We start from the raw sequence: 70,309 nt of genomic DNA on the forward strand, positions 1-70,309 counted from the left end.
GACACCTCTAGCAGAACAGATACAGAGGGCATGCACAAAGAAACACATTAAAATCAACCTCAGATTAACTCATTGAATGCTTAAACAAAGAAACTAACCACCTCTGCTGGGTTACCCTTCCATGCATCCACTACATTATATGAGTTAATCATGACAGTCTCCCATAATAAATTTGTGACATCACAAACATAGAATGCAAGCTGATTTTGTGCGCAGTCACGGTGGGAAGTTGAATGCCTTGTATCTCTAAAAGGTTCCTGTGATTTTCACCTGAATCGACCCTCAGCCTGATTTTCGAGAGATGCAGCAGAAGTCCACTGATAACCCTGCTGCTTTCCCTTCCTTATTCTAGGTCTTCCAGTATATAAACGGATCCATGATCTGTCAATTTATAGCTTGCCGATAATAACACTTTTTGTTACGCAATTAAAAGTCCAGTCGTGTCACCTTACTTAAGTTTCCTTCTTTGCTGGCTTTTAAACATTGCCTTTTTAACAGATCAGAGTTTGGAAAATGTGTTAACTTCATCTATATTTCAGAGAGAAAAGGCAGCAGTTTGGGAAAGGGAACTTAGTTGAAACATTTGTGCTATATGTAACAGTGAAAACGATTTGCCGAACTCCTAGACTCACCAGAACATCGTGCTCTTTCCTTTCACCCAAACCCCCTTCTTCCTGAATTTCCTTCCTTATCCATCCATACCCTTATCTCACATTTGCTTTTTCGACTACGCCACCAGGCGCTGGCCGCCTTTCCCCCGTCGCATGCAAAGGAACTGTAATGACGGTCCACATTCTACAGCGATCCATTATTTCCTCATCTCAAATGGCATCACGGCACTTACATCATATCGCCTTCTTCTTATATCATATCATATATTATATATATATATATATATATATATGATATATGATATATATATATATATATCATATCACGCTATTTACATCATATCACCTTCTTATATCATATATTATATATATATGATATATCATATATAATTATATATATCATATCACGCCATTTACATCATATCGCCTTCTTCTTCTGATGGGCTTTGGAGATTCTATCCACGTTGTGTTCCAATGGATGTTCTCTATAAAATATCCAGTTATGACATATTTCATTGCCTTTTATTTGCCGGGCGCTTTAGATAACCGTAAACCGTACCGTTTAGTGGACAGAATAACCTTTATACTGCTAATATACCCGACTACGCATTATGCACGGTCATGTCTATAAGAAAATACCCTCTAGATTGTAAGCTCCCGTGAGCAGGGTCCTCCTAACCTGGTGTTTCTGTAAATCAAATTGTTATGCTGTATAGTAATTGTTATGTCCTCTCTGCCCATTCTACAGCGCTACGGAATATGATGGCGCTATATAAAACAATAAATAATAATAATTGTGTATCAGAGCTTAGGTCAGGAAAACAACACCAGATAAAGCATACACTTAGCTTACATCACCCACTCCTTAATAAAACAAATGCAAAATATATGGGAAATCTCTAATTTTGGAGTAAACTAAGGAAATAAGGAACTACCGGTATTTACAAATTGCTTTTTAGTCACATGGGTTTTTTTGTTTGGTTTTTACCTCGTTTCATTTTAAGATAAAATATTTTTCCTTCAAATGAAAAAATAGTGATTTTGTACATTTAATGTGTGATCATATTTACAAAAAACTTTGTGCATTGTTTACAGATAACCTGGAGATTAAGCCGCCGTTTCCGTCCGTGGCGGAGATTTGGTCTCTGTTTGCAGAAAAGATTGCTTTACGCAAAATCTCAATTTCTTTTATTTTTTGGGGGGTTCCAACAAAGAATCCAATCAGTTTCTACAGAAGCTGGCGCGAGGTCCGTTACTGCCCCAAAGCCCAATAAAATCATTGGCGAAGACGTTAATATCAAGAACATACAAAAAATACAAAAAAAAATAGATACGGATCTCTGGAGCCAATTGGATTTTACGTTATCTACAGAGTTTCGCTCAGACAAAACGATGTAAACAAACATTTTCTCTTATTTAATTTTAGATCATAAAAAATATACACCACTACCATTCAGAAGTTTGGGGTCGCTTAGAAATCTTCTTGCTTTTTTTTAAAGAAAAGCTAATTTTGTCCATTAAAATAACATGAAATGGATGAAAATGAGTATTGTAGCTGGAAACAGCTGATTTCTAATGGAATCTCTTCATAGGCGTACAGAGGCCCTTTATCACTCCCATCACTCCTGTGTTCCAATGGCCCTTTATCACTCCCATCACTCCTGTGTTCCAATGGCCCTTTATCACTCCCATCACTCCTGTGTTCCAATGGCCCTTTATCACTCCCATCACTCCTGTGTTCCAGTGGCCCTTTATCCCTCCCATCACTCCTGTGTCCCAATGGCCCTTTATCACTCCCATCACTCCTGCGTTCCAATGGCCCTTTATCACTCCCATCACTCCTGCGTTCCAATGGCCCTTTATCACTCCCATCACTCCTGCGTTCCAATGGCATGTTGTGTTCGCCAATCCAAGTTTAAGTTGAAAAGGCTAATTGATCGTTAGAAAACCCTTTCCGTTTTCCGCAGCGCTGTACACCGGGTATATGTTCCTCAAATACTGGAAAGGTAATTTGTGTAATTTGCCGTGACGTAACATTCAGCATTTGGCACAGTTTGGGGGGGCTGTGATGGGTTTGCTTTGCCTTGAAATGTTACAGACCTCCTATCTTTAAAACAGCATAAAGGGGCTTATTAAGGTACAGGAGGAGGAGGAGATCAGAGGATTAGATGGAGGGTAAGAGAGTTTTTCTTTATTGAGAAGGTGGAAGTGGAACAGCCTCCCAGCAGAGGTGGTAGAGGGTAATACAGCGAGGGATTTAACCATGCATGGGATAGACATACGGCTCCTGAATCTAAGACGAGGCCAACGACTGATTAAGGTTTGAGTCTTTACAGCAGGAGAAACGGGCGGCTAGACGAATGGGGCCGAATGGGGCCGACCTGCCATTAAATTGTATGTTCCTATATTTTGTAACGCCTTCTAATTTTTAATGACTTTTTCTAGAAAAGCCGCATCGCTTCTCCTTGTCCCCTGCATCTCATTCCTTGCCGTTCCCGCTTCCAATTATACGCGCACCAAAATGACCAGCGATGTACACAACCCCGGTATGAAAAAACATCAGAAAGAGAAATAAAAAAATAAAAAAATCTCTTTCTGCAGTGGAAATAATGGCAAGGGATTCAATCAGCGAGGATCGGTGCTTTTCGTATCCAAGGTGACAGAAATAACCATCCACATTCATCACGTTATATATTACCAGCCGATCGATACCAGGGTAGCCATCTGGATACAGGTCGAGAGGGAAGAATCATCAGCTTAGTGTTTTTCTCGCGTTTCCCAGAGCATTCTGGGAGTTATGAGACGGACGTTTCATTCCCTGTTTTCAGCTCTGCTTTCTCCAAAGAGAACAAAAAAAAAAGACGTAAAACGCCATATTTTTTTTTCTATAAAATAAAACAACTAAGATTTGCAAATAAACTATTAATTTAAAAAAAAAAAACAAAAAAAAAAACTGTTACTTAAAGAATTATACATAATTCTTTTATTGCCACGGGGGTATGAAGAGTATCTAAAACTGAGTTTTATGTATTTTATATATATATACATATTTGTGTGTAGGTAAAAAAAATATCTAAGGGGCTGTCATATGGGGTAGAAAGCCTTAAATATTTTTTTAATTTTTATTTAAATTTCTTTTAGATATATTGAAAATATTAGTAAAAAAGCTAAAAAACACAATTAATTTATATGAAAAAAAAGGGGAAAAAACAAGGGGAATGAGCGACGTTTCCAAATACAAAAATACAGCACCGGGTTTAACCCCTTCTGTATGAGACGTCTGCCTGAGGTTGCTGGTAGTTGCAGTACTGTCCCTGCTGGAGTGCCAAAGGTTATCGCCATTAATTCCCCATGAAGTGGGAAATCGCACCGGCTAATAGGATATATTTTATAGATATGCTATGTTGCCTGGCAGGTAACGCGGGCTTTTGACAGGTATACATGACGCCACTGAAGGTTTGAAATCCGTAACAAAGAACAAAAAGCGTAAAAACAAAAGAAAAAAAAAAGAAAAGAAAATTCTACCGAGCTGATTATTTTCACTCTAAAGAAAAATTGAGGTTTCACGCTGTAATTCGCATTATTTCCTACTGATTTATTAAAGATCAAAGCAATTTTTGGAAAATTATTTAACAATTCATTTTTTTTTGTCTTTCATGCAAATATAAGTTCTAGCGATAGATAAAAAAAAAATGCCCCACAGAGGATACTTCATCTATTCTGCAGTGAATTATACATGGAAAATCATGCAGCTGTTTATATATTCAAATAAAGGCATGCATATGTAAAAATATGCAAATATTTTAGCTGCATACATTTGCATGTCTAATACTTCCTGCGCAACTCTCCACGAGTTAAATAGGTTAATTAAGTACATCTCTGCATAAATATAAATCGCATTTCTCTGCATATCTAATCCTCGTCTTAATGCGTCTCGCTGTGAATAATCGCAAAGATTTGCAAACATAATTCAGATTTTTCTAAGAATTAAATAAAGTTTATTTCTTCGTCATGTTCCAGTAGAAGATTTTAAGCATTTTGCTGCATTTAGATTGTATCAAGATCCTATGAAAATATTTTATGCTATATATAGATATAGAAATATAAATATAATAGTCATTTGTTGCTTATGGCAAGAAACATTTTACAAACAGATAAAAATGTTCAAACTTAAAAAATAATGTCAAATACATGGAAAGCAGAAACAAACGAAATGTGAATTGCCGCCTTACGATTACCAGGGGTCGGTTAAACGCCCCCCCTATTTACCCAAATTGTCTAGATTTAGCAAAATGTGTTCCCGACATGGCACCCAATGGGTTAAATTACAGCAGTCATTACAGCTAAACAACCCTAAATTCATTCAAAAGAGGAAATCGCTGGCAGGAGATAGAAGGGGAAAATTGAGCCCAACAAAAATGTACCCCAGAGTTTGTACCCCATGGTTTGGACTTCAATCAGGGCAGTTATGAGAAGTTTAAGAAATAGAAGAAAATTAAGTAAAGATTGTCAGCTTGCGGGCCGGGCCTTTTTTTCCTAATGTGTTGGGTCGTCTTAGTCGGTCAGTTCCGGTTTTGTCAGACCCTTTGAATGTATGGACTGTAAGAAGTGCTGCGGGAATTGGTTCTATATAATATTAATAATAATAATAATAATGATAGAAATAATAATAGAAATAATAAAAATAATAATAATCATAATAATAATAATAGAAATAATAAAAATAATAATAACAATCATAATAATAATAATAGAAATAATAAAAATAATAATAGAAATAATCATAACAACAATAATAATAATAATAGAAATAATAAAAATAATAATAACAATCATAATGATAATAATATTAATAGAAATAATAACAGTAACAACAACAATAAAAATAATAATAGAAATAATAAAATAGTAACTGAATGGGAGAATATTTAGACTCAAATTCTATAAAAAGAGTAAAAATACTTTTTTTTTTACACTCTATGGGCTTGTAATGATACACTACCCTAGAAAGGACATTATTGCCTAAATGGTTACCCTACATACTAACCCTGGCGTTAATGCTAATATTTTGGTTTTTGCCATTCTTTCGCACATCTCAATTGCAATTTTTCCAATCACCTTCATTCACGCAGCCAAGAACGGACTGAAAGAGAAGAGCAAATGGATCATGTTTTACAGCACCCCCTGTGTTTGTGCCGCTACCCGGCTGTCCCTTAGGCTTTAGGAAAGATGCACTGCGCCATTCTTCTTAAAGAAGTATTCATCATCGTGTCAGTGTTCTTACGGTGAAAAATGTGCATTGTTGCCCCAAAGAAAAACCTTTTTTTTTGAAAATTATGCATGATACGAAAGAGATACGGCTGAGAGACGAATATTTATACCGAAACATTGTCACAATACAGATCTTCTGTTCCGAGACCTCTGTAATACGGATCATTCATTTTTTTTTTATTAAAAAAAAAAAAATTTGATTAAATTAAAGAAGGTGATCAAAAAGAGGGTAACCTCAAAACTGTAAAACCCTGAAATGTACCCCAAAAGATGATCTAATTTAATATACAAATAAAACAACTTTTGTTACATTAATAAATAAAATATTTCAACCAATCAGAAGCGTCAAATAAAATCAAAGGGAAACAAATATTTTTGGACATGTGTTTGATTTTAAGTCTTTTTGGTTTATTTAAAAAAAAAATTAGGTTTTATTTGTGTAATAAATTGGGATCGTCTTTTTGGGGCTGCTATTCACGTTGCACCCACTAGGGGGCCACAGCCCCGGATTGAGACCAGCTGAATCCCGATCCGCTGCGCATGTTGAACGTCTAATGCGATATTTGCTCCGTTACATTTCCATTCAGCGGTTGCATTTGACCCGTTCTTATTGCTGTCGGTTTCTGGCTCATTTATCGCGACGAAGACATTAGAAATACACATTATTAGATCGCACAAATAAAAAAAGGGATTTTTTATGATAAAGGGAAGAGATTTGACAATGGTGAAAGCAAATGACATAGGATTAGAGGGTTAGACTTTTGGAGGACAAACATTTCTAGAGTAAGAATGTGGAGTCACATAAACTTTCAAGCCACGCGAAGAAGGGACCTCTGAGGTTTTCTATACTCTTGTAACCCCACAGTTTATGCTGTTGATCAGCTAAAATGTATCCCAAACTTCTTCTGCAAATAGTGAATGAAAAACATATTTCTATTAATATTCTTAGAGCCACTTGGTTATAACATGAGGTTTAGTTATTAAGCGCAATGTGCTGGCTCCATCCGTGGCAGATTATCAATTAGGCACACTAAGCACATGCCTAGGGACCCCCAGAGCTCTAATGTACAGCTGCACTGTGCTGGCTACTGTAGCCTGGAGTCATACTTTGTATTCACCACCTTTCGAAAATTTGGAGTCACTTAGAGGTCTCCCAATTTTGAAAGAAAAATAAATTTTGTCTATTAAAACAATATGAAATGGATCAGAAATCCAGCCTAGACAGGGTTGATGTTGTAAATAACTATAATGCTTTTTAATGGAATCTCTTCATAGGCGTACAGAGGCCCTTTATCACTCCCATCACTCCTGTGTTCCAAAGGCCCTTTATCACTCCCATCACTCCTGTGTTCCAATGGCCCTTTACCACTCCCATCACTCCTGTGTTCCAATGGCCCTTTATCACTCCCATCACTCCTGTGTTCCAATGGCCCTTTATCACTCCTGTGTTCCAATGGCATGTTGTGTCCGCTTTTAAGTTTAAAAGACTAATTGATGGTAAGAAACTCCTTTTGTAATTATATTACAGCCAGAAATGTCCTCGTTTTCCATGAAAACAGCAAAGTGACGCCAAACTTTTGAACGGTGGTGTATATTATGAAAACAGACAAAAATAAAAGGATTCCACAATGTTCTTGTTTTTAGCCAAACCCCCGCCGTGCTGGAAGCATACCACCCAGCGTTGGGAGGGTGGTGTCGCACCCAAGAGGGAGCCTGGTAAGGAGCAGGACCACCATACCTCCCTCAAAAGCTACCTTGTGGCGCTCAGCTGCAGCACGCGAGGAGATGGCCATATCCAATCATTTTATCAGCTCCCTGGGCCAGAGGAGGACAGTGGGGCAGAGAAACGGCTCAACAGGACAGGGCTTGAAAATCAGGACTGCCCCACATAAAATGGGACACTTGGGAGATAAGTAGTAGGCTCACGTCATAACCAAAATCAACCAAAAATATTTTTTGTGATGTCTTTGAGTTTCATTCAATATCTGGCACATTATCGCTCGAAATCATTAAAGAAACGTGTTACTCGATGATTTATAAATATTTATTTGTGATTATATGCGTGATTTACGGAAATCGGTGCGGTCAGAACTTTTGTCTCTCACCCCTTTGTTTCTTTAGTAGCTGAATACGATCGGCCATCAGGCGGCTCAAACAAAGGCCATCGGTAAATTGACTTTATAAGATAAATGGGGTACATTTTCCAAGTGGAAAGTTTAGCTGCGGAGGAAAAAATATCTAGGGAATGAGTTTAGAGAAAAGAGAAAATTACAAATATATTTTTAGGCAGCAGCGAAGCCTTCTGGGTAATTGTGAAAACATTATATTTGTCTTTCATTACTGTGTGAAAATTCAAATATATATATATACGCTATGAACAAATGTATGTGGGAACCTCGTCTAATTTCCGGATTAAGATGCTTCAGCCGCACCGATGGCTAACGGAGAAATAAGTCAGTTTGAGAAATGTCTGCCCCGGTTCACCGTCAGAGCCTAGGAGAAACAACAGCTCAGCCACGAAGCGGTAGACCGCGCTCACTCACAGAGCGGGGCTGCCGAGTGCTGAAGTGCGTAGCATCACTCACTGCAGAGTTCCGGACTGGAGGTAACATCAGCAGTGGCGCCGTGTGCCGGGAGCTTCGTGAAATGGGTTTCCGTGGCCGAGCAGTTGGACAGAAACCGAAGATCAATGTGCTCAATGCCAAGCGTCGGCTGGAGCGGCGTAAAGCCCATCGTCACTGGGATGAACCGGAACGGAGATTGCGAGCCGGGCGTCTCGTCCAACATCAGCGCCGGACCTCACAGACGCTCTACTGGATGAACGGCAAAAATCCCCAAACCTAACGGCGTTTTATTTGTCTTTATCTTCTCAGCTTTCGGCACCAATAAAGTTATTCATTGAAACGATAGCGTATTCGTAGACGTTCAGCAAAGCCAAGTTAGGCAGTCGGAGGCAAAATCTGCTTAAAACAATTATCTGCCCCAAACACCCAGCCCTTCTCCTCTTTCCGCCTTCTAAAGTTACCGGAAGAAGGGGAGAAGCCTTTGAATGGGGAGGAATAATCAAGCAGATCGCCAGATAAAGAAGTTGGCTGCTCCCACGGCCTCCACCAGGTGGTTTATTCACATCTATATTTCTTATTTTGATCGTAAAAACGTAAGTAACGCTGATCCCCGCTGATGAAAAGGTTAATTCTCGTCGGTATATATTGTGTCTTTTTCCTCTGAACACCGCAGGGACCACAAAACGCCGCAACGGACACTTTTTTCATAGCTTGAGGCTGTCGATCGTTATGCGGAAAATCCCCCGATTATGTAAACCGCTGCTAATAAAAAGTGCACCGGGCCTCGCGGCGGGAAACGTCTGCGCGTTATTGTCATTTTTTTTGACAACTCTAATTCGATTTTCTTCAGACTTCATCCTCAGCCAGGTGTATAAACGCGCGTAAGGGGCTGGTTTACTAAATGGGAGCTGACATCTGTGGCATTTTATTTTATTTAATGTTAAAGGCGGCTGTCGGTTGGATACCCCGACCCGCTTTATGCTAATCACCCTAAAATATGACCCGGTGTATAGGCAGCTATGACATCATAGACCCTGTTGGCCGATCTTAAACTAATGTGTAACTACGGCATCATCTAATGTCCAACTCATGCGTATCTAGGAGTGAGTAAGAATTCCGGGCTCCCCAACCAACGCTAGTCTTTTACCGCCAAGATAAATGGGTGCAGGGAGAGCCGCGTCTCCTGGACAGGGGCCACTGCGTCTGCCATCTCTCTCTCTACCTCATTTACCATCTACTGGGGCAAGTCCAACACCACGCATGGCTAGCGGCCCCCGGCTCCCATAAAGAACCAGGCAGTGTGAGCTCTTGGGACCAGTCCTAGGAAGCTCCTCCCAGCTGTGCTGTGAGAAGGGGCTCAGCCAATCAGATAATTGTCAGGGTGCTTCTGAGGGCCAAACTTGTTCAGATTTCTTTCATTCAAACAGTATCAGAATTTGGCTAAATCCCCCCCCCCCCAAAAAAGTGTGTGCAAACCAGGAAAGTCCTTAATTTTACGGTCCTTTTTATTCCAATGTATAGAAATATATATATTACATATATTAAGGCGAGCTTACCTGGGCGATGGACTGCGCAAATAGCGAGCCTGTACGGCCCTGACATCATCATCCTCGCCTTTATCAGGAACCACTTGTTCGCTACCCCGGTCTTGGCTGGTTGCCATGGTGATTTGCTGCAGATGGATCTAAGCGCTGTGAACGGGAGATAAAAGTTTTGTAAATTTAAAACGTGCCGCCCGGGTCACAACCTGCGGAAAACTAGAAAGAAATTCTCCACTGCTAAAATTCATCAATTTCCTACTACTTTTGACCCACAAAGAAAGAATAATGAAACCCACGAAGTTCTTGCATAATAAGAACGTCAAGTGATGTCATAGCACGGCCATGCTTATGTGACAAGCGTGGTGTGACATCATAGCGCCGCCAACTGACAACATTAGTGCCACGTTCTCTTCCGAATAGAGATGGGTAGAATGAGGGTAACTGTGTATAACTCTGACTGGGGATGATAGGAGTTGGAGGTTGGTCCTTCCTAGAGCGCTGTACACAATGAAGAGTAAATTAAGGTATTGGAGTCTCTTTACTAAATCAAAAATTGGTTGAAAATGTGGTTATTCACCAAAAATAATCAGTATAGATGGTGTCATCGCACCTGTACAGAATGCTGGCCATAATTGCCCCCTATTGGGGAGAACTTGAACGCTCAAGATACCCCCTATGGGAGCAGGATGTGGAGGATCTGACCCCTGCTGCCCCCCCCCCCCGATATAAGACCCTGATCTCTGCTACACGCCATTAACTCATTCAGAATCAGACACGGGGATAATCGCTCTGTCTGCACTCGGGGGGCCGATCTCGGCGTTCGGGAAACTAGCGAGCTGGGGGTGTCAGAGAACTCGAGGACGGGGCATCAGCATTCACAAAAACGTCTCTTCCCTGACTCGGAGGATGACAGAGGCGCGCTCGGAAAACACCCGCTCCGTCTGAGCAATAATCTAACCCTTTGGTAACGGCTCGGCGGAGCAGATACAGACGGCTGCCGGGGACAGCGGGGGCCGCCATCACAACGTGCCTGTTCTTATTCCCCCCCGGAGACCTGTTCACTCAGGACACATTGTACAGCGCCACGGAATTTGATGGCGCTATATATAATAATAATGATACAGAGTCAGCGTCAGTCCCAGCCGAACCCTCCTAAATGTGGTTGACAACAACAACAACTCCCATCATGGCAGCCGTCCAGAGCTCGCCATTCGCCAATTCTATTTTTATACAGTTCACCTCGCATAATGATCGGTATTAGAAATCCACATTATGGGCCGGGATTTAGAACTAAACCCTCAAACGCACCCAATGGGAGAGAAGAGCCAAGCTGGGGCATAATTAGCACCGTTAAATGTCATTTTTTTATCTGTTTTTAACAGAAACAGACCCAATCGAGGGAGATGATGACATGAATACCGACTTTAAATCCACATTTCCACAATATGGCCGCTTAACAATTTCAAAACTCCGACACCAAAGGCTTCCAGGAAACATTACTGCCATTTTACTGTTTTTCAGCCCATTTCTATTCCCAAAAATGTAATTGAAAAAAAAATCTAAAAATGCCTCGTCTTGGTGTTAATTTTAACAAGTTAGGAAAACCAGCGTTTCTATTCTCTTCCATTATATAAAAAATACATAAACTCCAGCCGAATCCTTTTTGTTTTAAGGTCACGCAGTTGGTGCCCGACTCGCATCGCTGGTTCGGATAAAAACATCAAAAAAACGGGATTTTGTATGAAAAAGTAAGGATTTGAGGTATGTTCTGGATAAAGTTGCTTTATTAATATCGTATAAGAAATCCCGGATGGGTAGAAGGAGCAGTCGCCTCGCCGATTGCGGCTCTGAAGTCATCCCCGGTAATAAAATTGCTTACATTGCACCACGCGCTCCTTTCACTCATTCATTCGCATTTAACCTTTTATCTCCCGGAAACCTGGTCTGCAGATCTCTAGCCTGAAAACAAGTAATCTAATTTTAAATGGAGACGTCTGTGCCGAGGCTGGGATATCCAAAAAATGCCCCTGCCCCGAAGAATCATTGTTATATTGTATTATTATATACAAGGCTGTGAGCGCTCATGCAAAGGGTTAACGTGCATGCGCAGCAATCACTTTAACAGGACCTGCTCTATGGGGGGTTCGTAGACTAACTCTTCGGGATTTACTGTCATGTTGTGTCAGATTGTTATGCTATATATATATTTATATATATAGATATACTTCTAACGTCCGGTCTGCCCATTGTACAGCGCTACAGAATATGATGGCGCTATATAAAACAATAAATAATAATAACCACATAAAGTATGTTTGCAAACTATGGAGGGTGATGCATGAAAAAAAATGATGCTACTCCAGGGTTTGAAAAGTCTTATCGCCATAGCAACCAGTGGATATAGAACTTTCTACATGATTCTGCCATTTAAATACCCGCATGTCGTCATGATATGAAGGATTTAGCATCTCATTAAAAAAAAAAACAGGCTAATTATCTAATTAGCGACGGATTTGGTGTTATGATTTCCCCAGACGCCCCGGCAGGATACCAGATGAAGCCCCCCATACACTCGTAGGAGATCTGCGGCGAGCATGCGCGGCCAGGTATTGTTTTCTGTGGCTCAGGAATGGACCCACACCTGCCTAGGCAGTTTGTGCGGGGGGGGTTACTTACACCCTGCTGCCATGATGTGTTATTTATAGTAGCCAAAAATAGCACAAAAAGAGTAAGTAAGAGTGTATTAACGTACAAAGACATATATAATTTATCATGTGACCTGAAGAACCACATTAGGGGGTCCCAGAGGGCCACTGGTGGTCTGTGCATCATAGCCGCTGCTCTGGAGAAGATACATGATTACTAGCCACACTTTTAGCAGAAATCACACAGTTTTTGCCGTGATCTCGGTCCCACAATCCATCAGGACTTTAAGGATTCAATAAAGCAGATAAAGCCCAAAGTGACAAACGCTGACGGCAGCAGACAGCTGGCCTGTAAGACCAGACGCTACGCCAGCCGCAGCAAACAGCGCCCTAACCCATTATATATAAATATATATATACCGTATAAACATACATACATTAAAATCCCACTGCTGCCACCAACACAACAGGGAACATACAAGCCGCGGAAACACTCAAAAAGCAGTGAAAAGAGTTAGAAAAGAGATACGGTACCTAGAAGCGAGCCTCCTCGGGGTTTGCTGGCTCTCACGGACAGGGTGACGGGGAGAGGACTCACACGAGCCACTTAGGGAATCTTCTAAATTTAGGACGAGTCCTGCATTGGCCGCTGATACTGAGACCGGAGAAGGAATGCCAGGCCTTTAAGACCATTAGAGGAGGGGGCATGATGCAAATCAACCCCCCCCCAAACTGTTTTTGTTTTCAAGTATTCAAAAATATATATATTTCAAAAATATGTTAAATTCTACAATAACGGGATTTGTCAGGTGCGGTAAAAATAATTTTTTTTGCCAATTTTTTTTTTTTGTAATTGATTTCGTAAATTGTTCTAGAAATGATGAAAAATAATAATAATAATAATAATAATAATAATAATACGAGTTTTTGCCTTTTGATTTTATTGTGTGCTTGTTTTTGTCACCTGGATGAAAGGAAACAATGAATTTGCTAAAAGAAAATATGATCAATGGCACGGAGCCGGAGACACCACAGATAACCGGCTCCGTTTAACATTAACGGGAACATCTTATTTAATGCAGTTTGTCTCATTAACACCGTATTAACCCCTTAATGACAACTGTCAAAATCTATTGTTTTCAATGGGTTTAGGGACCGCCCATTGTCCTTAAGGGGTTAAACGATCTTTTCCCATCTAAATCTGGTGGCTGAAAGTAATGTTTGTAGTAAATATTTTAGAGATTATTTCTTTTTTCCGCACTTTCATAGTCCAGGATCCAGTTTGTGTGACTGTAACCATCCCGCTTAATGATACATTGTTTCAAAAGACATTAGAGGACCTTCAGTCCATCTATCCCCAATCCTTGCTTGGTCCTTGGTCTTGGCTTATAGTCATTATAGCCGGACACCTAGCCCACGCCGACTTAAAACCCTGATTGTATTAACCTCTACCACTTCTGCTGGGAGACAGTTCCGCTTAACCACCACTAACTCAATGCGCAATGTAAGCAACTAATTTGTCAAGCCTTTCCCGTTTTCGTATTTTAATCCAAATGTTATTGATAAATTGGGGTGCCGATACCCAATAGAACGAGTAACGATGTTTCTATACTTATGCCATTGTATAGAAGGCAAGACATATGCTCAGCATCACTGCCAACATCCCCGATCCAGTCTTTAGGGATAGAATGAAATGTAAAATCAAATGTTTTCACAGACAGCAGCCAGACTGTAATAGTACGCCGAGTATTGTTAGGTATAAATAGCACATAGCGCCCTGCCCCCACCATTCTGACAAATGGCTACTAATGCCAGGTCCCTCATTACGTCTCTGCTAGAAACGGCCGCGCGAAGGCTGACCCGACACACGCGTTCATCTGTAATGAACAGTCACATCTTCTCATAACTAACACCGTCCCAGCCAGAGGAAAAGAAAAACTCGATACTCCGCTTTACACAATCACGATAGATAGATAGATAGATAGATAGATAGATAGATAGATAGATAGATAGATAGATAGATAGACCGACATATCAATCATTAGAATTATATATTTACTACTTTAATATATTTTATATTTATACCATAATAATTTGTCATTTATTTAAATAAATTATAGATATATATGTTATAATAATTTATAATTCATATAATTTATATACCGGTATATGTTTTATATTTATAATATAATAATTTATCATTTATATCTATTATATATATTTTATATTTCTAATATAATAATTGATCATTTATATAAATTATAGTTTATATTTCTAATATAATAATTGATCATTTATATATATAATGTATATTTTATATTTATAATATAATAATGTATCATTTATTTATATAAATTATATGTTTTATATTTATAATAGAATAATTGATCATTTATATAAATTATATATAGTTTATATTTATAATATAATAATTTAGCATTTATTTATAGAATATATATATTTTATATTTACAATATATTAATTTAGCATTTATATCTATTTATATTATATTTACAATATAATAATTAATAATTCATTTATATATATTTATATATATATATATATTGTATTTACAATATAATAATTTAGCATTTATATAAATTAAATGTATATATTTTATATTTATAATATTAGAATTTATGTAAAATATATATTTTTATACTTATAATAATTTATAATATATTTATATAAATTATATATTTATTAATATTTATAATATAATAATTTATCATTTATTTTAATTTATATATATTTATATATATATAAATTTTAACAAGTATATTTTAGTTTATTCTATTTTTTGTGTCTGAGCTTCTCCTCTCAATAAAACTAAATCGAAGTGGATGCGGGTTAATTGAGATAAACGCATTTCCAAATGAGACTGATTTCTCTGTGGTTATTGATTAACACTTATACTATTGACAGCAATATAACCCCGAGGGCCCGGAGAATGCTGGTAAAATGTGCTAAATGCAGAACAATTGAAAGGAACATTGATTGGTTACTATGGGGATTGCTCCACGTTTAGGACTTTGCACCAAAATGCTTTTTTTTTGTAAATAAGGCCCCTTATTCCACATATACAATAACATGACAACTGGATCCTTTCTGTGTTCCTTTTATGAATTTTATAGGCAAATGTGCTTTAAGTTGCTTTATTACTTGGCTATTCTGCCGGACTCAGGCTGAATGGGATGGGGGTGATAACAGTAACGTATCCTCGACTAGGCCCGGTCCTCTCGGGCAATCAAGCCCCCCCCCCAGTGTCCCGCTACCCAATGGGCCGGTTACAAGGGAGGTTTTTGGCAAATGGAGGCTGTGCCGGCTCATCAAAGCCTTCATAGCCATCACGTCCCAGCGCTCTGTTTCTAACAGCGTCCAAAGCCTTTTATTGTATTTGGGATGCCGACCACAGAGGGTGGCGGATGGGGGTGCTGCCCCAGGGGGGCCCCGGGGTAACTACATCACTGGGTGATGCAGGTTTGCGTCTCCAATGCTATGATTTAAACAACTGGCTCATTCAATCGCCTTTTTCAGTTTAATTTCATCTTGTGTGCTGATTTTTTATCAGATTATCATTCGGGGTCTGAGGCCTGGGCGATGACCCCGCTATCTAGAAAAGTAAATTCTTCTCAAAAACTCCGCCACCCTCAGAGGGAGATTCCTTATAGAACCCTTCAACCTAAATGCACAGGAGGGGCCACATCATCCAAGGCTTTCAGCCAAGTATGTTGGGGGACCCCCACTATGCCCACCATGTCACTATTCTTCATTACCCCCATCCCATTGAGCTATTTTATTTTAATCGGGAGAGTGACCATTGGCAATAAGATTGAGGATAGACTGAATTGTTTACAAACAGCAACACGCACCGGATCTCTTGTGATCGTATAATTTCCTAATTGTATTAATTTCATTGTACAGCGCCATGGAATATGATGGCGCTATATTTAAAAATTAAATAATAATAATAATTTCTATGGGGAGGGGGAACGAGACAGAAGGAGAGGGGCTGCTTGGGTGAGGATGGGCGGTGGGGAGTAGTCAGTGGTGCGGAGATCTGAAAGGTGGAGAGAAGAGGTGGTTTATTTTTGGAATGCAGGTTGCGGGTATTTGGAGGGTAGATTTATTGCTTCTCTGAACAGGTGGGAGAGTCTAACAAAAGACATTAGGGCACTCCGAAGATGGAGAGGGACAGAAGCCGTGAGCAAACGGGGCAGTTTGGAGATATAGAAGGGGGCAGTTTCGAAAGTCCATCGAAGAAGCACAGAAAGGATCGCGTCAGGGTGTAAACGATAGCAATTGTTTTTTCTACTCCAATCATCACAACCACTGGTGGCTAGTTGGCAGTGGCTCAAAATCAATAAACCTTTGCCCCATTCCTGTGAGGGTCCCTTGGAGAGCCCTAATTACTCTACTCACCGCCAGCTGTCAGTCCAGACAAACTCGGGATCCTGAATTCTAGTTTATCTACTAGATTCTGGATCTTTCTTCCTTACAGAATGTTAGGAGCGAGTAAATACAAATCCCCAAACTGAAATATCAGACAAAAAATTATAATAAAAAATAAAAATAAATAATATTTCAATAACATTACGTCTTCTTCTGGGCTTAATGTTCGGGTTTAACGGGCCTTGTAAGGCAGAAATCTATTTTTTCGTTATTGGCATTTAAATATTTCAATAAACTTTAATAAAAATAGTTTTTGTGGAAGAGTGCGGGCTGAGATGTTCTTTTTTTGTCAGGATCAGAAAAAAAGCTTTAAAAAGAACAATCCAAAGACTGTGAAATTAAACCACCCCTCCCCCACTGTGACTAATATAATCTTATTTTATCACCTAAACCGAGTCATGTAGACTGTGTTAAAAATAATACGAGAAGTTTAACCGTTGTGTGACATCTTTAAAGAAAAACTTTTCCTGCGGTAGGGAATATGATGGTGTTTTCAATGGGTGCTGTTAAGGGTGTCCCATGCAAGTCCCTTAATGGGGTTTACTCACTAAATGGTAAAATGCTGTGAATGTACATTAATTATGCATTACGCATGGCTAACTCGGTCCTTCTTGAAGAATAAAGTTACCTTAATTGCCCCTTCACAAGCTATATGGCCAAAAGTATGTGGACATCCCTTCTCATTACTCAAGGCCATAGGCAGCCATCTCCATTTACAAACATTGACCGTAAAATGGATCGTACGGAAGAGCTCAGTGACGTAACATTACGTCGTACGACCCTGCGGCAAAGAAGCGGACGAAAGGTGTCTGCCCTTCCCTGCTTTACCTCCTGTCGTTATTAGGAGCATTTTCTACCATTGGCAAGTCACTACAATAGACTTTTTGCAATGGGTCATGAAAGGGTTAAGTCGAAAGCTTCCCAGATGCGTTCACAGCATGTGCAAAGATTCTGGGATACATGGAGCGCCATGTTGCAAAGTGAAACTGTTCTTTAAACAGTTAAACAGTCATTTGACTTATTCGTGGTAATATTAACCCTTTAAGAATCAGGAAGTTGAGACATTTGAGCTTGCTCCATACTATTGTTTATAGTAAAGTAGTATTTTATACTATGGGCATTCCCTCTGAGCTCATCACACAGGCCTTCAATAAGTTTGTTTCTTTTTTTCATTATGTAGATATATTTTGTAGCAGAATAGCATTTTTGTAGCATTTTAACTCAGATTGGATTATGGCTCATAGCTGCCCTCTACAGGCCAAACGGTAGAATGACACAGAGAGGACAATGGCTCAATTCACAACCAGAGGATCATCAAATGTAACTTCTTATTACAATCATTATTTATATAGATAGCAAACTGAATGTGTTGTAGGCTTTTTGAAGGTTTTTATTTTTTTAACAGTCTTCTGTGGTCTCTACGGGTGGTTTATCTATCTTCTATTTCAGGGTTCTGCTTTGGTTGCTTGGTTTCTGGTTACAGATCGTATCAGTAGCGCCGGTGTTTTTGGACGTTCTCCAGTAGACGAAGATTTATACCCATTAATAACCCATAGCAGGGCTTTAACCCGGGAACAAGCATAGAATATACGTTCTTCACGATCCGCACAGTATGCCGTTTCCATAAGTACCCTCCGCTAGACATGTGATCCTAATTTGCATGTAAATGTCAGTAATTTGGGTTTTTCCACACAGATTTCTTTGTTTTGATGGGGATTACTGAGCTGACGTGATACGCGGGTGAGGATTTAATTGACTTTAATGGGGCGTAATTGTTCGGCTCTCATTATATGATTACTTTCTGTTTAGCAATAAGACTCGCAAATGAAATTCAGCTGGGAATTAGTTGGAGGCTTTTTTTTTTTTTTTAAGGGTTGTTTCGGGTGAAGACTGGCAGCTGGGCGAATGCCCCCTTGGGGGCTTCTCTGATCAAATAATTTTTGGGCCACTGCCTACTTGCAATAACGCATGTATCCACCTAGAGTAACAAGGACTTAGGGCAGCATTTACATCCTTATTGGATCCTTCCTCTGCTCCCTCATGGGATTTATATACATTCCTCTTCTGTAGACGTGACAGGCTGCTTAATTTCTAAGCCACTAAGCTGACATTTTACTTAACTGAGAGGGTGGTAGACAAGTGGAACAGCCTCCCAGCCAAAGTGGTAGAGGGTAATACAGCGAGGGGATTAAACATGCGTGGGATAGGCATACGGCTCCTGAATCTAAGATGAGACCAACGACTGATTAAGGTTTGAGATTTTACAGAAGGAAAAAAAACAGGCGACTAGAAGAAAATTCTATGTTTCTATATATATTGTTGATCTTGGATCCAGGGGGAGGAAAAAGATATACTTTGTCTCTCGACAGCGAAGCGCGGAATCAGACCAGAGACAGGATGCCCGATGCGTTTTGTTCCCAATAACTACTTACTGTCCACAAAGATGGTCATCAGAGAAAATAACTCTCATTTTCTTGCTGTCACCGGGATGTTTATTGATTTCCTGGCTGTTCTGCGGTTTGTGATCGTGAGCGGATACGTTTGTGACTCCTGCCTTCGCACGTTCTCGATTAACGCTCGCCAAACCAGAGAGCCGCTGGGATGACGGTGCCAGCGGAGTGGGAATTTCTGCTCCGTACCACCCTGGGGGCAGTTATTTGTTATGATGCACCAGGAAAGGGACGACAGGGGTTTTTGGGGTACCTTTTGGCGAGCGGGGGTGGGGTTGTGCCATAAAATAAAAATGTTTTATGGTGTATTGGAGAGGGCACTAAGGTTTTTTTGGTCTAATTTAGGGAGTGCTACGATTTCTTGGTTGGTATATGTTTTTCTGAAGCAGCGCCAATGGGCGGTCCATAAACCCATTAAAAACAATGCACTTTGTCATTAAGGGGTTAACAGTGTGACCTAGAAGGCACCAGGAGTAGTGTACCTAAAGGGGGCGCCACTCATCAGAGGGGTGCCGCAACGGCCGCCTAACTTGGGCCTGCAGCTAACCGCCGTGGCTTTCCCGCCCAGGTTCCTGCTCCCCTGGGGGGTCTGTTCTAGGGGCAGAGGCCTACCACGTCAATGTTTGGCTTAGCGTATAGTGATAGGAGTTATGCTGCACTACCAGCAATGTCTGGCTCAGCTGATGCTGTATCATACCTGACCACTAAATGTTATTTATTTAAATTATTTATACGTTAACTTTATTTTTTCAGATTCCTAGTTTTTTCTAGTTTACAAATTTGTGAAATAAATATTCTTGCCAACATTAATGTTTTCGTGTGTGTGTGGGGGGGGGGGGTTGCCAAATACTCTAGGTCTGTCACTGGGCACCAGACTTTTAATATGTACCGTAGGTGTGGAAGTTTAATGATGAAGCTGCAGTAGGAGAAGCTGCAGCTCCAGTACTGTAGAGTACTGACCTTCTATATTTCCCTGGGTGCAAATATTCTAAAACCTGCACTGCTGGTATTTGTACTCTTATTTCCTACACTAATGGTTTTCTCATTTGTTCCATTGACACACACTGTGACGCACACTGACACACACTGACACACTGTGACGCACACTGACACACAGTGACGCACACTGACACACACTGACACACTGTGACGCACACTGACACACTGTGACGCACACTGACACACACTGACACACTGTGACGCACACTGACACACACTGACACACTGTGACGCACACTGACACACACTGACACACTGTGACGCACACTGACGCACACTGACACACACTGACACACACTGGTGCGTAAAGCCTAGCAGGGCTCAGACTTACACTGGCCAAGAGTAGAATGGCCAGGACCAACTAGTAGTCACATCAACTCGTCTACAGCTACCCTCGCCAACCCCCAACAAAATTAAGGCCAGATCCGTAATTGAATGAGAAGTGTTAGATCTTGGTATATCTACTCTGTTAATCTCGTGGGTGAAGGTAACTGGTGTTCCTCCATGTTGCTGTTGGAAGTTGGTCCGCTTGAGTTATTGAAGTCTATTCACTAAAGGTTTAGCTGACAGAAGAGTTGTGCTTTGCCTGCGATCCACATATTATCACACCTGGGAACTCTCCGAGTTTGACCTGGAGATCGCTGGGTGAAGCACCGCTTCTCTGGTTCTCCGGGTCAAGACCCGAATCCTCCGGGTTGCGGGAGCGGGATTCTGACACGCCCCACTCCCCGGCCATTTCCCCTTTAAATGGGGGGGCTTCTCGCTTACGTCAGTGGGAGAGCCCCAACGTCAGCGGAAACTCCCACCGACCCAGTGTATAGGTAAATATGTCATCTATAACTTAAATCTTAGCTTTGTCCCGATTGGAACTTGCGTTATGGACGCCCGCGGTCCCCACACCTTATCTGATTCAGTCATTTTACTTCTAATGTCTTCAAGTTGCATTTATTGAGATTACAATCATTCTAGGAAAAATGATTTGTATCTTGTGATGATCTGTGATGTCACCTATTGTTTCTTCACCATTTTCTTATTGTGTCCGTATTGAGTAAAGTAGAACTTCCTTACAGCTAAGCCTCTGACCCTCTAGCTTTAGACCATGACCTCTTCTTCTAACATTTCTCCTCCTCTCAAATAAAGTTGCCTCCTGTACTTTGTTAAATCCCTTTCTGTATTTAAATATTTCTATCCCATCCCCCTCTTTCTTCTTGCCTCCAAGCTGGACGTATTTAGATCCTTTAATCTTTTTTGATCATTTTTATCCTGCAAACCATTCACCATTCATGTGTCAATATGCTTCTGGACTTGGGTGTCTCCAGCACTGTCCCCAATAATCTAGGTGAGGTCTGACCGGCATCCTCTGCAGTCTTCATATTAGATTGTATCCACCTCCATAACACTCCACAGCGTACATTAGGGGGCATTGGATCCGGTGCAACTGGGCTGGGGAGGCCTATGGGAGAGTCTTGCCCAGGGGAGGGCTGGCAGCCTAAGGCCTGGGGGGCAAGTCACATGAAGTGGCTCCGCCCCCTCGCACTGACCTTTCACCCCCTCACGCTGCTCCCATTACTATGCGGCCGTCAGACTGCTGGAAAACTTATCTAAACGGCTGCTGGGTGCTGATGCCACCGGCCGGAGCTACTTTAATCCTCTATTTATTTAATACGCCGGATCGGCTTGCCATATTAAAAATAAATAAATAAAGTATTAAAGTATCGCCAGCCGGCAGCATCAGCACCCAGCGGCCGTTTAGATTCGATTTCCAGCAGTCTGATGGCCGCCTAGTGATGGGAGCAGCGTGAGGGGTGAAAGGTGAGTGCGAGGGGGCGGAGCTTTCACCCCTCACGCTGCTCCCATCACTTGGCGGCCATCGCATACGGCCGCTGGGTGCTGATGCCGCCGGCCGGCGCTGCTTTAATACTATTTTTTTTTTCATTTAATAGCCGATCTGGCTTGCCATATTAAATTTTAAAAAAAAGTATTAAAGTAGCGCCAGCCGGCGGCATCAGCACCCAGCGGCCGTTTAGATTAGATTTCGGGCCCCAGTATATCTACAGACTGCCCTGTAAGGGGCGCTATATACCTGGAAACTAGGAAGGTTCACAGCCAGTACTGGGGCACTTTGGAAATCTTTTACCTGTATGGTTTATGCAAAGCTATCAAAAAATGCTGTGATGCTGCCACCTAGTGGTGAAATATATATTTGCTGCTTTGTTACCGTCATCCAATGGAATCTGAGGATTTCTTTTAATAACTGAATTTCCAGAAATTAGGAATAAAAGAAAAATGTTCCAGTTTGATGAATAATGGGCTGTGAGCTCTGAATTCAAATATCCAAAAACTGATTTTTGTTTGCATACATTTTTCTTCTTATTGTTCCCAAATTGAAGGCAATTGATGATGCTTCGTCAAATAAGAATGACTTTTGTTTGACCCACGTGCAATGGGTTCCCTTGATAAAGCCAAGCCCCCCATACATAGATGTCATGTTTTTGGGATATTACGGGGTCTAAATTTGAACATATCCAAAACCGTTCTATAACATTTTTTGGGGAAGGATTATAAAGTTTTCAGTTAAAAATAAAGTGGGAGAATTTGATCGTATCTGTCATAGTGATCGAGGTGCAAGGTCCTGCAACCCACAAGACCTTATCATCCCACCGTAAAATTTCCATACTCAGTAAACTTAACCCTAAGCAACCCTTACACTTTCGGGTCCTAGATTGTTTTTGTTTTGTTTTTCCTAGATAGTTTGTTTAAGCTTTTGGTAATTTTGTAAATTTCGTTAGTCAGGTTGGACAAAGATTTGACCTTTGGACAGGGGTAACTGGGAACTGCTTCCCCGGGCCCCGGCTCAGTCCCACTGAGTTTGCATGGTTGCCCCTCTGTGCCGCAAGCCCTGCCCTAACACTCGGCTAACCCCACTGTATGCCAGCTGAGGCGTCACAGGGTAGTTGTGTCTGGGTATGTTAGTGTGTGTATGTGTCCTGGTATGTTAGTGTGTGTATGTATGTGTTTTGGTAGTGTAGTATGAGTATGTTAGTACATATATGTCTCACTGTTAGTGTGTGTTTAAGTATGTTAGTGAGTGTGGGGGGGGTATGTTAGTGAGTGTGTGTGTGAGTATATTAGTGTATGTTTCTGGGTGTATGTGTTGTCCTGTGCGTGTAAATGAGGATGTTAGTGAGTGTGTGAGGATGTTAGTGAGTGTGTATATGAGTATGTTAGTGTGAGTGTCTGGGTATGCCAGTGTGCGCACTGGATCGCTACTGACCCTGGGAAGTTTCCATGGCAACAATTCCCACAGTGGCACGCCTTTTATATGTATAAACATATTTTATTTATTTAAAGCTAATAGATGTATTTAGCGTTTTACAGCTTACAGTGTAATAAAGGGGGTTTAATCTGTGCAGGTATATAATATAATAACCCGATCGGGGTACAGAATTTATGTATAAATCAGGAAAGATGGACCCTCCCTCAGGCTTACAGCGAAAGTAACGTATTTTTCACAACACGTTTATTAAAACTACCAATAGTTTGTGTTTATTGCTAGAATCTCCAAGTGAACTGCCGGTCAGTCTTCTCCCCTTTTCCCGACAGGTGGGTGCTGTGTGGCCACGCCCACTTCCCTCCCACTTCCCCTCCCACTCAATGTGTTCTGGGGTTAGCCCCACCCCTATGCATGATCACACGATGTTAAATATTGACATTTTTTTTACTTTGGTGGAGAGAATACCCAGTGTGGCTTTTACGAGGGCGTCACTGTATTTAAAATAGAGTTTAACCCGACTTAATTCTACATCCAGGCATTATATGAATTAAATCGGTGCATATAATCCACATTTAGTTTTTTACGATGTCATTTGAATCCGGTGATTATTAATCGTTGCGCTGCACGTTGTAAGAATAACAGTCAGTGAGATGTAGCATCAGCACATTCATGTTAATATACATCTGTTATGGAAGTAATGGAAGGGATAATGAGAATGCTGACATGTTCAGTTACTCCACGCGGGAGCTGAGCGCATGCCCACGGCGTGGCTTTGTAGGGGAATTGCCGCGTCCCCCGGCAGCTCTCCCTCTTCTGCTTCTCATTGGAGGCAGGAAGGAGGCGTGGCCAAGATGGGGCAGGGCCAGCTCTAAGTCGACCTGTAAGAGGTGTGGAGTGGGTGGAACCTGGATGGGGAGTGGGGATGGCCAAACATTACTGCCGCCACTCAAAGGGTAATGAGTTCTCCCAGTACGCTTCACTCACCAGTCTACACTCTCTGCTCATGTGCGTCCCACCCATTGTGTTTATTGTGTCCGTGTGGAAGGTGATTCCTGATTGGTTCCGTTTGTCCCATATGGCCCCTGTGTTACCAGGAACATGGATTTCTTGGGACCTACGCAAATGTTTGCCTGCAGGATGGACCATCGCACTTCTCATACCCAGAACACAAAGGAATGGCCCCAGGATCCAAGTCAACTTGGAAGAGAAAATAAACAATTACACCAAACTCATCCAGCACCCGGCACTAGAACGACCCTAAAGCAGCCTATGGGGCCCTCACATAATTCTTAAACCAAGCTGACTCCTAGCGTTCAACCTTCCTAATGTCAATACTTTAACTAGCTGTCTGGCCTATGTCCACCTCTATACCAAAAATTACGGGCGCCGTACTCTGCTAGAGGGAAGCCAAAGCAACGGACCACCTAAAACAAATCGATACCTCGCCTGAAGGCACCTGGCTTCTGTTGGTCCAAGACGCGTGTAAGACCCAAGCCTGAGTAGATGGAGTGGTCACTGGTAACGTTCCCAGCGTTATGGCTGCCAAACCCAGCCCCAAAAACCAGAAGGCCTTCAAATAAACCTCCTGGGGATAAATCATTAGAAAACCCCTCTAAAGCCCTAAATACAGGGGGTAACGGGAAAGGTGTGCAGCGGGATGGAGGTGAAGCTCGTGCCCAACAGTCCCGCTTTCACAGGTAGCTGCCTCGCCGCTGAGTTACGTGGAATTTTATATAAAACAATCACATTGCTGATTTTTTGGGGTGTTTCAGTTTGTGTTAATTAGTTATACAGCTTCATGAACGTGGATCTTCATCTCTGCTTCTAGTTGGTAAACGTGTTTGAGCAGAGCTCTTGTTATCGTTATGTGACGCACCGCTTGTTATGTCCCGTCTACCCGTTGCACAGCGCTGCGGAATATGATGGTGCCATATACATCAATAAATAATAACAATAAATCATGTTCGGGGTATTTCTATACCGATGTCATATTCAACCCATTCAGATAAAACCCGATTTTTATATTTATATTTTTTATATATTTCTCCCAGCGGGACTCAAAGCGCTCGGCGTAAACCCAGCCGGCAGCTGAATAATAGATGTTATCAATAACTATTCCTGTGACCGAGTAAAACCCTTTCCTGCTGTTTCTATACACATTATCGGGGCTTTTAGAGCCGTAGAACCCTGCGATCCCCTCATACCCAGCAAACATTCCGAGCTCCTAGAAATAGAGGGTCATGGGGGGGGCAGCACAGGGATTTGCATCCCAAAGAGGGACTGTCCCTTCTTGAGAGGGACAAATGGGAGGTATGATAATGCTCTATGGTAACAACCAATAAATAAATCAGTGGAGGCCCCCATTATCCCATTTTTCAGCATGGGAGACATTAGTGACAGCGGCATTTCTGAGCAATTAACAGACCGCTAATAGCAGGAAACCCAGCGAGGCGAGGAGCGCTTGTTTAATTATCATTCATTCACGTCGACGCGGAGGCATCTGCTTCATTTCCCAGTCGCCAGCTGTGGACGCGTAACGCGCGACGATACAAAGCGGTGCTGGACCCCTAACAGTGACCCCAAAAGCTGCCAGCGCTGCCGAGCTGTTATACGGAGCGCCTGCGTCTAAAGGCAGTTTAATGACAACGGACGAGAAATTCCTCCTCTGTGAAAAAGGGGGAAAGCAAATATAGACAGATAGCTCGAGACATAGAGTCCTGAAGAGCTGACAATCTAAATATAGCAAGTGAAACGCTTTCGTTGATCTGCTTATTTCGAGGCCAATAAGTTAGGCGGTGACCCCCAAGCCCTAAGCTTTTATAAGCCAGATGCTAAAGGTGACGGTCGCTCACGTTATTGATGGTAGCTTGGCGGCCTTAGGCATCGCTACTACACCCCCCCCATGAAGAATAATAATTATAGAACAAAGCGAGAAATATAAATTAACGATCACTTTCCGTGGCTGTCTAATGGACACGCCTTTTTGGGAAAGTTATTCACCAACAGTTATCATTTTATGATTGTTTGTGTGTTTTGTTTTTTTTGGGTTTGCTTTGTTTTTTGTTTTGTTTATCAAGGACCAGAAAAAAAGGTTTCAAATCCAAATACATCGTAAGACCGGGACCCTCTTCTCCTTCTGTACCCGGAATGTTATTGTCCGTTCTGTATATTATCGGCGCTGACGATATTTTTCTTGTCCTCTATGGAACCCGTTTGCGCTATATAAATAAAATGTAAAGCAGGGATGCGGTTCCCTCATCGTGGACTTTCATGGTTGAAGGGATCTCTCGTGGCTTACCCAGAGTTCCAAGCAGCACAACCGTGGACTGGTCCTTAAGTTCCACGTTTTCCGGACCATCGTAGCCGGGAACTCTCCGGGTGAAACGCGGCTTATCCGGGTCGGCGCGGTAAATCTCTGGGTCGCGGGGCGGTCTACTGTGTTTGGGCAGCAGTAGATCCGTTCTGTGGTCCTTCTATGTTCTAGTGAGTGCTTCTCTGAACTGGCCAGGGGTGGAACGTCTTGCGCATGACAGCCAGACAGGAAGGCATAACAATAAATGTAATCAGGAAAGCAGGTTTATTCTCCCGGTGGGGGCGTAAAAGAAGCTCTGCGCGCGGGGTCATTATGCGCGTTAGTCACTGGGTGACGCGGGGTTATTTTATTGTCTCATAAAAGAGCTCAACTCCTGTTTGCTTGTGGATTCATTTATGAGTCATAATTAAACAGAGTCAAAAGTGCAGCAGCTTCTACACAAAGCACCAGGATATTAATTCTCATGAAATCCATGACTGTTGGCAGGTATCCTCTAGAAACGGTAAACTCCCAGGCATCGTTGAGAGGCGTAAATATTGGGGGTTTATCATTCTGCGTATACTGTTCTGTATACCCCCTTCTCACCGCGGGGCTCGCGATCAGATCTCTATATTATTAGCGCTTCGTCTTTACAGGTCTGGGGTGAAAGGGCAGCGGGGGCCACACTCCTCGCGTTGGAAATTGTCCCTCTTTGTGTTTTAGTTGTAAGGCCTCGCACTCTCGAGTCATCGCGCATTCTAGATCTTCTTTTTTTTGAGTGTTAGAAACGTTCTACGTTCTGTTGAGGCTCGTAGACAGAAGCGGGCGGTGAAAGTATTATGAGAAAGCAGCGAGCTCTCGTAAAGCTGCAGGCTGCTTTCTCCGGGCGAGCAGTGCTTGCGTACAGCGAGCCGGTCGGCGACAGTCACAGACTACTCCTACATCTCACCTTCAAATCAACAGAGGGGATCTTAACTCGACCCCGGAGCTAACTGGCATCGGGTGTACGTCGCGGGCACAGGCAGCGGGTGATGGGGGGGAGAGGGGTAAATGCATGTGAGATGTTCTGCAGGATCCCTCTGTGCGTCTGCAAGGGAGACCGCGTGAAAACGTTAAGTGACCACGCGGCTCTCGTATACTTTGAGTGACCTTTGCTGTCTCGTTAAGGGTTTTTCTGCTCCCTCTCTCCATTTCTATTAACCTTTCCATCACCTTTTTTTGCCCACTTAACACTTCCTACCACCTCACCCCGATGCTCAGGGACCGGGTTATTGGTCAGTGAGTGAGACGGATATAAATAATTTATTGCGGAGCACTGATATACCCCAGATGGTGGCCTTTCATACAGCCATTCAACGTCTATTACCCCCAACCACAGGACCTGGAGGGGAACCCATTTTCCGTTTTACTGGATAAAAATGCAAACTTGTTTCAGCTGCCGTCTTAGATTCAGGAGCCGTATGCCTACCCCATGCATCTCTTACTGTATTGAGCTCTACCACTTCTGCTGGGAGGCAGTTCCACTTATCTACACATCTTTCAGTGAAGGAAAATACTGCTCACTCTCTCTCTCTCTCCTGTCCCCGGCTTCTCTCTGCTATAACGCAAAAGAATATTTTATCAATTGCATTTTAAGAACCACTCTGGCCCTTTAATAAGAAGTGTCGCTCACTGGGTGTCGCTCACTGGCTTTAGTTAGAATGTTACTGGGACCCCCTTACCCCCTGTAACACTTTTTGTCCTAATAAGGTCAAATAATGATATTATGACATCATGCTTTGCTCAGGTTACTCAATCAAATGGACACGTGAATAAATAGCTTGATTTCAAATGTACAGCGCTACGGAATAAGATGGCGCTATATAAAAAATTATAATAATAATAATAAATGTTCCCAGCTCCTAGAAGAGAGGACATCAGAAACTGGACGAAGGACACAAGGATTTAGCTCGAAGGAGGGACTGTCCTGCTTGAACAGGGACAGTTGAGATGTATGCAATCTCCCAAAGCATTTTAAATATTTGAACAACCCTCCAAAACAAGCGAAACTCACAAGACCGGGCGAATCTCTAACTCCGAATACAATCACTCATCGCTAAGAAACTAGATTTAACCCTTGATAGAGGGACTAATCAATACCTGAATACCTGCAAACCCCCCCCCCCCACCGCCCCACTCACGAAAGATTTATTTGTTTAAAGATTATTATGAAAATATTTTTTAAAAAACAACAAATGTAAATATAAATTCTGGAAAGCAGTTGCCCTTCTGATCTCTGAACAAAGCTACTGAACCCTAAGTAGCCTAAAAAGCTTGCACTCTAATGCGGCTCGCGTAGACATCTGACGCACATCATCATCCTACGTGTATTATTCATGGCGGGGGCAATTAGTGGTTACCGTCTCTTTAAAACCTTCTTCCCGTGCAGAAGGTGCCCGATGCCTCCTAAAGGAGAGGGAGGGGTTGATTGCTTAAGCAGTGGGCGTGGCAGGAGGATAAGGAGCGCTCCCATTGGTCGGTACCTGGAGGCTTTCTCACAGTAAGGAGATAGGTAGGGAGAGGCCGCGTTCCGCTCGTGATTTTGTGTCCCGGCCGTTCGCTCGTCAGGTTGGGATCCGCCGGCTCCTGAGATCATGGAATTACCCGGGAGAGGACTCCTCGTGTTGGTTCTGGGGGCAGGTGAGTTCCTTAATAACCGGTAACGATCCCTGATCAGCCGAGGAAACGTATGGATCGCCTTCCAGCCCCGCCCCGTCTCTCCTATATATTAATGCGTTTAGTTGATCTGCCCCGCCTGGTAAAGGTCATGCGCAGTAGATTAAAAACCTGATAGGAGGCGTAAAGGTAAACTTTGTTCTTTGATAAGATGTCGGAGGTCAAACTGATCAGAGTTCCCTGGTGTGTGATTATTATTTCCTTCTGACTTAAACACAGAATCTGCCGGCAGATCGGCCCCATTTGGCCCCCGTCTAGTCACCCGTTCCTCCTGCTGTAAAGACTCAAACTTTAATCAGTCGTTGGTCTCGTCTTAGATTCAGGAGCCGTATGTCTATCCCATGCATGTTTAATACCCTCACTGTATTACCCTCTACCACCTCTGCTGGGAGGATGCTCCACTTATCTACCACCCTCTATGTAAAGTAAGAGTTTGGTGTAATATTATATTTCTCTTAAAATGAGAGATGAAGCGAGCTGCGGAGTAGGGGCGTTTATTTATTGCTGGCTTCTAGGGAAGGAAAGTGGGAAGCGAATGCTTTTATAAAGTTATAAGGAAATAATAAAATGTGGTCTAAAGCAGGAGGGGGGGTCAATAAACGGGGATGAAACTGAGGAGAATAAGTGAATTGAGACCGAAACTTTGCTTTCTCCTATTGAAAGCTTGTACGGGTGCATTTTAACTCTTTGTAGCCAGCGGGTACACAAAGGGTTGTGAAAACATGAAGTGTTTCCTAGCTTATGGCACAGCTTTGATGGAGATTTTCCGTAGCCCCCCGACCTTTAATCTTGAAATCCATTAAAACCTAAGGTTGCCATCCAGTTGCCGGAGCGGGCCGGTGATCTACAATGTATCCCCGCGGGAATGTTTCGTGTGGATACTTGCGTTCTGTTCGTTTCAAAAGCTTTCCTTATCTGATTCGTAAAGAAAGTTACAATTGGTTTAAAATTTGAAGCCAACTAAAAAAAACAAACGTTCCAAACGGTTAAAAAGTAAACAGCGTGTTAAAAAAAAAAAAAAAAAACTTTTTTTTAAATGCGCCGGGCCCTGCCCTTTCCTTTTGAATTCACATACATGACATATAAAGCTCGTCACTCACGCTACCAAACCCACGCATTTCCCTCACTTACACGCATTACGTACCGTAATATGTTTTATTTTATTATAAAAAGAGTAATAACCCGATTTTACGAGGAAATGTATTCCGCAGCGCTGCGTTAACACCCGGCTCTACAGAATCAAATTCCGTTCGTTTGTATAGCGCCAGCAGATACCACGGCGAGGTTACGACAGGGGGCGAAGGGCCTCGCTCTTGTACCACGTAATCCCTTCCTAGGGGTTGGCGACATGGAACTCGCTCATACGATGACCGTACCTGTCAAGGGTGCAGGTGTCGGCGGCACGGGGGGGGGCACAAAATGGGCCGTTTGCAGCTCGGACTGGTGCCATCCATAAATATATTACTAGGCGAGATGTTTTATTTTTTTATTTACCCCTGGCTTTACAGCAGCAGTCTGGTATTGGGAGCACGTCGACGCGTTCCGATACCCTGCTATTTACGTACGATAGGTCGTGGCGCTCGGCCCGCGTCTTATTGAAGTATTGGGGTCTTAGTGTCTGATGCAGCATGGCGGCCCACCATGGCAGGTAAAATGGGGAAAATTCTCTGAAAGTAACCGGTTTCGCTGCTCCTCCCATTTTACCTGCCTGGGGGCAAACTGCCGAAACCAGCTGAACTCAGGCTTCTTAACGGTGTTAACCCTTCAATGACCATGCAAGCGTTCTCTGTAGTGACTCCCAAAATGCAGGAAACCCAGGGAGTTAAAAGATGATCTTCGTCATACAGTTTCCTGGTTTAGGGGTGTATTCGCTAACCTGTACGAAGGCAGGGGGAGATGCTAAGACAAACCAATATGTTGGGTAAACGGGGCTTGGCATGTAAGCTTACAATCTAGGAGTGGGGTGAAGAGGGAGATGGTATGGAGAAAGTGGCCAGATTTACTCTCGTTAAACTAGTTTCAAAAGTGGAAAGTGACATTTTACACTCAAATTAACTCTAAGTGTGCCAGAGGAGTCCCATAATGCACTTGTTGGCATTGCAATGGTTAAATGTTGCAGGTACATAAGGGTTTATGTATAAAAAGGGATCCCGGCGCAAACGTTGAAAAGCCATCTTAACGCCGATTCCCTGGTTCAATCAACGGGGGCTTTTCATTTGTTTCTATGGCAACAACACAACTTTTGCATATTTGAGCAAGAATGTTTTATCTAAATAACACCCGGGTTGTAGTTTTGTTGTCCTTTAAACTCTGAGATTCTGTGACTATATTTTTAGTTTTATTTCATCGTATCGGGTGGTTCCGCCTTTTGTTATATAGATTGTTTGTTTTGGATGGCGGGTGCGGTAAGATGGTATGATCCATAATGTATAAGGTGACTGTTACCATCAATATTAAATTAGTCACGAGTTATAGGTTGTTTGTTTTTAGAGTTAAAGTTATCTCCTAAAAATCTGTATTTGTAGATAAACATGGGGTTAATTCTCATTCACTCAAGTATGTGGCTCTGTGTTTTGCTCTTGAGTAATCTGTGTATGGATCCATTGTGATGGTTCACCCTCTCGTTATTATATCTTGGGCCAACTGGTTACTCCATTAACCCCTTGTTTTATTACTAAGCGGAAGTGAAGGTAAATACAGGGGGGGGCATCCAACGAAAAGATTGCATTGTACCCCTTTTCGAGAAAAGGCACTGAACTGGCACGGTGGTCCGGAGGTCAGCCACGAGTCGCGGGTTATTGCCAAGTATAGAAATAATAATAATAATAATAAAAAAAAAAGTAGCCTTGATCTTGTATAACAGGCTTCATCCGTCTATTGAGTACAATATTTTTACACAATGGGCATCTTACGACAAGTAATGTATCGCGTAACCATTTGGAGGGTTAGTAGTGTTTGGTGAAACTGTGTTTATAAAAAAATAAATAACCTTATCTTTAGGTTTTCTATGGGTGCCCTCCCTTATGGGCTCTCTCCATGGGCAGAAGCTGTCATTTCTTTCGTCTTCAGAGCACTTCTGCATCTCCTCTCCCAGCAGGACCCCCGACCACGACGATATCGGATGTCCCTCACCTCAAGCCATATAATGTCCACAATAAAGCTGCAATTTGGCGATACACGGACTCGGAATGGGACGCTTCACGCTATTTGATGCCATGTAGCGGCAAGTTGCGTTTTGCCAAAACTAAGGCCACAATTTGTGCCTTTTCAGCAATATGGGACCTCCTCGCGTGTGATGAGGTCATTTCCAGGAGATCACCATCCCAATCCGCTCACAAATAGAATTTTTTTGGATCTAATTGAATCTTCCTTTATAATGGAAACGGAGCTGTGAATGGAAAGGGACTGCAACCTTTACGTTTCCATCCCTGTCTTTATTCTGCATTCAAGAGAACCAGCCAACTTGTACCTGCCGATGTGTCCGTGGTGCTGCTGACTGGCATACATGTACATGTTCTGCATATTCTTGGCTCATCCTAAACCTAAAATGTTGGGGCATCTTAAACAAAGTTGAGGTTTTTGTAGCGAGTTCTGGCCCCAAAAGCTTCCGGGCATCACCGATTCCCTAGTTACTTGCTTACAATCTTCTGTTGACAGGCTTTTAAAATATGACGGTATGAAGGACAATTAAAGTGTCTTCATGTCTAGTGACGCGGAGTCATAGGCCTATTAAGCAGAAAAGGGCCTCATTAAGCCCAGACACGTTATCTGGATCCAATGCTGCTCGACAGTCTATACCAGACTAAGATATTTGGCATTCACCAAGCAGCGTCTGACGCCATGCGTTGGTCTGTAAATCTCAAAACTCTCAGCCGATGAGTGAATAGGTAGGGAAATTAGATTTCCAATATTCTCATGTTTTCTCTGTTGCTGACTGCAGCTCCCATCGAGCTTCACCGAACAAAGGCAGTTACTTTGCATAACCTCATCCCCGTTTACATACTATCGGTGACAAAATACAACCATCTTTTTTTTGTCAGCGGGTCCAAGAATCGTGGTAACTATGCCTCTGCTTTGTAGCCTAGGTGACACCAAATTCACAGTATAGACTCCCAGTGAAGTCTCTTTGTGGTCTGGGAGAGACTGCTTCAAAAAATGTGGCAAATAAGGCAAAAAAGTGTCTATGGGCTCAGGGGTAACAGATCTATCATGCAAGAGCCAAAGTCTAGAGTTGCTTCAGGCATCTTCCATAACCTATAACTCCCTGCTCCTCGGGGGCATTGCCATCCTTTTAACCAGCTGTCACTCATATTACAATCAAGCTCCACCCACCCGGAATCCCATGTAAATCTGACCACAGTTTACGAAAGCTCGTAGACCGCGTGCAAAATAACAAACTGATGTCATGCTAGACCGATCACCTGAAACCCGGTGTGCATGTGGTTCCCTGGAACTAGAAACTTAAAACCCTTGCCTCGGGGGTTTGGGGCCTCTTTACCTGTAAATGTTCCCTTCCTGCTGTCTCTTAAACCAGTTTCGGGTTATAAAGCTTTCAAAATTCAGAGCCGTTAAATAAATGACCGTCACTATCTCATCATGTTTAATTTATAGCTTTTTTTTTTTTTTTTTTTTTTTTTAATTCTGTAATGCAACAAAATTATAAGAAATTTGTGTGTGTGTGGGGGGGTGTATATAAGGAAATTGGCGGGTGGAGGGCATAACCGACTTAAATCACAGTATACGGCCAATCGTTTAGTCTGGGTGAGCATGGGAACTGTAGTCCAATATAGAAATCTAGAATTTGGTGTCTGATAAGTAGACCATTCGGCCCCCGTCTAGTCGCCCGTCTCAGCTGCTGTTACGACTCAAACCTTAGCATGTTTAAATTCCCTCACTGTATTACTCGCTACCACTTCTGCTGGAAGACTGTTCCACCTATGAACCACCTTCTCAGTAAAAACAAAGTATCTTCCTATTTGGAGGAGCTTCTCCCATCTCTTTCCATATTTGTATGCTGTTGACCATTGTATTGTGAATATGGCGGATGGGAGTTGCGTGAAGACGGGTATTTGGTTGGGGAATGGTTTGAATCTCCGATTGGTGGAGGAATCGCAGTAACCGGATCCTACAATGAGTTGATTGAGCATTTTGTGTCTCTGAAACCGCCGTAAACGCTGAACTCTGGAATCCCAGCCCAAAGCTGCCAGGGGAGGAGAGGCTCCTCGTCAAACCAGAAAAACCGGATTCTCTTTCTCTGTCCTTCGTCGGGCAAAACGCAGTAAAAAAAAACATTTCCGTAAATCCGTCCCCTCCTTATCTTTTAAAGCATGACATTTTTATATTACAAAAGTAGGAAAAATTACCTAAAATATATTTTTATACTGAGGTTTCTGTTATTGGTTAACAAGGCGGCCATGTATTTTGTGTATATTTAGAAAATGAGATAACGACAAACCACTCCAGGCATGTTCTAAAATAGCCAGCTGAGGCAATGGAAGTTCTGATCCATTAACCCTTTGAGCAGTACGAAAGCCAACTTTTTGAGTAAAGCAGCGAGGTTTGCAGTTTTTAGGTCTCAAACACCCAAGTTGTCCTTGAGCATCAGGATTGTACCCCACAATCTTTAAAAAAAAAAAAAGTTTTGTAGGAAGCCCCAGAAGTCTTCCGCTTGCAGAATTTCGATTGGAAATGTCTAGCTAAACATTTTATTTTTTCATGTTTTTATTTTTTTCAATAATCACAATTTTTTTTTTTAAAAAAAAAAGAATTTTAGATGTCGAATTGTTGCATAAATTTAAACAAGGCGGCCATGTATTTTGTGTATATTTAGAAAATGAGATAACGACAAACCACTCCAGGCATGTTCTAAAATAGCCAGCTGAGGCAATGGAAGTTCTGATCCATTAACCCTTTGAGCAGTACGAAAGCCAACTTTTTGAGTAAAGCAGCGAGGTTTGCAGTTTTTAGGTCTCAAACACCCAAGTTGTCCTTGAGCATCAGGATTGTACCCCACAATCTTTAAAAAAAAAAAAAGTTTTGTAGGAAGCCCCAGAAGTCTTCCGCTTGCAGAATTTCGATTGGAAATGTCTAGCTAAACATTTTATTTTTTCATGTTTTTATTTTTTTCAATAATCACAATTTTTTTTTTTAAAAAAAAAAGAATTTTAGATGTCGAATTGTTGCATAAATTTAAACGGCTTCTGTCCGATTAACCCCTTTACGATCTAGAATGTGTGTATCTTAGTCGCTGGTGGCGCGTTCTGACACGCCGGCCTGAAATGCTTCTGGAATTCCTGCCCTAAATGGCTGCTGTACGTTTGCGGCGGTGTTCCGGTAGTTTGATTTTTCACAGAGATCTTGAGATTATGTATGTATGTATATATGTTCTTTGGAACTTTAAAGAATAAACCAGACTTATCACCTTTAGTCAATAACCTCAATAAAAATGTCCCGTTCTAAATGGCACCCTCACAGAAATTCTGAATTTCTTTTTTTCCCCCCTCTGTCACTGAATGGTCTATTTCTTGTCATTCCGTATTCTTGTTTTCTTCTAGACCCATCCCAGCTGGGAGTTTCCAAGTATGATCCCGGTCAACTCTGCGTTATGTGAGATGTTTTATATGCTGCTAGGATTTGCGTTGATGAGTCGACCTCCTATAAACTTCACATATTCTTTTTTATTTTTTTTTTTTATTTTTTTTTTTATAGCAATATCACATTCCATAGCGCTGTACAATGTGTAAATAGGACATAACAAGTAGTATATAACATAATTCAAGTTACTGAAACAGGTAAGGGGGGCCCGGCTCTAATGAGTTTACAGAAAAAAAAAAAAAAAATTGTGGAAGGAATTTCGCACCCATGCTCACACACACATGTATACAAACACGGATACACCCCTCGCACCTGCTTACCTCTCACCGCTCCCACAGCGTTATCTCTGGCTACTCTCACTGCGCGGGCGGCCTTGGGTTTCACTGCGGGGTCACATGACTCCGATACATTCCTGTCTCCCCGTGCCGGTTCAAAATAGTCTACAAAGGGCCCTCTCGACCTGGTCCACACCTCTCCTGGCCGGAAGGGCCCTTTCTAAACTATTTTCAATCGGTACGAGGAGACAGGAACAAGTAACCGTAACATCTCCTGCCGGTTCCGCCAGCGGTTGTAAGATATTGTATTGCTGTGGTTTCTAAAATATTAGATTATTTTGAGAAACGGGCTGCCCAAGTTGGCTTTCGCATAACTCACAAACGTAGTAGGTAGACTCCCAGCAGAGGTGGTAGAGGTTAATGCAGTGAGGGGACGGGAAGGACACGTGGCTCATGAATGAAGAAGAGACCAACGACTAAGGTTTGAGTCGCCACGGCTGGAGAAACGTGCAGACTAGACGGGGCCGTATTTGTCTGTTCTGCCGGCAGGTTATAGGTTTCATAGATACCAAAGTTCCCCATTTACACACAAGTTTTCAGGCTAAATCATGTGACCCGGCGCACCTGTTCTAGTCAGCTCTTGTTGGAGAAACTCTCCGGTGTTGGTGATTCATAATGAATAGCGACGTGAGGAAGCTGAAACCAAAAAAAATGTTTTATCTCAAATGTGACAATCTCCTGACGATATATTGTCTCATAAATCGTATTTAGTTTTTGGTTTCCTTTTTTTTTTTGCCTGTGATGACCTAAGAAAATGTAGCAAACTTTTCCACTTCCTTGTTATAATATGTAAAAAAAAAAGTACAGCAGTGACCAGTTTGGGTTATGTTCTAGGCTTGACCCAGGGCATTGCCCCTGCTGATCGATCATCCATGGTGAGCATATAGGCTCTGATTGTTCGCACCCCTCCTCTGAAATAAGTGCTTTTGGGGCTACCCCTGATCTCTGTAGCGGTACATAGGGTGACCATGTCGGTCATGTTTTCCAGGACACGTTTACGTTTTACAGATTGATGACCGCGCAGGTAAAGTGCTGCCCTGTGGGATGTATAGAATAGTGGAAGGGAACCAATTAGTCAGGGCAGCACTTTATCTGGGCTGGTTAGCAAAATATAAAACTTGTGTCCTGGAAAACGTGGCCGATCTGGTCACCCTAGCGGCTGTTCACTGGGGAGCCTGATTGCGCAATAGGCTGTGGTTCCAATGCCACAGGGTGACTTTTTGTTTATTTTTTTTTGGGGGGGGTTGTATTTGATGGTTTTTATTCTTTCAGGTGACAAAACCCATGAGTTTAGCTATTGCAATAACACAATTCTGAAAGTACAAATGTTTTTAGATACACTTTAATAACTGGGGGGGTTCTATGTGGGTTGTTTGTTTGTTTTGTGTATTTTTTTTTTTTTTTTTTTCCCTTTCTAAATTCTCTAAATTCCTTTGCAGCGTTGGTGTCTGTTTCTGCCATTAATGTACAAACGCCTCGGAAAGTAATCGAAGCGGCCCGAGGAAAAAGCGCGTCGTTGCCATGCACCTACCAGACGACCGCGACGGATAAAGCCGGGGCCAATGTTATGTGGAAACGGTTTCCAGACCAGGTAATATTAACGGCAGGAAAAAAGTAGCCTGCGTCTGCGCAGGAACGTCTGTCGGCCACGCTGATGCACCTACTGCTGCTTAATTTAACACATTTTGCAGTTAAATGTAGCATTATGAGCGTAATTACTAGTCCTGTTTAACGCCCAAACCCTTCCATAAATATTTCTTGAATGATCCAAAATTTAATGCAATTACTGTTTTGTCTTAGTGGAACGGAACCCTTTGAAAAGTCAGATTAAAAGTTCTGGAAAAGCCTTGTACCCTGCTGCGCCTTTCATCCCAGCCCCAAAAAATAGTGATCCTCTCTGCCATTTCATATGTTGAACGTGTTTACTGTGATACATTCTTAATTTATTTAATTTAAATTTATCAGTTTCTAGCCATCGACATGTTTTTTTGTACGTACATTCGACAAGTGTTTTTTCCCCCTCCATTTCTCGTAGAATGAAGTGATTAGTGCGTTTTTCGGGAGTATAAACACAACTGGAAGTACTTATGATGGGCGAGTTTCATTCACCGGCAACGTTTACGTCAATGATGCCACCGTTTCCATTGACCAGCTGACAATGGATGACAATGGCACGTACCAGTGTGAGGTCAACATTCCCAGAGATCGGCAAGGAACCCCTATGGCCAGGTTGGATCTGGTTGTCTTGGGTAAGTCTTGTGGGCCAGGAAAATTACACTTCCAAGGTGATCATGTGTGGTCAGCTTAGTAACAAAAAGTTGATGGATGGAGCATTAGTATTACATTCTTCTTGTATCCCACATTCAACACATGATTAGGTGTTGCTTTATTGAGAAACTTGTCGCTGTGCATTATGGACAAACTTTCTAGGTGCCATATGGTTGACAGTGAAACGCCAAATCATTAGCTGAACAAATCTACTGTCCGAAATGTTAAGTATAATCCAGAACTGCTAATGTGGCAGAGAATTTGAATTGATTGCTTTGTTTGAGCTGTAATTATCTGTTTTTATTGGCTTGTATGAACGCTCCCACGTTCTGCACGTTTTTGTCATTGAAAAAAAGAATCCTCCTGTATATAACCACAACAGTCTACAGGGCTGATTTAATGCTGAGCAAAAGTGGCAGAGTACCTTAACCCCTTAATGGCAAAGCCCGTACATGTACGGGCTCAAGATGCATTGTTTTCAATGGGTTTAGGGACCGCCCATTGTCCTTAAGGGGTTAAGGACCCACCATAACTGTCCTTCCAGACCCCCTTAACAGTCTCTATAGCCTTCAGGTGGGGTTCTTGCAGCCGCTGACACAGACCTCTCCACAAAGTCTTTGGTCCTGGTGGTCTGTGCATGATACAATGTCCTATATATATAATATTGGATACAACGTCCTATACTGGTAGACTGCAAGGGAAGCCATGTTGTTGGAGACATGTGTCTTCAGCTGCAATGACCTCCACCTTCCTTCCCACTCAAGCTGGAGTGAGGGTCCTATGGAGATCGAAAAACATTGATTCAACATCGCTTTCCTCATTTGACGTTCTTAATAACCGCGCAATGTGTTTCCCTTTGTAGTGGCTCCGTCCAAGCCAGACTGTGGGATTGTTGGGACTGCAGAATATGGTCAGGTGATCAAATTGACTTGTTCCTCCAAAGAAGGCTCCCCATTGCCTCAATACACGTGGAAAAGCTATACACCACAAGATGTACCTAGACAGCTGCCAGTAACCGCTGTGATAGGTAAGCATAATGCTAGAGGGACAGGCTGTAGGTAGGGTTTGGGTTCCAGACTAGGGTTGCCATCCTTGGTGGTGGAATAGAACGCTGTGATCAAGTCTAAACTTCATTATATAAATTGTGGCCGGATGTTTCTCTAATGCAAGACTTGTTTTATATATGCAGAGGGAGGAGAATTGACTCTGAAGAATATTTCGGTGGATTCTTCTGGGTATTTCATCTGCACGTCAACCAACAAAATCGGGGAGGACTTCTGTAATCTCACCCTGGCCGTTATGCCACGTAAGGAACAAATTCAGCGCTCTTATAAAATGGCTTTAAAAATCATAGCATATATTCCATGCATAAAAAAAAAAAGATAAAATCTTGCCTTTTGCCAGAAGTGTTTGAAATTGGAAAAGTCCAAATATATGGTACAATATTTACATATGGGACGCTATAAATGTCCCGTTAAGTTGTAGGCTCCTTCCCTTATGACATCGTTAATTTTTTATGTTACTACAATATAGGCAGTTTTAATAAATGTCCTTTTTTGGTGAACAGCGTCCATGAACATCGGGTTCTACGCTGGGATCATCGGTGGAAGTGTTGCCGGCATTATCGTTATTGGGATAATCGTCTATTGCTGCTGCTGCAGAGACCGGGATGATAAAGAGGACTACGAGATGGCGTAAGTGAAATTGTGCATTAATGGGGTAGCGGGTGGCTGCTGTGGGAAAGGGAAGCAGAATTTATTATCCGATTTCATTACCGGAGGTATTTTCTTTCCGTGATTTCTCCCAACCTGTACATTCTTGCAGTGCTTTATGCTAAATAGACCTGTTTATTGGTGAGCAATGTCTTGGTAATAAAAGCCTTCCTTAAGGAGCAGCCGACTTAACTTCCCTTTCTCAGGATCTTCGTGATTAATCCGCCTCGTTAAGTTCTTACTGCCGTACGCTGCTGATTCGGCATCCTTTTGTAGAGGAGGTGGTGGGGAACAAGTTAGAGAACGCGAAACTGAATAAATAATGCAAATCCTGTAACATTTAGCCACAGATCTTGGCTTCCATGACCATTAGTGATTCAGAAACATTGTATAAGTAGAATGGAACGCGTGCGATAAGGCTGAATACTGGGAAGGGGTCTATTCCCTTTTTAATGGCATTACTGGAGTTTTTCCCCTTCGAATAAGGGGAAATGTTAGAACATGAGGCTGTCATTCAAAACTAGAGGGTCAGAGGCATTGATGGAATGTAAGGAAAACGGGTAGATAAGTGGAGCAGCCTCCCAGCAGAAGTGGTAGAGGGTAATACAGTGAGGGAGTTTACACATGCATGGGATAGGCATACGGCTCCTGAAGACGAGAACAACGACTGGTTAAGGTTTGAGTCTTTACAGCAGGAGAAACGGGCGACTAGACGGGGGCCGAATGGGGCTGATCTGCCAGCAGGCTCTGTTTCTTTATAGTGACTACAGTGACTGGGCAAAAAAAAACACTTAGATTGTAAGTTCTATGGGCCAGGGACCTCCTACCTACATTACCAGCTTTTTACAGAAGGCATACATATAGGGACACCTGTTGGCGCTATATAAATATACAATTGTGCAAGACGAGCAATGCCGTGTGGACGCTTATATTTAAACGAAATGTAATCATTACGCATTTTTATATATTTTTTTTTGTTTTCTAGGTACCGAGATGAAGATGGAGAGGAGGAAGAGGAGAAACCACAGGCTAAAAAACAACCCCAGGCTCAGCAGCGTAATTACCACGAAGAGGAGTATGACGATGACGACGATGAAGACGCTCATCAGAACAATAATGCGCAACGAGCTGGACCTCCATTGCCAACGGGCAATAAACCTCGTTTAGTTATTGATCCCGTAGAAGCCTAAAGAGAACTGAAAACCGACCAAGAATAGTTTTTTATGCACAAACTTTATATATCTGATGTTTTCATTGTCAATTTTTTTCAATACTGCGTCTGAGTGTTCATCAATGCAGAGGAAATTCTGTGAATGTATTGGCTGCCGCACGTTGTAAGAATTTACACCGTTTTACAAATATTTGGAGTTCTGGTGTAAATTAAGGCTTGATGACAAGAACCATAGAGGATGGAACTGTATATTTGTGTGTTTTTTTTTTTGGTATGGTGATAATGTAATTAAAAGGTCAGTGTAAATAAATGTATAAACAATTTGGAAATTAATTTTATGCCAGGATGACCACATTTCACCTTTTTTTATGCAGGGCATTTGAATCATTTCTGCCCTGCAGTTTAATTAATTTTATGACCTCACCGTGTGATGCCATATGCAAAATAAGTAGTCTGTATTGCGCTGGTCTCTCTGCATTACGTGCCTCACAGGGACGTTGATAAACACATTCTAGTATCTTGATCCGTACATTTGCTTGCAGTTGGCACAATGCATTTATCAACCTGGATGCTCACGGCTATCGGTGGTGTTATTTACCTACGAAATGGTCATGCTGCATTATCTTCTGTTTGGAAGAAGTGTTATTGCAAATTTTTTTTTATTTGATAACATTTTATAAAATAAATGTAAAATCTACATCAGATTAGAATTTTTTTTTTAATTGCGCAGAATGGCAGCCGAAAATGAGTATATCAAGGGCATTTAGCCCAATTTTAGTTTTAATGTATTTTGATGTTTGTCAGAACCTGTTTTTAGATGTTTTTTAATCTCTCCTGTATAAACATTTCATTTTATTCACATTGACGGATTTGATATGGATTGTATTGTAATGCGGCGACATTCCAATGAAAACGTACTATTAGTGGCAGGCTTTTTCCGTATTTTTCAGCTGTGTCTGTGTGGCCCTTGAAACTCACATGACCGGAGCAGTGAGGCTAGGTTTCCACTTGGGTATTTTTCCTGCGTTTTATTTTCTTGATGAAAATGCCAGGAAAAACGCCAAGAAAACTGCCACTGCATTCTCCTGTGTTTTGGCGTTTTTTTCTGGTGTTTTAGCCTTTCTGTGGAAATTGCTTTTTTTTTTTTTTTTTTTTTTTGACCTTAAGCAGTTTTTCCAGCCTTTACACGTTAGAATTTTCACCCAGCTAAAAAGGATTCGGATAAATGGCACTATCTGCCCCCTCCTGATGTCATTTCCTTGGTAGAGTTCTACCTAAACGCCCCGGCGGACCCTTTTGTCTCTTTTCTGTGGTTTGTAAGGCCCTAAATGATGGTGCAGATTGCAAGAGATACTTACTAGTTGAATAAGCTTGGACACATCAAAGACAATCCTGGGTGCCATGCTGCTAATTACACAGAGACAGCACACGGTGTACAAGCAGATAAAAGTTTTACCACAGTACTGGGAAAATGGCAGCTCTTCCTCTTCCTGGGTCCTGCCGTTTTGTAACTGTGGAAAAAAACGCAAAGGCAAAACCCACATGGCTTGGGTTTTGGAGTGTCAACATGTTGCGATTTTGAAAAACTGCCACAGAGCCCAAAAAAGCAGAAAAATGCCAAAGAGGACTGAAAAAACGCCGAACAGAAAAACTCCAAGTGGATATGGCATTGTGCGATTTCCTATTGAAGAACAGCTAACATCTGACCGCTAATAAAACGCTGTGTGGCTGAATTGGCGTTATTATGGGCGTTTTTGCAAAAAAATACTCAAATGGAAACCTAGCCTGATGCAGGAAGATTTATTTGGGAACTAGCTAATTCTTGCTAGATTTGTCTTGGTGTTTCCATTTTAGAAGAGCTTGCACAGTTTAGACAGTTTGTTAGCATGGTTTCCGGCTCGCTAGAAGAAACAAGCATGAATGTACTTACTCAACAATCTGCTATCAATAGAATTATAAAGGTTCTCAAGCATCCATATTACATAAAATACCAGTGGGATCCTAATGGAGATGCTCATCTTTGTCCACCGTTTTGTTTATCATCTGTGTGATACGTGTAGACAACCCTCTGCTGCTGGCCGGCACTTTTGCTGGGCTTCTAGGATGGAGCACTGGCATCGCATGACCTTCCAGCGCTCAATCATAGAAGCTCCAGCAAAAGTGCCGGCCAGCAGCAGAGGGTTGTCTACACGTATCACACAGATGTTCATCCGCTACCCCTACTAGACACCAAGGAGTCTAGAGCACGGAGGCATATCAGGGGGGCACAGTGGCATATAGGGGGGTATAAGGCATGTCTGTGAGGCAGTGTGGCAAGCCTGGACTCAAATGTGCATAAAGGGGGGGGGCAGGTTGGGAAATAAAAACAAGAAATGCATTTTTCTCAAAGTATTTTGATACTGCTGCTTGTTTTTAACATCCAGTTTGTTCATTAAATTCTTTTAAACAAATAAAAAACGTACATTTATTTTTTTAATCCGATTAATCGATTATGAAAATAATCGGCCAACTAATCAAAGATGAGATCTTGAGACATGATACATCAAAAAGAAAAGCACAAACAAACAAATACATCCGAGAAAGCATCCGGACATTTTTGCTTTTATGTCCCAGATGGTTTTGGACATCAATGCTTGATGAGCGAGACAGACTCAAAACATACAGCGCATTTGGATTTGATGTATATCTGCACAACACCCCCCCCCCAAATCACATAAGGAACCAAAAGTGATCTACTCCTATCCCTATCAGCCCATACGACAGAACATTATATTGCTTTTGCTCACGAGTGCCTTACCTCTGAGATTACTTTGACTTTACCTTTTGTTGCAGTATTACACTATTAATATTTGTTATTGCATTTGAAATATGTCTCAAAATGCATAGCCCATATAGATAATATATATTTTTCAATGGCATTGATCTTTATCACTGCATTTTTTTTAAGTTGTCTGGTGTTACACGGTATACATTGGAGAATATCTAAAATAGATATTGCATGTAGCACACCTGTACATTTTTTGTTTTTTTTTAGGTTAATTTACCTCTCTGGCACTGTTTCCGTGCAACATTCTATGAAGTATTACATGGGATCCCCCCATAACAGTAATGATGTAAAAGCAACAGTAGAGGTCGCTGTGGTATCATATCCTAAAAGAAAACCTATCTATATACAGTGATTAACAAAAACTGGAGCAAATGTGATTTGAGATACTGAAACTCATTGACATCTTCCCTTTTTTTTTCTCCTTTAGATGAATACTGTGCTGAATTGACAGTCTTGAGAAAATAAAACATTGGGAACCCCATTCCTATCGCTGCTGAATTCCTAAACCCATCGCAATCCTTTGGTTGTAGCAAATGCTTAGGAGTCATGGGAATCAGCTACCATTTCCATAGGTGTGAGAAATATGATCAAGGCAGGTCCATCCTAAAGCCACAATGTGAATATCCATAGCAGGAAATGTACTTACAGTAAATACAGTACATTTTATTTCTCTATTACATAAATAGTCCACTGGATCACCTACCAAGTGCAATGACAAGCGTCAGTGGTACAGTCGTGGCCAAGAGTTTTGAGAACGACACAAATATTAATCTTCACAAAGTCTGCTGCCACCGTTTAGATGATGGCAGTTTGCATATAGTTCAGAATGTTATGAAGAGGGATCCCTCTTTGCCATGGAAAAAAAAAAACACATTTCCACTGCAGTTCAACTCTGCCCCTAAAGGACCAGCTGACATAGCGTCAGTGATTCTCTCGTTAACGCACGTTATGCTGATTGAGTTAGAATAACAGACTGGAAGCTTTAAAAGGAGGTGGCGCTCGAAATCATTATTCTCCCCGTTAACCATGGTTACCTGCAAGGAAACATGTACCGTCATCATTGCTTTGCACAAAAAGGGCTTCACAGGCAAGGATATTGCTGCTACTTTGATGTACTTAAATAAACCATTTATGGAATCAAGGAGAGACGTTCAATTGTTGCAAAGAATGTGCCAGGACCATCTCCTAAAGTAGATTCAACTGCGGGATCGGGGTGCCACCGGTACAGAGCTTGCTCAGGAACGGCAGCAGGCAGGTGTGAGTGCATCCTCACGCACAGTGAGGAGAAGACTTTCAGAGGATGGCCTGGTGTTGAGAAGGGCAGCAAAGAAGCCACTTCAAAAAAAAAAAAAAAAAAAATCATGGGCAGACTGATATTCTGCAAAAGGTACAGAGATTGAACTACTGAGGATAGGGTTAAAGTCATTTTCTCTGATGAATCCCTACTGATTGTTTGGGGGCATCGGGAGAAGACAAGGCGAGCGCTACCATCAGTCCTGTGTGACGCCAACAGTAAAGCATCCCGAGACCATTCATGTGCGGGGTTTCTTCTCAGCTAATGGAGGGGGCTCACTCACAATTTTGCCTAAGAACACAGCCATGAATAAAGAATGGTACCAACACATCCTTCAAGAGCAACTTCTCCCAATCATCCAGGAACAGTTTGGTGGCGAACAATGGCTTTTCCAGCATGATGGAGCACCGTGCCATAAAGGCAAGAAGTAATAACTAACTGGCTCAGGGAACAAAACATTGAAATTTTGGGTCCATTGCCAGACTTTAATCCCATTGAGAACTTTTGGTCAATCCTCAAGAGACGGGTGGGCAAGCAAAAACGCAAATTCTGACAAACTCCAAGTATTGATTATGCAAGAATGGGCTGCCATCCGTCAGGATGTGGCCCAGAAGTAAATTCACAGCATGGGACGGCAGATTGCAGGGGTCTTAAAAAGGGGGGGGGGACACAAGCTTAATGTAATCATCAATAAAAGCCTTTGACGCGTATGAAATGCTTATAATTATACCTCAGTATACCATAGTAACATCTGACAAAAATATCTAAGAACACTTAAGCAGCAAACTTTGTGAAGACCAACATTTGTGTAATTCTCAAAACTTTTTGCCACGACTGTACAGCACATTGTCACTGGAGCAGTGGAAACATGTTCTGTGGAGTGAAGGATCTCTGTTCTCGGGCAGTCTGATGGGCGAGTCTGGGTTTGGAGGATGCCAGGAGAACGTTACCTGCCTGACTGCATCGTGCCAACTGTAAAGCTTGATAATGGTATGGAGTTCTCACTGGATAAAGGGGATGGTCCCCTTGCTTCCAGTGAAGAGAAGGCTTAATGCTTCAGCACCAAGACAATTTGGACAATGCTCTGCTTCCAACACTGTGGGAACAGTTTGGGGAAGACCCTTTTCTATTCCAGCATGACTGTGCCCCAGCGTACAAAGCAAGCGCCATACAGACATGGTTGGATGCGTTTGGGGAGGAAGCACTTGACCGGCCGAACAGAGCCCAGACCTCAACCCCATCTAACAAGCCGGGCATCTCGGAAGACCTCACAAACGCTCTACTGGATGAATGGGCAAAAATTCCCACAGAAACACTCGAAAATCTTGTGGAAAGCCCTCACAGCAGAGCGGAAGCCGTTATAGCTGAAAAAGGGGGGCAGCTTCATATTAATGTTTATTTAGAATGCAATGTGATAAGTCCCTGTTTGTGTAACAGCCTGGAGTCCCCATACTTTTGTCCATATAATGTATGTGTCGAGCTGCCTCTGACCATCATCACGCCAACCCACATCATCATTTATGTCATGCCCCCCCAACCAATTCATACCTCCCCACAACAATTTCCATCCCCTTTCTATCATCCCCCTCCATCGCTATTCCCAGCATTATTTCCCATTTATATCCCCCTGGCCGGCGCCCCAGAAAATTTCACGCTATCCCAGTAGGCCAGCCCAACCCTGCCCACACCTCCTTTGGGCATTTGGAATTTTGTGAGATATATAGAGCAACAGAGTAGGACGACAACACCATAGGAACATGTTGCTTTTAATACAGAACCAAACGACAAGAGGTGGAGGGATAATCTAGGATGTAACATTCGTGATACTGTGATTATGTTCCTTTAAACACACCAATAACTACATAGGAATACTGAATGTCTGCACACAAATTATTTATCAAAACACTAAGAAAAATCAAGACATGGAAACTTTTGTCACTAATTTAGAACACAATAGAATCACTTCTATTTACAAGTAATAGGCTTTATTTTGCCAACAAAGGAAACCTCTGCAAGTAGCCATCCTACCAAGTGCTATAAACCGGAAATTATGTCAATATCAAACGAACATTCTTACATTTACTGTTTATACCAGTATTAAGCGTGCTGCTTCATCCGCTTTTATTCTGTGAAATCGCAAAGCTTTCCAGGAGTCTGAGAATGCCCCGTCCGCGCCCAACGCATCCTCGGGACTGGTGCACCCCACCGGGTTCTGAGGGACTTCTCTCTAGACGTGTCAGAACACATTGATTGTGACTTAATGTGTATTATGACCACCTATTGAACTCCCACCACCACACAAGCAAATCTGTTGGGGGGCATGGTTGTGAGTTAATCATAATTTGCAACATACATACATATAATTCAATCATATGGGGAACCACTGCTATAAATTCCCAGTCCTTTTGTGGATTACCTGAAGTGCCAAGATAGTCGCTGGAATACTTCGGACCCCTATTAGTCTGCTTCTAAAATCAAAAAACAAGCATAACATAAAAAGGTGAGCTCGGTAACCCAACCAATACGTGTAATATCAAGCAGGGTAAATCAGGAAGCTTTATATGCAGGGCTGGACAAAGTTACAGTCACTTAGAGTGAACATGTTGTGTTAACCCATTCAATGCTGCAGGGGTTGTTTGTCTTCAGACCCCACAAGCTTGCACATACCGTGGGAAAGAAATCTACTGTAATACCATGTTTGTATATAATTTTTTTTTTTTTTTTTTTTTTTTTTTTTTTTTTTACAAAGGATAAAAAATGCTGCTTTGTTTAGCAGTTTGGTGCTAAAATGGTTAAAGTATTAAAATCCCCTACTACAATACTTTGGGTTGTGAACATATATATATATATATATATATATATATATATTCATCCGTTTTGCTTTTTCTAGCTACTATTGGAGCTCAACTACCAGTATATGACATTTAAAAAATAGCTATGCGCATCTTTAGCCTAGTCGTAACCAAAATATTTGGAAATACTGGGTATATGAGGGGTTTCCAACATCAGGACAAACTAAACATAACCAGCGCAATAAAAAAAAAAAAAAAAAAAAAAAAAAAAAAAAAAAAAAAAAAGACTAGTTTTTGAAGGTGAAACCATGAAAAATTCCCTTTTTTCCTCCCACCCGTCTACAAAACCTTTAAAATGAAAGCCCTATAAAGCACACGAATTGCTCAATTTTTGGAAAACAAACATTGTAACATAACCCTGGTTAAAAAAAAAACAAAAACCCAAACTCCACACAAAGCCATGCCCCAATTACAGCACAGAAATACATTTAATGCATTATCTTGACCATGTGGCATCAGGAAGGCTTCATGTATTCTAAATGTATGAACTCACACACTCTAGCGGGAATTACAACTGCATGCTATATCGGCTGTGTGACTTCAAAATCTTCAAATCTTGCATAATTTTGTTTAACACCCCCCCCCCCAAAAAATGCAAATAAAGGCAAAATCATTGTTGGTAATTAAGTTTAACAATTGATGTCGTAGAGGTCGGTAACATCTGAAGAACCCAGAAACAAAGTCACAACTTACTTGGAAACGTTTTGCATCAAGAACAATAATTTTCTCGTTCCCAGCATGCTCGTCGTTCACAACATCGTTGCTCGGCAAATGCGCAGATGTAATTGTGATACCGTAAACAGATGCCAGGGCTTTGCTTATGCAGTAGCTAGCGAACAAGACAAAGTATGTTTAATACGCGGATTTCAGGCTTTTGAGATGCTTTCGTGTGGCTTAACCAGTAGACAAGGAACCGGGATACACGTCACTTGGCTTTTTAAAAAGGTGCTGTATAAACAGCCCAGAGTGGCACAGCTTTCACTTGATGAATTTAGAATGAATTTCTAATACAAGGGCCTGGAAAGTTATTTTCCATGCTAATCCCTGGTGACACTCACAGACTGACACCTGCTCTGTATCCGAGATAGGCCAGTCAAGTCAATTGTAACCAAGGGGTTAGAACAGCACCAAAACCAGAAGTGCATATCATGCGCAACCTTAAGTATAGTATAGACATCCAGAGACCAAACAAGGACCCCAGACGAGAAGGCTGCAGCCACCAGGGTCTTAAAACTTACACAGGAGCTCATCGTGTGCCTCACAGCCCGCGGTCAGGGAAAGGTGCGCGTCAGCAGGTGATTACGGTACCAAGCGGGGGCATCCAGGGTGAATGGAGAACGATTCAGACCCAACAGGATCCTGGGTAAAGAGCCTGGCCAGCGAAGCACCAGCCTACCAGAGGCTTAAAGGCTCAATTAGACATCCTCCAACCAAGGGGGCTTATTCCAGGCTTACCCTAGAGCCAAAAGAAACCAAAGAGACCCCGCTACCTGATGTAGGGGCAGGAAAACCACTGAGGACCACCTTGAGGGGGGTTACACATTTTTTGGAACCCTCAACCATTTCAGGTACGGAGGAGGAGTCTAAGTGTCACCGGCGATAGCAGGGAAAAACATCCTTTAGAATTACAAGGGCAAAAAAAGCAAAGGCTACTTTTTTCTGGAGCACACGGCATTAAACCCTTAATTGGGAAGACCCTGTTTCAGTTTATGCAAATCAGAGTGGTTATAAAATCAAGGCAAGGTATTTTCACAATGGCTGATTAAACTCGCTTAATCAGCAGCAAACCGTTTTCAGAAATAAAATGTTTCACGTAAGCGGCAAGTGAAACGTACGTCATCTTCTTACAGCTTGCAAGAGCGCAGCACCACATATCATTTTCCTCATGCCATTCGCATCTGGGGGAAAGAAACAAAAATAATTAAAGTAAAAAAAACCCACATGATGCCGAGTAAATTAATCATCTGGAAAACAGCGTTACAGGGTCACCTCGTGTTACTTGCGTAATCCCAGTGAACTACGTCAAGCATGCGGCAAACACTGGCTCGAGACGGCTCTTCAAGCTTTTCCTTATAAAGTTTCATAATTAAACTTTCTACTTCATTCAGCTCAAATTTATTATCCATCCCTATAAACAAAAAAAACAAAGAAAAACATTTGGAACATTGACATTCAGTTTGTCTTTAGGAGCGTATTTTCTTTTAAATCAAAACAGAGTGGGATCACTAAAATAAGACTACAGAAAACCTGCCTGCCTTCTTAGCCAGCCACTGTAGACACCATTTAATTCGGTACGCATCGTTTGCCTGCAAGTAAAAAAAAAAAAAAAGCGATTAACGAGCAAAAGGGGGATCAAAGAAAAAAGGAAGAGATAAAGGGGGGGGGAGAATCCAGATTTTGACCTACAATTTAGAGTTTCCATGCAGTATTTATTTGATCTATACTCCCGATGCTGAGTCTGCATGTTATTTTCAGTTGAATTTTACCTGAAACATGCAATGCTGTTTTTAGGTGTTATTTACACTATACCTGCAAATGCAGGGTTTGCACATCTTATTCGGCTAACCTATAGCTGCAATGCTGTGTTCCCGTGTGATTATTTGATCTCTACCTGAACTACATGGGGAAGGTGAAGAAAGGTGTAGCACAGCGAAGGGGACTTTGGAGGTGATGACACTGAGCTATGGACATAGTATTGTGCGTCTACCCTGCACGCGTGGTATAAGGATGTCCCACAAAGAGTCACACTAGGGTCAGAAGCAGGAAAGACCGCAAGTACTTTTGTGGCTTTTTTGGTGTGTGCTGAAGGGTTGCATTTCATGCTGGAGACCAGAGTTGGGGGGGGTATAAAGTGTAAGTTCTGTAGCTCTACTAAAGTAGGACATATATGTTGCAGGAATCAAACAAGAGAAAGGGCTATATACTATTGCAAGAAGAACCATATGACAGGTACATATAAAGCGATAGGAAATAAAGGGATGACTTTTTAGAACCCTCTTGCATTAGATATTCCGATCACCATCTGTTTGGATAAACTTCAGATAGGCAGGTAATAAAAACAAAAACCCTACGTTCATAATCTATTTTACAGTCATAACAGAGCTATGACTCAGTTAAGTAGTACCATGTTAACCAAACCTTGCAAAATACGGGTGCCTTCATGGCAGGGGCCGGACTAACAAAATCACAGAGGCCACGAAACATGTTATGGTAGTCATTATTAGCGAGCTCAAATCCAGAGATGGGAATCTGATGAGTTGCTGCACCTGCAGGCCGAAAGAAATGCTTCAAGAGACAAACCACATACAGACCATACATTTAAACATAGGCAGTTAAAGCTGATCTGTCATTTCTCCCAAACACATTTTACAGTTCTGTAGAGATTAAAATAAGCTATAAAGACATAAAATACATCTGACCAATTAACAGGATTGGACAAAGGAAATGAGGTCATCCAGACAAGCAGAACAATAAGTTATTTACAATAAGAGCAACGAATGCCTTTAAATATGGACCGTTTGTTTTCGAGGGGTTTACGCAAAGAAAGAAATAGTGATATATGGGTTCTAAGATTGCCGTTTTAGAGTTAGGAAACCAGTTTTGTTTTTCTCTTCTTGAAGTTCAGGCAGGAGATTGATTACTTAACACTGACTGTCACTGATATACCCTTCAATGCGGTTAATGGTTACGCTAGAGATCCCAAAAACTACTTATTAATCTTGTTAACCTAAATGCTGTGAAGAAGACTTTAGGATGCATGACAAAGCTCTACATGAGAAGTGTAGGCAAAGGAATTGTAAACAAACTATCGTATGGACACCAAATGTGCAGTTTGTACATACTTCCGTTCTGACAATGATAGCGGAACCCACGTGGCAGCTCTCCTGTGAAACAGGAAAAAGAAAAATGTCAGAAGCCTGCAGCATTACAGATGGCTTCAATATAATTACACCAGCGAGGCACTTTGATTTTCCAACTATTGTTGTGGACTCCAGTCTGCGTGGAATGGGGAGCCCCGACACGCATGAACTTTGCAATAAAATTGTCGGTATAAAATCTTACCAGGATCTATGAACTCGTGGAAGCTGCCCATGATGCCATCGCGCAGAGAATATCTCACGCAGCCAATCTCACAAGGAACAAACCTCTGCTCACACATGGCCGGCATCTCTCCGTGACTGAATATGTCCAGGAAGTAAAACACATTTTGGTCCATCCCTACCAAAAATAAAAAATATATAAATAAAAAAAAAAAAAGACACACATGCATGTCTTTATGAGTGGTTTTTAACGTTTCCACTATCTTATGCCCTATCTTTCATTAAAACAAGATCTGCTCTCTGGTTTCTTGTCAGTACAGAGTACTGTATACAACGCTTCACCCACAAATGCAGCTTGATCAATATTAGTGATTGCATCTCAGATCCTGACAGACAGCTATTATTTATTGTTTTAGATAGCGCCATCAAATTCTGTAGCGCTGTACAACGGGTTGACAGGACATAACAAGTAGTATGTAACATAACAATTTGACTTAGAGACTACAGGTGATGACGGCCCTGCTCAAACAAGCTTACAATCAGCTTTATCATGTATGCCGTATATGCACAATACTACTTGTTCATGGCCCCCTAAAGCCTCCTGCCCAGCTGGCATCGGACACATTAGGGTGGTTTGCGGGCAATCAAGCTTAAAGGGATAGACTACCTAAGGAGGTCAAAAAAACTCCTGCTACTACAAAGGGAGGAGTGAGCTGGTAAATTGCACAAAGCAGTCCAGGCAAAACAAATTAAAATCAAATTAATTTTCTCAAGACGCCTCTATTTGTGTCTTGCTGGGATTAAGGCACAGGCGATATTAATACATAATCACTTATGACATTCCTAATAGCTAGTGTATGCTTTTAATTTCGTTATCTTTGTATACCGGAAAACAAAATGTTTCAATGCACATACCTTTATTTTGCTTATACAATGACACAACTTGTGCACCGTCTCCTTGAGCATACAATGTCTCTTTCCTCGGCTCCTACATTACAAATATATATTTGTAAGTGACAAAACAATCATTAAAAAATAAACATCTAAACCTGCGAGCTTCTAGTGTATGATCACTACTACTAAACGTACACCTAAGGAAATGGATACCATCATACAGGCCATCACAGCATTTTACTCACATGACATCAGCTTGGTGACTTTTTCCTTGGACCCTCGTTAGATTTTAGCGGATTTGGATGTGCTTACCTCTCTTTGGCCCCAGTTGTCAGGGTAGTTACGTGGAAGTGTCGGCTCCACCGATTTGCCTTTATATCCCCGTGCCTTTTCTGAATATTTTTCCTTTTCTTCGACCGATAACAACTAGATTTTAAGAAAAATAACGTATACAATATTTATAGCACAAAGATCAATATGGGCTTAAAACATGTAGCAAACTGTATAAAATAGAAAATTAGGACAGCTTACAGGGCTACTCTTTTCCATGTAGCCAGTTAATTTTCTTTGAATAGATTGTTTACTATGCTTGGCAGCATCAGGAGCAGGCTGGGCAGGGGGGCAATTGCCCCAAGGGCCGCTCCAAAACACAGCAGGGTCACGTAAAGCAATGTGTACGTTTGTGTGGATGCATGTGTATGTGCAAGTGTATGTGTGTATAGCTGTGTGTCAGTGTAAGTATGTGTAAGCATGAGTGTAAAATTTAAGTACTAAGAAGCTGCAGCTCCCCGACCACCTCCCAGGTCAGACAACGCTTGATGCCGATCAGTGGCAGGAAAGCACTCACGCTGACAAGTGAGCACGCAGAGTCATGGATGAAGCTGACTGGAGTTAAATATACCATGTAGGTTGGGGGCCAGAAAAGTGGATATGGGGGTTGGGGGCCAGAAAAGTGGATATGGGGGGGGGGGATACTGCAAGGGAGACATCACAACCATGTAAAGGGACGGCACAGCTATCATATGCAGTTCATTAAAGGGAGATTTTCCAGGAGAGCCGCGTTTGAGCTTGTTCACGTTGTTATACATTAAAGCCTAAGGTGCCGTGATGGACGTTGGGATCCATGCATTTGCGCTGAAATTTCCGATGCATGTAGGGATATAGTCCGTTACGGGAGATGTCAGCATTGGACAGGATATCTCTTATTTCGACCGCTGCTGGTCGATTACACACATTGCAATTACAAATGAAAGAGAAAAAGTAAAAAAAAAATAATAAAAAAAAAAAAAAAAAAAAATCACGAAAAATATATACTTTTTAAAAAATATCATGAACTCAGTGATGTCATTGTGACTCAACTAACATTGCACTAACAGTTTGAAAAGTAAAGTTTTAAAAAAAAATACAAAAAAAAAAAACACAAAAACAAACATTTACATCCCATCGCCCTGCCACTACTCTTACCTCCGCTGTCACCAATGCTCTCATCCCACCTTTTGCGATACATACTCAGACACCTCTTTCCACCAACTTCAGCTTTCCTTCGCTACCCACGTCTAATGTTTTACACTCTCGCCTGCCCTAAATTAAAGCGAGGATCTGATACGGGACCGATCCCACCTGTGCTTTCTGTGAATACGTGGTTTGCGGAAATTATTTGGATGTCATTGGGCTGTCTGGCCTCCAAAACCACGAGGAAATAAAATACCTTTTTGGTCCTTATGGGATCAGGATCCACTGCAGTTTGTATTGCAACGTGTAAGATACTCAAAGGAATTGGCACACGTTTATGGTTTATACATTATGTCTTTACTGCTCAATACAGCCCACCAGATCCTAGATATAAGGTTTTCACTTGACACTACGGGGCCCTGCAAGGACCACTCACCGCCCAGTATTCGGAGCAATGTGGTATCGCCTCCCGCACCCCAGACACCTCCAGCCCGCGGCGCCTCAGCTCCGGAATCATATCCAACGCGAAATAAAAGTAAGCGTTCCGGGACGCCTTCTTATTCGGCATAGCGCAGCAAACACCGGCACCGAATACCACTCTTCGCTTGGGATTCCAAATACAAAATGGCGGCCACGCTGCGCTCCGCACAGGAGAAAATAGGGCGCGGGGCACGCGGGCAGCACGTGACCCACAGGCCCGTTACTGATTGGCTGATATTTCATGCTGACGCTCCATCCTAGGAAACTGGCGTTTGCGCGTTGCCCCTCCGTGAGGTAAATATCCCTGGCGGGGTTTTTTTTTTTGTATCAGAGAGGCTGTGACAAACGAGACCGGTTTCCTTACCTCGAAGAATAAACATTTTCTAGAATGTTCCTGTCCGACTCTTGTTTAAAGGAAGAGTCGTGCCTTAAAGGGCTATAATTGTCATCATGCTATTCATTTGAGAATTACCCCCAAGCACACACATATGTATACACATACATAAAAAGACATGTGCCCACCCAAAATGGCAGACTTGGCAACTCTAGTGCTTTTGGATGGCTGGAGGTAATGGGAGCTGCTATAGCTTTATAACAATATCCACTGGTTTTCAGTTCTCCTTAAATCCAACTAGAGAGTTGATAAATACCGGGCAAAATGACTTAAAGCCTTCCTTGGTTTATGAGTTTCAATTAAAGTTAGTCCAGTTTCCCACACAGAAGACTGAAGAAGAAACAGAAATAAAGTAAACAACTAAAACCTAACTTTCAATAAGACCCCTAAGAGTGTTGACAAGAAATTTTCAATACAGTTTCAGTATGGCTGTGTAAGGGTTAAAAAAGTCCCATTAACCCAAAATATGGATATCAGAAGTTTATGTCAGGACAGAAGCCCAAAAATTATATTGTCCATTTCCAACCGACATAAAAAATACGTACAATTCGGGCAATTTTTACAAATTTGCAGTTTCAGCTCCCGGACTTCGCTATGAAGAAGGGCTGGGCCGGCCAAGTATAAATGGAGCATACTTTCAAAACACCTTGCAGGTAAAGCTCGCTGGTGTTTGGCTTTTATAATGAAAAATACATCATGGGAACTGAAATGTTTAACTTTACTGCAAACCTTTGCTTTAGTTTATAAACACTCCATGCCTCAGATCACTAAACAAGACACTACCATAGTTAGATGATTCGCTGAAAAATTTGGGATGAGAAATTTAGTAAAAACTAGCGGAAATTACAGAAATACCTAATTTATATAAATTTTCCATGTTTTCCCAGCACTTAATGCAAAAAAATGAGCATTGCGGATTGTGGTAGTACTGTTTTCATTGTGCTAACATTTAACTTTTAACCCCTTCAATCCCAGGGGTTTTTGGTACCGGAGCAAAATTTCTCATTCTAAACTTTCAGCTAATTATCTAACTATGGTATCAAAAGAAAGCAATGTCTCTCCAATATATAGTTTACATGGGTACACCGTTCACAGGAAAAGAAAATAATCGCTGAACCAACAAATATGGCAAAATTGCCCCGGGAATAGGTACCAAAAACCCCTGGGATTGAAGGGGTTAAGGCACGGAAAACTTACCAAACATGAGTGTGCAGGTAAGGTATATAATACGTATCGGAATAACCATTCAGGTTGAAAATCCTCAAGCGCCTGCTGAGCCCTTCTTGATGGAGTTGATCCTTCGTAACTTAAGGTGGTGAAGCTGAAATCTTTAATCTCCCCAACTGACCATTTACACTTTCTAAACAGTGCCCACGGATATTCCATTAAATAAAATAAACACACTAAAATAATTTCATGTTCAGGAAAAGCTTTATTTCTTATTTTATATTTGCTAGCGTTGAGCAAAGCTTAGTTAATGTCACAGTCTATATGGCTGATGTGCCAATTAAGGGTTTAAGTTGAGCACCATTTAGGACATCAAAAGAGCGCGAGAATTTTAATAGCTGCTCTGGACTTCAAAGACACTTAGAACTTTGTAGTTATAGTGGTAGAGGTCTTTTATCTGCTATAGACGAGATGATGAATGAGTTTATTTATACATCTTGCCCACACTGCCGGATTCCGAAAATAAATACACTTCCTGCAGAGTTTACAGGTAAAAAAGCACCAGCTTTACACCATTTTTCTTCCCAAAATCCAAGCAACACTTGGACTCTATCATGAAAGAATCGTTGTCTGAAGTGAAAATGAAAGCCATGAAAAATTGTAGAATTCTGCTAATTTTTCTCATATGATTCTAGATTATCCTCTCTGTATTTTTTCCAGAGATAATAATGATAATAATGAACTCATTATTGCAACGTCATAATTTTTAGAATAAAACGCAGGAAGCAAAATGTTACATAACGGTCATGCCTTTAAACCCATTAAATGGTGAATTCAATTATTGAACTTTTATCAAGATTCACCCTACTGGGGAGAAGAAAAGGAAATTGTGAAGTCGCTGTGATGTTCCTGAAGTGCTGTGTACCAGTTGAAGGAATATTGGGACTATTAATGTGACATTAAGTATTTTTTTTTTACCTTAACGATGTGTCCCTGACACCCTTACTAAAGAAGAATAAAGTACTATGTGGGTTCTTTCCAAACAAAATTCTATCCAAACAAAAAAAAAAAAGCTCTTTCCTGAAACAGAATTTAAAGCCTTGCTGCCAAACATCATCCTTCCCCTGAATCCGAACTTTCTTGTCACTGATTGGCTACTTGATGCTGTCAGGAAAGTAGGTCCACTTCTATATAACATAATGTTTTTAGGCAGCTGCTTATTAGTCATTTATATGTGTTTTAGCTCAACAGCAATCTAATAGACAAGTACACTGACTTCTTGTAAAATAATACACGCTTACAGGTATTTTTTTGGAGGTTATTGGAGAAAGATGAGATAAAACCAGGTTTTTGTCAATGCCAACCCACTGGGTTTTACGCTCAAGGTGAATATTTTTTTCCCACATGGGCTCTCAAATTCTTATAGATAAGAATGATTTGTATGTATGTAAGTGTGTGTACTTCTTGTAACATCAGCGCATAAACCTATTTTAACTTTTCTCAAATCCAACATTACACAGCTATAGGCCTTCATAATGCTTTACAGGTTAAACTAAGCACCGTTAATGTATTAGAAACCCACCTTGGGGAAGAAGTTGTTACACGTCCTGTTTTTAGGATCCGTATATCAGTTCATCCCCATTAAAGGAAAACCCTTTAATGCATACTATAGCTAAGTATAACCTTTTAATCAGATTATAACCTTGCTTGAGTTGCCTTCCTTACCGTTTGTTTTTGTACATCAAAATTGTCATGTGATGCATTACTTGGTTTGTCTTGTTTACCGGCTGTACAGCGCTCCTGAGTATGATGGCACTATTTAAATCATTAAATAATTTTAGTTAGAATCTCCTTTATGTTTTTGCTCTCTTTCTCTGCCTCCAAGTTTGTTATGGGAATATAAATTAAACTTTTTCATTCACAAAAATATCTTATCTTGCTGATCATCCCCATAGGATTGGCTCAGTCTTTTTAGAAAAAAATAATTTTTTTTTTAACTTAGAATGGCCCATTATATCCAGCGCGTGAAATTAGATTTTTCTTTAATCCTTTTGATTTGTATGTTTCATTTCCTACACACATCCTCAGTTTTCAAAACCTGTCAGTTCCAGCTTATCTGTCTAGTTAGATATCCATTGCTATGTCAGCTGCAAAATGATATCCTTCTTCATTAACTGCCTCCTCCATTATCGGATAAATGTCTTCATGAAACATTTCCCTTTTTCACTTAATTAGTTTATTTTAGGGATGCACCGAAATGAAAATTATCTACCGAAACTGAAAATTCAGGATTCACTTGTTAACAGCAATCACACTACTATCATGCCCAGGCAGCCAGTACATGCTAGAACCTGAGCATGATGGGAGTGTGACTACAGGCTCCCCATGCATTGCTATCCTCCCCACTTACACATCTATTCTATCACACACACACTTACTCACTCGCAGGGACCCTGCTGCTTCCGCCTGTGCGAACAACTTCTCTTGCCCCTCCCCCAGGGGAAGAAGGAACGGAGCAGAGTCATGTGACATGCATTCACTCGACTCCGCTGGGTTCCTGCTTTTCCTGGCCAGTACAACAGACGCTGCTTGCACAGAGCAATGCACGGATAAGCAGCCTGGCACCTGCCGACGATTGTTTTCGGGCGTTTTTTTTAATATATGCATTTTGCCAATAGTGTCCTTTTCGGGCAATATATTTCGGCCGCCGATATATCGATGCATCCCTAGTTTTTTTCTTAAAGGAATATTTCTAATTATCTCTCTTTAGCCCATACATTCCTGGTCAGAGCATTAGTTTTAAATAAATCAGCACCCAATACATATAATTCAGTAAAGGGACACTTCAGTGCCCCATGCAACATGTATTTTTAAGCCAAAAGAAAAAATTAAGGCCATCCAACAAGCCCTAGGTGACCAACAATGTAATTGTGTGTTCTATAGTCAATAGACAGCCCCGGGTCTCCGATGTCAGCAGCTTACTGTTTACTGATCCTATTACATCAGAAACCAAGCTGTTACAATAAAAGCTTCCCAGAGGGTCTGTCTGAACCAGTGATGGCGAACAAGTGTCCATTTTTTTGCATCAAACCAAGTTGCAGTCCTCAAAGTGCTAACACTGTATATTAAACAAGAAGAGGAAGGTTTTTTTTTTTACAAAATTACAATACACAACAGTGTGCATCAATTTGCTCATATAAATTATGGTTTTTTTTAAGCATAGAAACATAGAATGTGTCGCAGATAAAAGCTATTTGGCCCATCCATCTGCCCAAGCAGGAAAAACACATGAAAAGAGGGATTTTATTAAATAACATTAGCATTTGCACTGAAATTATATCAGTGTATAACAAGTGTATAAAAAGTGTTATAAGAACAAGTAGTGTTTTGCTATTTCAGAACCATTTTTCCAAATCTGGTCATTCTGCTCCATGTGCTATTTGGGACATCTTTGAAGCCCGCCAATGCAATTTACCCCCATCACACCGTATATTTTTGAGAACAAGACACCCCAAAGGTATTTCAAATACTTGGAACTTTAACATCTGATCTACCTGCCCCATGTCCTAAGTGGGCCATCTTTGAAGCTGGCTAATTCAGTGTGCCCCATCAGACCATATATTTTTGAAAACTATATACCACTGATATTTTAACCCTCTCCATGCACAATATTCTACCACCAGCCTTTGCCATAGTTTGCGGTAGTCATTTTCACACAAATTGTACTTCAGGTATGAATTTATAGCTCCAGGTATACGTCACTATGAAGCAACACCCCACTATGTGCTTAGCAAAATCTCCCGAGTACAGTGATACTAACCATGCATGGTTTTGTCTGGTTGTTTGGGGCTAAAAGGCCCCATTTGGGAATTTTATTTTGGTCAGTCTAAGATCTGGATCTTAGTCTTATTGAGGTCGAATTATAAAACAAGCGGTATTTTTCTGAGCATTTGCTCTGAAAAAAACGTCATCTTATATTTTATAAAATTGTTGTCAACGATTTTCATTATCGATTAGTTGTCGCAGCCCTAAAGTGTATGGCAGATGATGCCCCAGGGAGGGGCCCATGATGATGATCTCAATGTTGCTGAATGCCTCGACATTGAGGTATTACAGCAATATCCTTTAAGCGAAGAAAGCAACCGTATGCACGTTATTGGTTGTTTTTCCGTGACGTACCTGGCACGTCACTGGTTGTTAAAGGGTTCAGCGTTTACAACGCTGCATAAAAAGTTTTCATCCTAGCCACGTCATCTGCCTGACCATCGTATAGTGCGCCACAAGCATCTTCCGTGTTCCCAGACAAGACTTTCCCATTGCCCACACATATGCAGGGATTCAGTACAATCATCCAGCAGATTCCATTGCACTGTAAAAAGCAACAACATCACAATTAACCATATACAAAATGAACAATAACATTAACACACATTACGCCATACAGAGAAGAGGGTCATCAAGCCAATCAGCACAGCAATTACTATGGCTCAGGCTGGGATCATACACTAGGGACATGATTTACATTGTACCGGTATAAAAACCTTCCCCCAAACCCCAGCATGTGCTCACGTGTTCCTTCTGTGCCGGTTACTGATGTGATCTTGATCCCTCTGCCCTGATCTTTCTGACCCTGGCTTATGGATTTGGCACCACAATGGGGACACATTTTGCCCCTTCTTCCGCCAAGATCTCCATGTCTTTGGACATAGGAATCCCTATGAGCAGTACATAAATTGGTATGTATACCACTTTCTGCTAATTAAGAAGGGTAGCAGCAAAACAATTGAGCAACTAATCACTTGTGAAAATTACTAATTTATGAGATAAGCTGCAGCTGACTTCTCCCAATCCAAAATGCTGCTTCAATCACCTTCGGCCTTTTGAAAAGTAAGAAGGCTATGAAATTGTGAAAACATTAGTATTTTTTCTGAAACGCTTTATCAATGACTATAATACAAAACTATGAACTGGGCATTTAAACATTTCCATGGAAACAGAATATGATTTCTGAGATTATGAGATTAATCTAATCCCTTTAGGGATACTGGGTTTGTGACGCTTGGTAAACTGTCAATTATGCCACACGGTTGTTTGCAAAACAAATGATCTTAATTTGTTAAAATGCGGGGAACTCTGATCTCTGCGATGGACGCAGACAACCCCGCTGCTAACCGCACCGGCTTCCGGCTGCAGCGGTAGTTGTCTACGCGAATCGCCCAGAGCTCTACGCGATGCCCGGACTACGCACAGAGTGCTCTATAAAATGCCTTTTAACCCCCTTAATGCCACTCTGCCTCCAGAAATGCCTTTTAACCCTCTATACGCCAGTCTGCCTCCTGAAAATGCCTTATACCTCCCTATATGCCACTCTGCCCCATAATATGCCTTTTAACCCCCTAAATGCCAGAGTGGCAAATAGGGGTATGAGGCATTTCTGGAGGAAGAGTGGTACATAGGGGGTTAAAAGGCATATCATGGGGCACAGTGGCATATAGCGGGTTTAAGGCATTTCTGGGGCAGAGTGGCAAGCCTGGGGGCAGATGTGCATAACTGGGGGGGGCAGGCTGGGAAAAAAAAAAAAGGAAATAAAAACAAAATATTTTTTCTCAATCATAGTAGTTCACATAGTTTACATGAATTAACATTTACTGGTAAAACTTTTTTCTTATAGGGTCGTCTTATATTCAGGCTTTTTCCTTTTTTCATAAATTAATATTCAGATTTTGGGGAGTCGTCTTATAATCAAACAAATACGGTATAGTAAAATATTTTTTTATTTTTTAAATGATCAAATACTTTTTTAATGAAGCAGAACATATAGGGCTACGTATGATAGTATAGAAATTCATATTGTTTAGTGCTTGTTGATTGCCATTTGGAGTAAAAAAGGGCCCTTCTTTCAGGTTGAGCTTGATAGATGCAAATCTTTTCTCAACCTAAACTGCTATAAACTTTAAATGCTCTGTGCCGGGTTAGCAATGGGAAAAACAGGATAAAAGTACAGTTAAAATGATACCTTTTAACAATAGCGGTAAATGAGAAGTTTCTCGGCAGTAAATTAGCTGGACGAACAGAGATCTAATAGATCGATAGAGTTCAGTCAGAGCATCTTTGATCAGTTTACTCCCTGGTTAGAGGGGCCATAAAACCATGTGACACATACCAGACCCATGACAATGTCAGCATTAAAGGGTCAGGCAGTAGTATGCAAAGTTAAAGCATAATAACGGTGTTAAAATCAATAGAAAAAAATGAATGTCTCTCTCTCTGGCAGATGCTGCGATAACATGACATCTGCTCGTTCCTCTGCAGCGCGAGATCTGACTGTGGATTTATCACTGAAGAACCTGTCATTGCCTTCATCGTCTGCGAGAGGCACCAGAATCATCAGGATGAATGAGTGCCACAGGGATGCCAGGGACAGAATGAAACAGCCATGATAACAGCTGAGGAGGGGGAGGCACTTGTGGGAGAGGTGGGAGGAAGATTTAAGGGAAGAATGTGAAAAAGCTGCGCCGAGCGAATAACTTTTAAATGCCACGGGGATATAACCTTAAAGTTTCCAAAATATTAACCTGTAGAAAGCTCCTTAAAGCATTATTTTACATAGCAAATTCCTAATTACGATAAACGAAAAGCTCTAATGTCAACCCTATTGCAACTGTAACTTGACAAAAATGAAAGGTTTTTGTTTGATGTTCATCTTGGTTTGTGCTGGGGTAAAGGGTCTGTGTACCACAAACAAAGACAAGCTCTAACCTGTGACTGAACCATGTATTGATGAAATAATCATGGTCCATGGCCTAAATAAAACCCATCATATTTACTTGCAATCCTGAAAAGTACCACATGGGGGCACCAAACCCCACAGGCCATCACTAGCAAGATTGTCCAGCATGAAGGACTAAGTTGGCCTTGTATAAATGAATGTACAAAGATACTTTCATGAACATGCTTTGACAATACATTATACAGGGCCACGCAAGCTCTTCTTTCACCAGCAGACTGCGGTTGGACCTTTTTACGGTATAGTGAAGTCAAAGAGCTTAAATTCAACTCTCCTGCATCCCTTCCTAAGCGTATAAGCAGCGTATAGGCACAGGGAGAGCCACGTGGGGCCAACAGATGAAACATTTGGCAGTTTCAAAACGTTGGTATGATCCTTCGTTATAATCCCCAGGTCACGATATGGGAGTATAGCAGATATAGGAGAAAATTAAGGAGCAGTAAGTTAAACAAAACCACAATTTATTGCATAAAAAAAAATATTCATTGCTTACATATAGTAAAAAAAAAAAACTTGCTCCCTAAGGTGGGACGAGAAGTGCTCGGCTCACTCAAGTAGTGTAGTGTGGACTTTACAGAAACAAGTCAACCGGATAGCAGTTCCATCATACTACAATGGAGCCGACTTTAGAAGGGGTGGCACTTTGCCGAACCAAGCGTTTTTTTTGGTTGTTTGTTTTGAGGAGAGAGAGGGAGGGGCGCCGAGTGGTTTTCGCTTACCTGCTCGGCGCCCCTCTCTCTCTCCTCTGCGGCGCGTCTCCCTGTTCAGTCCCGGTGCCGGCTTGTAATGATGAGTGGCGTCAATTTCCGGCGTTCAGCATTACAAACCGGCACCGTGGCAGAGCAGGGAGACTCGCCGGCAGGACTCTTTAAAGGTAAGTACCGGGGGGGGGATAATGGCGTCAGCGAATGTTTAAGAAGCATTTTAAACTTCGCCCCAGGCGGCGTTAAGTCTTCGGCCGGCCCTGATCATACTCCTCAGAGAAAGCAAGGACATAATGCCATCTCCTGGCTCTCTCCTCCTCTTAAAAAAAAAAAAAAAAAAACGATTGGGGCGGCAAAGTGCCACCTCTTCAAAAGTGCCACCTGGGGCAATTGCCCCACCCTGCTCCATGGTAGGGCCGGCCCTGGGCGCAGCCTTGGATCAGTGCGAATGCAGCACTCGAGGTAAATACGCCACTGTCTACCTATGTTCTCCCCAGTTGCTTCTCAAAGGGTAGGAGTGATCTCAAATAATCCTGAATTATTTAATTAAGCCATATAAATTGTGTAAAATATCACAAATAAATTATCACGCATTGAAGGGACTAGGTTTTATGATGCATTAACCATTTGTGAACATCAAAAATAAAACATGGAAGAATGTACACCCTAAAAATAAGTGAATATTGTCAACGTCATGCGACCTGGCTGCACAAAAACAGTTATATTAAAATATCAAAATAATTTGTCACACAATGCATATTTATAACAACGGAAAATTAATTTACGCTACATTAACTTTTCAATTTATTTCTGGAGATTTCTTCAAAATCTGTTACTATTTAGGTATTCAGAATTTACGCCTAAATATTAATATCGCTAATGAGACTTTTCCACAAGCATGTTTTGTATGTGTCGGGATTTCTCTACTACCAATACAGTCCAGCTATTTTTTTTAAAAAATCCCCATTTCTCTACCTTAGAAATACTGAGAATAATTTACATTAGAGAATGAGAGACACAATACCTTAAATCATAAATCTTAGGGCACAATGATATTAAAAACTAAATTATTAACCTTAATCTTGTGGACTCAACACAGGCATAACCCGCTTTAAGGACATTCAATTTAAGGACACTGGCGAGCATACGCTCGCTTCGTGAGAACGGACACACAACAGCATGACGCCAGCACGTCAGTTTGTCTTTCGTGTGTCTTTTGAACATCTTTTCATTTTTCCGCGTGTTGTTGGTGGGTGATTGCAGTGCATTACATACATTGATAAGTGAATAAAGGCAGTGCTACACTTAAAGTACATTTTCACCTTACATGTATGAGTGTACTTTATTGTAGGATTTGGCTGTATTGCCACTTAAGATGTGATGGTTACATCCCGCAATGTACACTGTTGAGGACGCAGGATGTAATAGTACTTCCTGCGTTTTAAATTTCCTGCAGTGCTGCACTCCTGTGGCTATCATCCCGTAGCGAACAGAGCCATTGTTTTTATTTAAACACTATTGCAGATGCCTTGGCAACAGTCAGTTAGACTGGGTCATCTTAAAAGGCCTGGCAGGCCTACACACGCGAATGGAACAGGTGGGTAAACTTTGGTAACGAGGGGGTTAACGACTTGACATCCAACAAGTCAGTTGACTTAATCATCCATTTGTAGAACAAGGCCAAAAAAGCTACTGCTGAGATGGCCTGGGGTTACACTGGTCTGGTCAGACATTATCCCTAGGTGAGGCGAGCATCCTACACCATAAAGTTAGTAGAAAGGGTGAGAAAGAGGCTTAACAATGAGATTAGTTGTGTGTTCCTGTGTTACCTTTTGTCTCACCCTGACATCCGCACTAATTGTAGTGGCCTTTACAGGTAGGATGAGGTGCATTTGTAGGATCATTGGCCTTGTCTTGTTGTGGGAGAAGTCAAAATTGATGGTGGCAAGAGGGGTAAACAGAGTCCTCTCTTTTAGTGGCGATAATGCAGCCTTCCGTGCCCCAAAGGCTGCCAGCAAACAACCTCTATGGTTCGTTTGGGCCAGAACTGGACATTGACTTTGTGGTTGGGCTTGGCAATGGCATATGGCTGGGTGCAGGCATACCCCTCCAGTGACCGTATTGGTCAGTGGCAAGCACTGATTTTGTGGTCAGGTGGTCAATGGCAAGCGCTGACTTGTGGTCCGGCTTGTTTCTCAGGGCTGAATGGGGCTTTTGTCAGAGGCACGCCAGGGTGCGGATGGGGAGGGCCATTCTTGATAATGCCACGGCGATCCTCCATGATTGCAGCTAGGTGGGGTGGCCCAGTTTGCTATCTGTTTCTCAGGGAGGGGTAGACAGTTAGTTTAGAAGCAACCACTGGGGGAAAAAAGTAGAGTACCTTGATAAGCATTTTTTTCCTCCCCACCAAAAAAAACATACTTACCTGATGAATACGCTGCACCTCCATAGCTGCAGAGTACCACAGAATTACAAACAACATTTTTAGTAGTAGAAGTAGGGCTTTCATTAGACCACCTGGAAATCTCCCATAAGCCAGCTCTGTGGCTCGCTGGTGGTGATTATCCATGCTTGGTAAACGAGAGATGGGGGCAGGGAGGAATCACGTGTAGCAAATTCTGATGAATCCCTCTATCCATCTGCATGCAAAAGGTTGGGGTATAAACTATCACTCAGCTGTCACATGAATTAGAGTGCGTATCGATGGTTGGACCTTCAATGTTTAATACTATATGTTATCCAAAGGCCTATTACCTCGTTATATAGACTCTCCAAAATAGACAATATGCGTCCATTATCATGTTGCATTTCTAGAGACCTATAGCATAGAATTCTACATTTCTAAAAAAAATCATCTATCTGAATAAAACCCGGTGTGTGAAAACGTCATTAGTTTGCAGGGTATGTGAAAGGTTACACATGCTCTGTTTGCGAAGTACCATTACATATGCAAATGAGGCACTGTAATTGGCGGAAACACGGATTTGCAGATCATCACACTGAGCGGACGTCAACTGCTCTGTGAAAATTAGCAGATTGTGAGTGATCGTTAGAATGCATTTTCTCATGGCTCAGCAGCACGAGGCAGATATATTAGATAATCGATCGCACATCTAAACCTATAAAGCTAGCACGTGAAATACTTGGACATGTTACTTTACCAGCGTAAAACGTAGTGAGATATTCTATCTCTGTGATTTCTAACATATTAGATCCTTATGAGAAACAAACTGCTCAAGCTGGCTTTCCCATTCCTCCCAAAGGTATTAGACATCCTTTCAGCAGAATGGGTAGAGATTAATCTAGATAGGGGTATTAAACATGCATGGGATAGGCATATGGCTCCTGAATCTAAGAAGAAACTAAGGACTGATTAAGGTTTGAGTCTTGGGCAGGCAAAATGAACTAAACGGGTCTTATCTGCTGTCAAATTCTATCTTTTTAACATTTTGAAGAGGGAGATTTTATTTTACCTGAAATATATGATTAGCACGAGAGACCTTACCAAGATTTTTCACGTGACTTGGGGAACAATTTTTTTAACATAATCATAAGCTCCTAAAGACAACAGGGGAGGAAAGTGGGAGATAAGAATTTGTGTCCCAAAGAGGGACTGCTCTTTCAAAAAAGATAATATAATAGCGAAATCCATAAAAAAACGTATTAAGAAATAAAATATAAGACTTACCGGTACATCTGAAAATGTGAGAAACCACAAGGAGTCTAACAAGGCTCTTGAAATGAAAGTCTGATACAGCAGTTTATCTGACTTCCAACCCGGACTGGATACCCAAGTTGATAGATAGTAGATAGATAGTGTAGATGAGACTCCTTGTTTTATGCTAATGTACCTCAACACTAAATCCCTAATCCCTACTGACTGTGGGGTTGAGTTCGGTGGGGTCTCTCAAGTTCTTCCACACCAAACTCATCCAACCATGTCTTTATGGATAGGGCCTTCTCCATACTGTTCCCTCAAAGTTGGAAGCACAACATTGCCCAAAATGACTTGGTATGCTGAAGCACGAAGATTTTCCTTCACTGGAAGTAAGGGGCCCAAACCCTGATTTCAATAATTCAATAAGTCCCAATACCTTTATCCATATAGTGGTGCATGGGGCAAGGTCAATACAGACATGGTTGGATGGGTTTGGTGTAACGCCCCGACCTCCACCACATCAAACCCCTTTGGGATGAACTGAAACGAGATTGCGAGCCAGGCCTTCTTGCCGGTGTAATGGTCAGGTGTCCCAATACTTTTGTCCATGTATATAAAATATAAAAAAATATATATAATTGTGTATATAATTTATTCTTAAAATTTCATATGTATAAAAATAAACTATGATTTTAAGGATAATGAATATAAATATATTTCTACAAAAATAGCATGTTAATAATGCATTCAATAAATTATCAATATAATATAAAAGATCAATTCATAATTTATTTAGAAAGTTATTTATTGCACATGAGGAAGAATCCTGTTTGCTACACAAAGAAAATCAGCATAAATGTCTTACTGTTTTATCTAGAACAAATATATAAAAAAAGAAGGTGATACAAATTAATAAATTAATAATCAAATTACAAAAAATTATATAAATCAATATTTAACCTATCAGGACTTCATGTTTTTTAACGTAAAAAACAATTCATCTCTATTTGGCCCAAATCTCCACCTCTCCAGGATTGATGAACTAAAAAAATAGCTAAAACGTGTAATAATTCAGGATTGCGATTATGGATTTTAGCAATTCTTCATAGCAATTTTTTATCTTTCTAATGTATATTCTTTTTTCTTGATGTACGACCAACATATCGGTGCCCACGAGGACACATTAAAATAAAAACTATATTTTTAGAACCGCAAGACAGAACATCCTTAATATTGTATGTTGTGTTATTTTTTTTTTTAATTTAAAATATGTTTCATCCTGAAATTACAGATGCGGCAAGGAAAGCATTTGTCACATCTGTAAAAAGCATCTTACATCTCGAAAAAGTTTATTTTTCTTATTATCTTTCTCACAGCTTATTGATAAAGCTGGTTTTAAATTACAGGCGCCTCTAAAGGTCACAAAAGCTCCATCTGTCAGGTTTTTTTTTTTAGGTCCTGTTGAAGGAGACGCCAATTTTTATGTAATATCTTTTTTGCAAAATGATTATTATAATTTGTTATGAAGGACATTCTTTCATACGGAGATTGAATCTTATTTTTATATTCTAATAAAGTATATCTGTCCATCTGACTTGTATCTTCTACTGCTTAAAATGAAATTTTAAATTAAAATCCAACTATTTGTATATTAAAACTTATGTTTTTTGTTTTTTTTTAAATTGCAAATAGAATTTCATATAAATTTTTGAGCTTAAATGCTGCTTTCCTTTTTTATTTTGACAGCAGGTGTTGGGTACCTTTTAATAAACAGAGCGCCAGAATATGATGTGATATTCTAGTGCTTAGCAATGAGGCTGGCACCGGCGGGGCCGGGGGGGGGGAAGGGATGGCTGGACTTACATT

General features: G+C 41.4%; 3 protein-coding genes across 4 annotated transcripts in view; 1 reads left to right on the top strand and 2 right to left on the bottom strand.

Moving 5' to 3' along the window:
• STYXL2 (serine/threonine/tyrosine interacting like 2) overlaps window positions 1-13,273 on the bottom strand; it is a 23,183-nt gene extending 9,910 nt beyond the window's left edge. For both annotated transcript variants that reach the window (XM_053455491.1, XM_053455490.1), the window contains exons 1-2: window positions 13,167-13,273; window positions 10,003-10,137 (exon numbers count right to left, since the gene is read on the bottom strand). In XM_053455491.1, the coding sequence (XP_053311466.1) occupies window positions 10,003-10,109 (107 nt within the window). In that variant the 5' untranslated portion in view covers window positions 10,110-10,137; window positions 13,167-13,273. The remainder of the gene's footprint in view (window positions 1-10,002; window positions 10,138-13,166) is intronic.
• A 16,365-nt stretch (window positions 13,274-29,638) lies between these two features.
• On the top strand, window positions 29,639-42,216 carry GPA33 (glycoprotein A33). Its single transcript, XM_053455497.1, has 7 exons — window positions 29,639-29,778; window positions 38,183-38,334; window positions 38,779-38,992; window positions 39,874-40,038; window positions 40,201-40,317; window positions 40,579-40,705; window positions 41,709-42,216. The coding sequence occupies exons 1-7, from the start codon at window positions 29,733-29,735 to the stop codon at window positions 41,911-41,913; spliced, it is 1,026 nt and encodes a 341-aa protein (XP_053311472.1). The 5' UTR covers window positions 29,639-29,732; the 3' UTR covers window positions 41,914-42,216.
• A 5,556-nt stretch (window positions 42,217-47,772) lies between these two features.
• On the bottom strand, window positions 47,773-55,876 carry MAEL (maelstrom spermatogenic transposon silencer). Its single transcript, XM_053454251.1, has 12 exons — window positions 55,690-55,876; window positions 54,114-54,227; window positions 53,823-53,895; window positions 52,930-53,085; window positions 52,710-52,751; window positions 52,006-52,133; window positions 51,119-51,173; window positions 50,857-50,995; window positions 50,703-50,765; window positions 49,561-49,696; window positions 48,441-48,483; window positions 47,773-48,242 (listed from the first exon to the last, which is right to left on the bottom strand). The coding sequence occupies exons 1-12, from the start codon at window positions 55,819-55,821 to the stop codon at window positions 48,127-48,129; spliced, it is 1,197 nt and encodes a 398-aa protein (XP_053310226.1). The 5' UTR covers window positions 55,822-55,876; the 3' UTR covers window positions 47,773-48,126.
• Between the last annotated feature and the right edge of the window lie 14,433 nt (window positions 55,877-70,309).

This window comes from Spea bombifrons, chromosome 2 (genome assembly GCF_027358695.1).
Source record: "Spea bombifrons isolate aSpeBom1 chromosome 2, aSpeBom1.2.pri, whole genome shotgun sequence".
NCBI classification, from domain to species: domain Eukaryota; kingdom Metazoa; phylum Chordata; class Amphibia; order Anura; family Pelobatidae; genus Spea; species Spea bombifrons.

Excerpts from the sequence above, each read along its gene's own strand:
- GPA33 (XM_053455497.1), top strand. The coding sequence starts at position 29,733 with ATGGAATTACCCGGGAGAGGACTCCTCGTGTTGGTTCTGGGGGCAG. Across the intron at positions 38,993-39,873 it reads GTTGGATCTGGTTGTCTTGG|TGGCTCCGTCCAAGCCAGAC; the intron begins GTAAGTCTTGTG and ends TTCCCTTTGTAG. Across the intron at positions 40,706-41,708 it reads AAAGAGGACTACGAGATGGC|GTACCGAGATGAAGATGGAG; the intron begins GTAAGTGAAATT and ends TTTGTTTTCTAG.
- MAEL (XM_053454251.1), bottom strand. The coding sequence starts at position 55,821 with ATGCCGAATAAGAAGGCGTCCCGGAACGCTTACTTTTATTTCGCGTTG. Across the intron at positions 53,086-53,822 it reads ATTGTATAAGCAAAATAAAG|GGATGGACCAAAATGTGTTT; the intron begins GTATGTGCATTG and ends TATTTTTGGTAG. Across the intron at positions 52,752-52,929 it reads CCACGAGTTCATAGATCCTG|GAGAGCTGCCACGTGGGTTC; the intron begins GTAAGATTTTAT and ends CCTGTTTCACAG.